General features: G+C 43.6%; 2 protein-coding genes across 2 annotated transcripts in view; both read right to left on the minus strand.

The window, feature by feature from the left end:
- Positions 1–1,666: 1,666 nt before the first annotated feature.
- Positions 1,667–55,709, minus strand: tmem235b (transmembrane protein 235b). The gene is made up of 4 exons (XM_078225707.1): positions 54,551–55,709; positions 27,860–27,940; positions 17,465–17,602; positions 1,667–2,158 (listed from the first exon to the last, which is right to left on the minus strand). The coding sequence occupies exons 1-4, from the start codon at positions 54,768–54,770 to the stop codon at positions 1,926–1,928; spliced, it is 672 nt and encodes a 223-aa protein (XP_078081833.1). The 5' UTR covers positions 54,771–55,709; the 3' UTR covers positions 1,667–1,925.
- A 7,885-nt stretch (positions 55,710–63,594) lies between these two features.
- Positions 63,595–72,089, minus strand: part of birc5a (baculoviral IAP repeat containing 5a) — an 11,009-nt gene continuing 2,514 nt past the window's right edge. The window contains exons 2-4 of the mRNA XM_078225710.1: positions 68,638–68,747; positions 65,908–66,025; positions 63,595–64,844 (exon numbers count right to left, since the gene is read on the minus strand). Of these exons, the coding sequence (XP_078081836.1) occupies positions 64,752–64,844; positions 65,908–66,025; positions 68,638–68,747 (321 nt within the window). The 3' untranslated portion in view covers positions 63,595–64,751. The remainder of the gene's footprint in view (positions 64,845–65,907; positions 66,026–68,637; positions 68,748–72,089) is intronic.

A 72,089-nucleotide genomic window follows, 5' to 3' on the forward strand; every position in this document is an offset into this window, starting at 1 on the left:
ACTTGTGACACGAATAAATAAACTTTAAACTTCAAGTGGTTCATCTTCTGCAGCAAACTGTTGGTGTTTTGGGGCTGCTGCTGCTCTCTCTCTTCAGTAAGATGATGAAAACGTGGATATGAGAAAAGACACGGCAGTGGAAAATATTAGTGGACAATTCATCATTGCTTCTCCGAGAATCTCACCTGACCCAAAGTGATTTCACAAATATTTTTTGAGAGTTTGCGAAAAGACCTTTTGCAGTATCACAACGCTCTGAGACAATTGAAAAGGGTACATAGCACTTAACTTCAGGTCAAGCTTTCCAGGTATCTGATTCTCCAACAGGGGGCAGCAATGAGATGCACAGTAGGGGGAGATGGTGGTGCAGTGGCATTGTCCAGGCCCAGTAATCCAGAGGCCCGGGCTAATGCTCTCAGAATACAGGTTCAAATCCCACCACAGCAGCTGGTAGAATTTAAATTCAATTAATAAGATATGGAATTGAAAGCAAATCTCACTGATGGTGACTATGAAACTATCATCGATTGTCATAAAAACCCATTTGGTTCACTAATGCCCTTTAGGGAAGGAAATCTGCTATCCTTAGCAGGTCTGGCCTATGTGTGACTCCAGGGCCACACCAATGTGGTTGACTCTTAACTGCCTTCTGGAATGGCCTAGCAAGCTATTCAATTCAAGAGGAAATTAGGGATGGGCAGCAAATGCTGGCCTTGCCAAAGAATAATTTTAGGGAGGCAGTGGCCTACTTGTACTGTCATTGGACTAGTAATCCAGAAATCCAGGGTGCTGCTCTGAGGACTGGGTTCAAATTCCACTGGTAAGATTTGAATTCAATTTTTTTTCAAATCTGGGATTAAAAGTCTACAGATGACCATGAAACCACTGTCGATTGTTGCAAAAATCCATCTGGTTCACTAATGTTCTTTCGGGAAGGAAATCTGCCATCCTTACCTGGTCTGGCCTACATGGGACTCCAGATCCAAAGCAATATGATTGATTCTTAACTGACTCTCAAGGGCAATTAGGGATGGGCAACAGCGATACCCACGTCCCACAAAAAAATTAAAAACTAATCCTATCAGGTGGGTTACTGCCAAAGAGTCAGCTACTGGGGAACGGTGAAGAACAGAATGATGGGCTTAGGTATGATGGACTGTGATATCAGTTCAAATAGACATGAAGGGGGACAGTCTCTCATTGACATTGGTGGTAACAGTGACTACTGTCAACTGACCTTTATGCACAGGGTCTATCTCAACACTGCCGAGAGATACTTGGAGAAAGCTTCAACTTGATCTGGTGCTCACTTCTGAAGTTTATATGAATGGGTACATGATGAAGCAGAGTTTTAGTTAACTCCTTAATGGAATTGTGGATGTCAAAATGGCTGACTCTTGAGATGTCCCCTGTCGACGCCAGAATGGACGCGACAGGACAGTTGAACCGTGATATTCACCGATAGTGTACGGAGGGTGAAAACCTTTCTTTGTAGTTCTGGACTAAATGACGCACTTCAGTGAGACCTCCCCAGTGCCCAGGTAGTGCCTCCAATGCTGTTGCACACTCAGCCTATATTCTCCCCATCCTCCTGGGAATGCTTGCTGTGTCAGTGCCCTGGGAATGAAAACCCCCACCCTTCGCACAATGAACTTACAGACTGGTTGTGTGTTCAGAGCTCAATTTTTATTCACCTCTCTTCCTGCCATTTAATTCTGTGTAAACATCTTGTAATTGGTCTTAAACAAGGCCTCTAGTTTTTCATTAAACATAACACCCAGAGACAAATATATCCCAAACGAGCAGACAGGCTTCACAGCTATCAGCGCTGGTTACAACACATCTCCCGGATTTAGCTTATTACAAAACTAGGCACAATACTAGACAATAACAGACTGCAACATAGCTACACATGAACAGAGTGCTCATATTGTGGATGACTGTTCTAGATGCTGCGCAGCAGCAAGCTTGGCAGCCAGAAGGAATAAAGCCCCAGCAATGACCTCTGACACACAAGAAAGGCAGGCCAAGCCCAAGGACCAACTGAAACCAATGTGAACGTCGTCAAACAACTTGTGTCCATACAAACGCATTGCAATGGCGAAGGCTGCTTTCGAATAAGCGATGTACACACAGATCCCAGCCAGGGTCAGTGCACCTGAAACACAGAGAACAAGTGATGTTAGAACCTCAATATATATATCCACACCATTTCTATTTCTGTGTTTGTCACTCAAAAGGAGGTACCTGAGCACAAAATAAATTCACAAACTAGGGAAAGGAAAATTTTCCATCTCAGTGTCATAGGAGCCAGGCTGAGCACAGTTCATCAGATATAGGAACAGAATTAGGCCATTCGGCCCATCGAGTCTACTCCGCCATTCGATCATGGCTGATATCCTCCTCATTCCCATTTTCCTGCCTTCTCCCCATAACCAATTAAAAATCTGTAACTCCTCCTTAAATTTACTCACTGTCCCAGCATCCACCGCACTTTGGGGTAGTGAATTTCACAGATTCACAACCCTTCGGGGAAAGTAGTTTCTCCTCAGCTCTGTTTTCAATTTGCTACCCCTTATCCGAAGACCTCTCGGCCTAGAATGCCCCACAAGTGGAAGCATCCGCTCCACGGCTACTTTATCCATACCTTTTATCATCTTGTATACCTCAATTTGATCTCCCCTCATTCTTCTAAATTCCAGAGAGTATAGGCCTAAACTGTTCAATCGCTCTTCATACAACAAACCCTTCATTTCTGGAATCAATCCAGTGAACCTCCTCTGAACTGCCTCCGATGCCGCTACATCTTTAGGGAAAAGGTACTCAGCAAACTATTGGGATTGAGGGCAGATAAGTCCCCCAGGCCTGATGGCCTACATTCTAGGGTATTAAATACAAAAGAAGAACTCTTTATCATTTCTATGTACACCTGCGCTCAAATGGTCCTGCCCACGCAGTTAATGCCAGCTCCCCTTAGCAGCATCACTCAGGATACACCACAAATGCTGGAGCTGTATTTTTATTCGTCACAGATGAACTGCTGGCTGGCTGCAGTGAGCCAGACACTTTCTCAGCGCAGACGTGGAGGAGAAAAGGAGCAGGCAGAGTGAGGGGTTGGGTATAATAGGGAACGAAGCTCAGAGGTACTGAGGGGCAGAGGATGACTGGATTTATTTCAGCAGTTAATGGCTCTACCCCCTTTTAGCATTAAATCAAACAAGTTCAGGAGCTCCGGCCATATTATTATGAGGTGAGTGAATAAATAAAATGCAAGTCAACAGTCGAATGAGGCCCTCTCCTAACCTGTGTGCTGGCTTCACGTATGTTGGGTGCATTGTGCTCCATGGGTGTCTTGGAGGGTTTGAGTTACAGTTCCCAAATCTGTTCGTGTGACTGCCATCCTATCAGTTTCTTTATTTGCTCAGAATAATTAAAAGCTCAACTAGAATATTTTGGGGTGAAAAACTCTGTGTAAAGTCTTCAGTGATTTTAACCGGTGGCACAGTGGTTAGCACTGCTGCCTCACAGCGCCAGGGACCCGGGTTCGATTCCCGGCTTGGGTCGTTGTCTGTGTGGAGTCTGCACATTCTCCCCGTGTCTGCGTGGGATTCCTCCAGGTGCTCCAGTTTCCTCCCACAGTCCGAAAGATGTGCGTGTTAGGGTGGATTGGCCATGCTAAATTGCCCCTTAGTGTCAGGGGCACTAGTTAGGGTAAATACATGGGGTTATGAGAATAGGGCCTGGGCGGGATTGTGGTCGGTGCAGACTCGATGGGCCAGATAGTCGCCTTCTGCACTGTAGGATTCTATGATTAAACGTTAATAAATGATAAACGCAGTGAAGGGACCATCACTCTCACTTTCTAATCAATGTAAAATATTTTTAAGTTCGCGTTAATTCCAAGGGTAAGTGTGTCATCGAGGAGGTAACCGAGCAGACTAAAGCCTTCTGGTCTGAGATATGCAGGAGATTATCTCACAAATTAGCAAAGATTATGAAGTAACTTCAATTTAAATAACTTAAGATCATGTCGCTTCCCATCAGTCACACAATTAGTCCAGTAATCTCAGTTTCTCTTCTAATTGCCTCTGTGCTTTTATTACACAACAATTTAATCTCAGCCTATTTCACGTTGATTTAATTAGCCTTTCTCCTGGTTAGCATCTGTACTGATTTATCAACCTCATTTTTTCAGCTGTCCTTTTTACGTGTCAATTATTGCCCATTTATCCTCATTAACCAAACTTGCCGTCCTTCCGAACTATTTAAATTATGTCGAGTTTACACTGAGGTAACCTTCCTCTACACAGACCTTGAAGAAATTCTGTGCATGTTTCTAAAGATTAACAATGACATTTCCATCTTACATCCTTAAAAAAGACTCTGATGTTTCAGGCTATTGTGTGGTAAATAATGGGCAGTTTTGTGCTGTGGATCTGCACCAAATACTAAATGTGTTAACTGGGCGGGCATGTTGCATATAGAGGCTTGAAATACCCTACCGATTGCCTCCTTTGGCCTTCCCCAGTGGGCCAATTATCATGGCCACTGCCAGGCCTTCCATAAGATCAGGATCTCAGGGTGGCAGGTCCCACCTGCTGAGCACTGCCGGTCAACCCTTTGCTCAGCATCACCAACAGGAGGCAGTGGCTGCTGCAGGAACTATACCCACTGGAAGCCCAGGATCGTAAAGAGATCCAGGACAGAGGTAAGTAATGGTGGGAGCAGGCCTAGGAGAGGAGAGGAAAGGAGACGGGGGCACCCAAGGTGCCAAACAAGGCCCTTGCCCAAGCAAATACTTTCTGTACCATACGATGATGAAAATGCCGAAAAACATTATTTAGGCATTAAGTTTGAGTGTTATTGACTCTTCAAGTGATGTTTTATATGAGCTGGGGCCTCCTGTTACCTAGCAGCAAGAAAAGGGAAGTATTCTGGGGGATGGAAATCTGGACTGGATTTCTAAATGCACTCTGAATTGCAGCATTGTGGTGGTACATTCAGGTGAAGCGGGAGACAGGGGGCTGAATTCATCTCCCGACAGTAATGCTTGCCAAGGCGGGGGGCACACGGAGTCATCCAACACACCCACCATATGATTTACAATAGGTATTTGGACCCTGTATTGTATATGCTTCCAGATGCAAAATCCATAAATCACATTACAGGACTGCAATTATGCTCCGCTCTGAAATAACTTTGTCCTCAGTCAGTTACAAAACTTTTTTTGTGCCTTTCCACTCCCCACACTGGTCGATGGTTTCACAGATAGACTCCCTACAGTGCAGAAGGAGGCCATTCGGCTCATCGAGTCGGCACCAACCACAATCCCACCCAGATCCCATTCCTGTAACGCCACATATTTACCCTGCTAATAAATGCCCTGACACAAAGGGGCAATTTACCATGGCCAATCAACCTAACCCGCACATCTTTGAAGCGTGGGAGGAAACCGGAGCACCCAGAGAAACCCAGGCGGACACGGGGAGAAGGTGCAAACTCCACACAGACAGTGACCCGAGACCAAAATTGAACCCAGGTCCCTGGCGCTATGAGGCAGCAGTGCTAACCACTGTGCCACCGCGCTGCCCCAAATGGTTTATGTTTTATTAGTATTCCTATCTTGGGTGGCATTGGGATGGGAGAGATTCAGAAATCTGCTGGAAATTCTGATTTTATGCCTTGCTCTAACTTCTGCAAGTGCCACAAATGGGCAAGTGAACTTTCCACTGAGGCAGACACCAATGTGTAACAAAAGCACAAAAATCTGGCAGGACAATGGTCTGGGTGGTTTTGCAGTTTAAAGTTAAAGCATTAGGCTTTTGAATAACTTTTCTTTGTTCCTCTCACCTACGCACTCCCCCCAACCCGACACTAAGTTGACATTTTGCTTTAATGAGTTTTGTGCTATCTATTTATTTTACCTTGCACTTCCATTATTAATTTGTGAAATGCCATCTTATGAAAATCAACATTAGGAAGTAGGACTTGTCAGCTAGCTCAGTAGCTGAGTGCTTCAGCTCAGGAAAACCCCAGGTTCAATCCCCAAGGGCTATTGGCAACAAGTGTGCTGCTGCAATTGTCATTAAGTCATGTTTAGGGAGGAAGCTATCAGCAAGACTTCACTTTGGAAATTAGGCATTGGCAGATTATTCTACAAGGAATAATGAGAAAATAGCAATGGAGACATTTTCCAGCTCTGCCTGGCTGCTGATAGGTCGAGTCACAAACAATTTGCAGCTAATGAACAAAAAAAAATGCCTTCCTGCAATTTTGGAGTGTCAATTTGTTTAAGAATTATCACGAGCTCTCTGTGAGGTCTTGCAGGTGGTGGTGTTTCTAAAGCTTAAAGTTTATTTATTAGTGTCACAAGTGGGCTTACGTTAACACTACAATGAAGTTACTGTGAAAATCCCCTAGTCGCCACACTCCAGCGCCTGTTCGGGTCAATGCACCTAACCAGCACGTCTTTCAGAATGTGGGAGGAAACTGGAGCACCCGGAGGAAACCCACGCAGACACAGGGAGAAGTAGGCTTACATTAATACTGCAATGAAGTTGCTGTGAAAATCGCCCCGTCGCCACACTCCGGTGCCTGTCTGGGTACACTGAGGGAGAATTTAGCATGACCAATGCACCTAACCTGCACATCTTTCAGACTGTGGGAGGAAACCAGAGCACCCAGAGGAATTCCACGCAGACATGGGGAGAACGTGTAGACTCCGCACAGCCAGTGCATGTGTTCCAATGTATCTGCTATCCTTTGCGCTCGAGGAGCCCATGGGTTTGGAATGTGCAGGTGAAGGAGGTTTGTTGCTAACTACCTGCCTTGACCCTTAGCAGAAGATTCCAGTCACCTACAACATTAAGAATGCCTGGATGGAGGCGGCCAATGAAGTAAATGTAATCTCAAGTGTTTGAGCAGTCACAAGGGCAGATTGCCACCAGGCTGTTGATTGCCCCTTCTTTGTAAAACGTTTTCCCCCATTGACACGGGACCCCCACTCTGGGAGAAGGGGGCTTGTGCAGAGGAGCTTCCCCAAACTCCCGGGGCTGGGACAGGGTGGGTTTTCCCCGGGATGCCCAGGATGACTCTGATGCAGTTGGCAGTCCTATTCTGCTCCCTTGGTGACCTCTTGCAGCTGAGGAACTTGGGAGCAGCAAATATTTGCGGAGTCCATTGTCCCACTCATTGCTCATCAGCGTCAGGCTAATGGAGACCAGCACAAGTTCCAGCTATGTCACTGCTATTTTTTTTAGTTCTGTTGGGAGTTTTCTTTAGAAAAATGTTTTGATGCTGTTGTGGCAGCTCCGAAAGCTTGTGTGGCTTTTGCTACCAAATAAACCTATTGGACTTTAACCTGGTGTTGTTAAACTTCTTACTGTGGCAGTTAAAGGCATGGTCTTCCTGGAAGAAATGTGACGTGTTCACATTTTTCTTTGAACTGTCGAAAGGGGCCAGAAAGCAGGAGAAGCACATGGAGCCATGAATTATCTCCCAGGCCCTGGGTGGGAGGGATTTCACAAGAGGTTGCATGCGATACATATTCAGTGCTTCCTTAGACCCTGATTGTTTACACTGATTCTGCCCATGTGACACCAAGCTTACTCCAATGAGATTCACAGGAGATTGGAGTGGAACTTAGCGCTGGTAGGAATGGGAAGATTGCTTGCTCTGACTTTAGTGTTGCCTCTATGGAGGAGATTCCAGGACAGTTGTGTGAAGGTGCCCAGATTGAAATCTAGTTCTCTCACGATACAACACATCATTCTGCGTATCCAGCTTCATTTCCCATAATTCCTGGAATATCATAGAACCATAGATTTCCTACAGTGCAGAAGAGGCCATTTGACCCATCGAGTCTGCATCGACTCTCTGGCAGAGTACCGTACCCAGGCCCCCTGCCCACCTTATCCCCGTAACCCCACACATTTCCCAAGGCTAGTCCATCTAACCTAATCATCTTGGGACACCAACAGGCAATTTAGCCTGGCCAATTCACCTAGGCTGCACATCTTTGGATTGTGGGAGGAAACCGGAGCACCCGGAGGAAACCCATGCAGACACAAGGAGAAGGTGCCGACACCAGACAGACAGGCACCCAAGGCCAGAATTGAAACCGGGTCCCTGATGCTGTGAGGCAGCAGTGCTAACCACTGTGCTGCCCAAGATTACAAGATTTACAAGATCCTGAAGTTCACAAACATGGTGACATATGTCACCTACAACTTCTCCTACATTATAACAATGACACAACACTTGCAAAGTATTTCAGTGGCTGCAATGTGCTGTTAGATGTCATGAAAGGTGCTATCCACCCGTCTATCCCTCCATCCACCCCTCCATCCATCCCTCCCTCCATCCGTCCATCCATCCCTCCCTCCATCCCTCCCTCCATCCATCTGCTTTCTTCAGATGAGAGCGCAGGCGATCTTTCTGAGGGCATTTATAACATCAAATAAAAATCTCTGGATGGCTTCATAGATCAAAGCCCTTTGGACAGCAATGATCACCTCGAGTACTGTGCCTGAATTAGAGCATTAACTCCATTACATGTTCCATGACTGTCAGTGTTCCAAACTGCTTACCCGCACACATGCTCTTTTTTAACACAATACAAAGAAAAGATTAAATAAATAATCTAATCAAGGTTTTCACCCTCTGCTCAGATTTGTTCAATGAAATGACACTTGGTGAAAAATGTGCAAGACCCAGCCATGAAATAAATTGTATCTCCTCCCTGGGCTTAACAACCAATAGCAGAAAATTGTCTCACTTACTCACACAACACACTTGTTAAAAAACACATTGCTTTGAGCCTGAAATGCCTGCCAATTCCTTTTTGTTCTTAACCAATGTTATCCAAGGACAGATTATTAAATAAATACAATGGATTGACAATTGATCTGAGAAATGGTTGTCTTTTGAAGGAAACCGTATCATATCACCTACTTTGGGGGAACAAATGAAATCCAGATAGCCAGCTGGCTCACAATTACCCCAGTGGAATCGCTAGTCTTGGGATGGAATACTCGTGAGAGCTACTGGGATCTTCCTGAGTGTGAACTTTGGCAGTTGATTGATTGCAACTCCTGCAACACTAGCATAACAAGCAGTGGGATTATGAGGACTATCCTCTCCCACTCGTCAATTCCAGTTGGGTTTGAAATTAAATCAGAATGGCAGATTCCCAGACTCCGAGGAGGAGAAACTCTCGCAGGGATCACTTACCAGGAAATCTCAGGTGTCTGATCTAGAAACATAGGATCATAAAATCCCTATAGTGCAGAAAGAGGCTATTCGGCCCATTGAGCCCGCACCGACCACAATCCCACCCAGGCCCTATCCCGGTAACCCCATGTATTTACCCTGTTAATCTTCCTGACACTAAGGGGCAATTTAGTATGACCAATCCACCTAATCTGCACATCTTTGGACTGTGAGAGGAAACCGGAGCACCCGGAGGAAACCCACGCAGACATGGGGAAAATGTGCAAACTCCACACAGACAGTGACCCAAGGCCAAAATTGAACATGGGTCCCTGGAACTGTGAGGCAGCAGTGCTAACCACTGTGCCACGGTGCCATCTATTTAAATAAATGTAAGAAAAATAAGGTACCACTCACCAGTGACCTCCTGCCAACAGATCCCTGACAGCATCAGGAACACATGGAATCAGCCCAGGTTTGGTATCATAGAGTATTACAGCACAGAAGGGGGCCATTTGGCCCATCAAACCCATGCTGGCCCTCTGCCATCCAGATGGGCCGACTCCCCCATCAATCATCCATGTTTCCATGAATTAGATCTCAATACCAGCTGACCTTGCTGTACTTAACATTCATCAAGCAATGAGGCAACAGTGTAAACCCCGCCCTTCCTCGTCCTTTGAGCCTGCTCTGCCTTTCATTTTGATCACGACTGATCATCAAATTCAATGTCCTGACCCACCTTCCCCCCCCATATCCTCTGATAGAAACATAGGACTGGTGAAGCTGGTGAGAAGACTGCAGGAGCAAGAATAGGTTTCATCTACAACTGACACTGACATGCCTACACTGAATTAAGTGTAGTTGAATTAACTGCTGTACTGTGTGCAGGCTGAATGGTATTCCTTCATAGCCTCTGAATGAAGTCTGCACAAAGTGGACTGGTATACGTCTTATTATTACAAACTAGAGGAGCATTTGTAATTGGAATACTGAAAACAAATTGTCGGCTGTCAAATTATGAATATACATCAATACAATAACATGTTCAATTAACATTTACAAGTGACATTTGAAGACATTGCGGATGCCTCTTGCAGATCCTGATATTTCAGCAGTGGGAAAAACTCAACTGCTGCTTCAGGACTGTTTTAATTTCACTGCCCAGAGAGGCAGTAATTTCATTTATCCAACCTACTGAGTACTGGTAATGTAAAATAATCACCAGCTCATGTTGGATTTCAGAGTTACGCCCTCAAGTCCCCATTCTCTCAATAATCTGTGTATTCATCTCAGACTCTGGGCAGGATATCTTAAATGTTTTGAGAAAGCCCATATATTTCACTGTATGCCAAATGATTTAAGTGTTTATCACACTTCTATATGATTAGCTAGGCATTTATGTCCCAAAATGTTTGAAGAAAATTAAGTATTTTTAATAGATAATCACTGGTACAATGAAGGGCAACCATTCTGTGCACATTAAAGCCCCCCACCACCGCCTTCCGCCCCCCCCCCCCCCCCCCCACACATACTGCATGCACCATTAGAAAGAAATACAGGGCTTATTCTATCTTTGTTGATTTCTTTAATAGGAATGTTTCAATCACTGTCCCTAAAGTCTTAGTGCACTTACCTTCCCCCCCATCCCCTATCAACTATTAGCATTTCTACTTATATGCAAAATTGTGATTCCTTTAGCCATGGAAAAGAGGATGGAGGAAGCCATTTTTGAGATTAGGTTACAGGCTTCCCTATAAACCCATGAATATCACAAATAGACAACAGTTTTGAAGTTTTGTCTTGCGTGATTTGCACCCGTTTGGGAAAACACCTAGTCAGCAAAAGAGAGAAGCAGCCAGGCCCGCAGAAGCAATGCTGGCTCTATTATTCACCATGCAAAACACAGGTGGGAACTCACACTCAGACTGAAGACTGAGTTTATGTGGATTTAAAGGAGGTTGGAGCCCCAACTTGGAGTTAGAAAAAGGAACCTATAGCGTAACCATACAGTAAAAGGAAGTTTGGGGATTAGAAGTTTACCCAGCTGGGAAAGTAAAAAGGAAGCAAGCCATTGAGAAATGAGAATATTTTAGACTGATCCCTGAGGATGAAGTGTCAATTTAAGGGACAATATAGCATATGACTGTAATGGGGGATTTTGGTCATGCTGAAAGCTGAATGGGGAAATCTTTTTCCTGTAGTTTAAAGCATAAACTGCCATTGGAAAGAAAACAATGTTTAGTCAATAATGCTTTTTAATTCTTTGTTACAGTAAAACCTTTAAAAGACGAAATCTTGATGTGTAATTTTTTCAGCTGTTAACTGGATGTTTGAACTTCTCTTTAAAAGTTATCAGTGTCTATGTAGATTGTAACGACTCAAACGCTAATTATTAGGAGGACGTTGGACTAAAGTAGGAATGGTGATTTCCACTTGAGTTCGATGTGCAGCATTTGGTCCTAACTGAAGTGGAATTAAGCCACACCGCCTCTCATCCTTCATATTTATTGGGTTGATGACTTCATATATATGTACTGTGAGTACAGTGTTCTCTTTGATCAATGGCATTATGCAGCAATGGAGATAGAAAAGGGAAGGGGAAGGTAATTCAAATGGAGGAAGATGTATTTTTAGTTTACATGGGGGTCTATAATCGTAGAAAGAATTATTTGGCTCTTATCTCAGCTGCTCCTGAAGCCAATGATTTGGATGTAGGCATAATAACTTCCAATCAGTGCCAACTGGTCCATTATTCAAGTTTGATCTTGCACGGCGATTGGCAGCAGACTGTGTAGATGGAGAAAGAACGACCACAACAATGATTTTAACTACAATAATAGCAATATTAGCTTTAAAAGCAATGGTGTAACTGAGAGTGAAGCATGCTGGGATTTTTGGTCAAGATGTAATTAGAAACAGATGCAGGCAGCAGATTTACTGTGAGTCATGACCTGGTCTGGGAACTGTGATCTGAAGCTTCCTGTGTTGACCAAATATGGGGAATTGTTTAGCTGGAGCTAGACACTATGGCACTGAGGTTTATGGGTTAACCCATAAAGGCTATTTGAGCTACATGCTATCTGAACCAAGCATTATAGAGTTGTTTGTGAGTAACTTCATTGGCCTGGTCGAGCAATGTGATCAGTTTCCAGTTGCACGGGTGCCAGAGAACCTTCTGCGAAGCTGAAACATTTTGTGGATAAAAGACATCTTCCAGTCCTTTGTCTCTAGTGATAACTTTAGAGATCAACCATCCCAAGAAGTGCTCTGAAGAACATCTTCACAGAAGACCATGAGGATAGATTCAACATCTGGAATGGACCAGGCCACTTTGTTCTAAACCGGGTAGTATTTATTTTCAGTTAAAGAATTAGAGTTAATATTAAGCTGAAGAGTTGATGTTCAGTGAAGCGTTAAATTTCAATCAAGAGTTAAAGTTCAGTTAAGTGTTAAAATTTAGTAAAAGAGTTAAAGTGTTGCAAATGTTGTAAGTTTGAGTTTGATACCTAAAATGTTAAATAAAGGAAGATTGTTAAGAGAATTAAGAGTCGACTCCTCTCCTTGTTTGTCACATTAAACTGGAATGCTTGGAAAGGGTTTGAATTAGTAGCCGAATAACAGTTTGATTACTGGAGCCAACATACGGGCCACAAACTGCCCTAATCCAACATCCACATGTTCACTTTGCAGGAGGAGTCAATGAGCAGTAGTTGAAGTCCGGAACTCCAGCTGATTTTCTCCCAGGGATGTCGAGACTAAATGCAATATCACTGCCCTGACTAAGGTTGACTAAATCAGTACTGAGCAGAGATCAGGGACCTCCATGGTCTTTGTGACTTAGTTAAAGAATCCACAAACTAAATACATCCTGATAATTTCTCTTGGTGAAATAAATAACTATTAGGTATTATTTTAAGCATGTTTTTATTGAGAATTTTCAACTTTATATTCAGTACGAGACGCAACAAATTCCCAGGATTCAGCACAGTACAGAACGATCATCGTTACACATATAGACTTGGAGAAGATCAGCAAAGATCAATGCAAATGATTCAAAGAATCAGACATCATCGTCCCTGCCGTTGTAGTCGGCACCTCCTTTTGTACGTATATTGAATGGATAACAGAAACAGAGTCTGGGGAATCAGGACAACAGGATAAGACCATGAAAGCATAGCATTATGGTGCATCCTCTCTCACGGTGCAACTTTACAGAAAGACAGTCTCTCTGGACAAGGTGCACTGGAAGGCACCATCAAGACTGGGGAGACCCCTGAATGCAGCTCTCCCTCTATACAAAGGGCCCCCCCCCACCAAAAAGACACCCTCCCAAATAAGTAACCAGGCAGCTCTCAACTCTGCCCACCCAAAAAAGTAACCTCAGAAAACCAGTCCAAATATACTAGAAACTCAAAGACCTATCAACTGTGCTTGGACATGCATCCCCCTTCTCTACACTCCCACCAACCAGAAGAACCAATGGCAAGGAAAAGAAGCCCAGTAGACTCCAGGATATTTAATCTGTACTCATGATCGAATAAATGCAGGATTTCTTAGACCATGAGTAACTAACAAAAAACAAAGAAAACACAACACCCATCGTTCTAATGGGTGCATTCCTCACCCAAAATGAGGATTCTGTACATCTATATGTCCATCCACCACCCTGCTGAGGTGCCATTCATCTTTTCTATAACTAAAACGAAGGCTACTGCAAAAGAATGTACTCCTTCTGATCAAATGCAAGGATTACAGCACATTACAAAACACAATTAAATATGTATCACACAACCTTTAAGACATACAACCCACTCGGAGCGTTCTCCAACAAGAAAAATGAAAGAAGAGGGCCCCCTACAGAGAACGAAGGCCCCGTCCCATCACCAGAGCACAATGGTGGAAGAGCCATCAGCAAGGATATAAAAGATAGTGATCCCAAATTTACAGGATAACAGGTAAGGGAAAAGAAAAAACTCCCAAGCTCCAGTGCTCAACATGCCCTTATCAGGATCAAAGACAACAACACATAATCAGGAGTAAAAGCACAAGGGAACAAAATTCAGGATTTACGACGAATTGCGAGATTATAAACCATCCACGGAATTAGGGAAGGCCGAAGCCATGACCGATTGTCGAGGAACATCCAGGAATCATCCAGAATTTCACCAAAGTCTCCATCATGCTGTCACCCCAGAGTCCAGACAAGCAGGAGCCCAGGCCCAGCAGGTGGGGAATGTCCACCATGTCAGGCCATCTCCTATCCCTCTCGACAAACACTGAGGTCCAGACAATGCAAGACCAGTGACTGGGGTCTTCAGCCAATCCCAGGCCTCAAAAACCGAATTAAATGTACTTCATCAAATTCAAAGCACCCAGCCCTCAAATCAAGAACGCGAAAGCATGGCAGCCAATTCTCCAAAATCAGCCAGGAATCTCTTCCTCTTCCCGGGGGGGAGGGGGGGGGCTAGCTAACTGACAGTCCTCATCCAGCCATGTTCCCTTGGCTTAAATAGGATGCTCAATACGCCATGCAGCAGGATTTCCAAGGATTGAAGGTGAGCCTTCACTGAGGAAACCTCCTCCTCGACTGAAAGAATTATCATCTCCACATTGTTCATTCTCTGTGGGATATCTCGCAGTTCATCATGCTGAACACTCATAAGCTGTGCCAGGAAGCATAAAAACGGTCTTCATATTGGTGCCAATCGTGCCTCTGCTCACTAACAACGCCGCCCACTGTGAATCAGGCCCCAGCCAAACCAGCTCCCACCGCATCTCACAAACATGGATTTCTTTGACTTAATTTGGCCCGCAGTCAAAAACGTTAACCAGAATTTTCCCAAAACATTGCACAGATTATATCTGTATCAAAATCAACTCATTACAGGTTATGCATTAGGATAAAGGGAAGGTTTAAAAAGATGAACGGTGCCAGAGCTCAAGAAAACACAGTCACTCCCGCCCTCACACCACGTGACCCACCACCCCCCCCCCCCTTCCCAGTAACTAGGTATTTTCAACAAAACGAGAGCAATTCTTGATTCGGGAGGAATGAAGAGATAAATGATTTTGCACTCGGAAAGAAATATTTAAATGCCTGTCTGGAACAGAATTTAAATGAGTAGGGCAACATATTTTATTCCCAGATCCTTATGCTTGTATGACACCCCTCTATTAAACTTTAATACCAAATGTAATCACTCAATTTTGAAATGCGATATAGTGGTGAGTTCCAGGGACTTGTTGCAATGCAATAATTCAATTTCTGTGCATGCTTATTCCAACTCTGTCCTGATGTTATTGTAAGGTAAAGAATAATATAGAATCATTGAATCCCTGCAGTGCAGAAGGAGGCCATTTGGCCCATCGAGTCTGCACTGACTCTCTGACAGTGTTTCCTCCCCAGGTCCTCTCCCCATACAGCCCAATGTTGAGACCAATAAGCTACCAAGGATTTCCATAAGAGATTACATTTTCAAACAGGATCTGGAAATTATGAATTTTATGACAAGTTTAAATTTCTGTTGATAAATGGAAAGCATGATTTTATGCTTCTATCTACATATCAAATGCTGGGTAGTGTGACTGATCAATCTAGGACAAACGGGCTCTTGATTTGAATCCCGAGAAGATTCGGCCTTCCGTCTTTCTTGTATTAGTTTGGTTCAATGTTGCATTCTCACCTCCGATACGTAACATCAAGCCCTGTAACCTAGACTGACACTTCAGTGCAGTGCTGAGAGAGTGCTACACTGTTGGACATGCTTCTTTCCAATAGAATCCCTACCGTGCAGAAGCAGGCCATTTGGTCCATCGAGTCTGTACCAACGCTGTGAAAGAGCTCACTTCTTGGCCTTTTGGCTAAGATCAGGTGTGGTCTGCTGATGCTGCACTTGGTAGTGGTCATTGGGTCGCATCATAAGCTTCATATGAAGCAATTTTTAAAAGTGGTATCTCGGCCTTTTGGCTAAGATGCAAATGAGATCAAGCCTTGGAGCAGGAATTCTCCGCCTGCTCCAATCAGCTTGGCTCATGTAGATCAGGCCCAAGACAGGGTAGAGGATTGCATGCCCTGTCTTGTCAGCCTGGATCGGAAATGTCTCAACTTGTTGAGACTCTGAATTGGACTTGATTTGATTGAATTGGAAAAGTATAAAAACAAAAAAAAAGAGCACCTTAGTAAGAGTTTTAACAACACCAGGTTAAAGTCCAACAGGTTTATTTGGTAGCAAATACCATTAGCTTTCGGAGCGCTGCTCCTTCGTCAGATGGAGTGGAAATCTGCTCTCAAACAGGGCACGGAGACACAAAATCAAGTTACAGAATACTGATTAGAATGCGAATCCCTACAGCCAACCAGATCTTAAAGATACAGACAACGTGAGTGGAGGGAGCATTAAGCATAGGCTAAAGAGATGTGTATTGTCTCCAGACAGGACAGCCAGCAAGTCCAGGAGGCAAGCTGTGGGGGTTACTGATAATGTGACATAAATCCAACATCCCGGTTTAGGCCGTCCTCAAGTGTGCGGAATTTGATTTTGTGTCTCCGTGCCCTGTTTGAGAGCAGATTTCCACTCCATCTGACGAAGGAGCAGCGCTCCGAAAGCTAATGGTATTTGCTACCAAATAAACCTGCTGGACTTTAACCTGGTGTTGTTAAAACTCTTACTGTGTTCATCCCAGTCCAACGCCGGCATCTCCACATAATTAGCACCTTACCCAGGTCCACCTCTCCACCCTATCCCCATAACCCCACACATTTACCACGGCTAATCCACCTAACCTATACATCCTTGGATACTAAGGGGCAATTTAGCATGGTCAATCCACCTAACCTACACATCTTTGGACTGAGGGAGGAAACCCACACAGATCCAGGAAGAACATGGGCATCGCTGGGGGCCAGTATTTATTGCCCATCCCAAGTTGTACATGTTCAGAAGGCAGTTGAGAGTCAGCCACATTGCTGTGACTCTACTTCAGACTATGGAACTCAGGCAAGTATCTCTCTGAAACCACGTTCTTTGTGTTAATTAGTGTCTATCAGAAAAAAGAGACAGAACACCTTGTTGGGCTGAGTCTGGCAGCTCCTAATATTAATCACTAGATATAGACACCATAAACAGAAATATATTCAATACTGCTTCTCAAACATTTAATCATTTTTGAAGGAATCACTGTGAAATCATTTCTGTCTCACTCAAAGAAAATGAATGGGGCTCATCTGAACAAAGGCATTAAGAAATCTTACCTCCAACCAGAAAGTAGGAACCAGTGAACAGTAACATGTAGAGACCATTCGCCAAAGAGCTGATCAGTCCACAGATACCTCCAAGAACAAGAAGAACCAGACTCAGAGGGAGCAAAATGACAAACACCTTCTGCATAACTGAAAAGAGAGAAATAGCTGTAAGGTGCTAGTTAGTTGCTCCGTTAGGAGAGGTTGGAAACTCAGGGAACTTGGGCCAAAGCATCGATTATCTAACAGAACCGGTGGTATAAATACATCTTATAAATCTGACACAATAACGGGTAGAACATTAAGTCCACCTCCGATGGCAGCCAGTGCTCTCAGAGTCTGATTCTATTTTATTTCTGCACTGGGCTTTGTTCCTACACTTTTCCTAGCTGCTTTTCTTTATCATATGAGTTAGAATGGATCAAGATTGTCCCAAGCTATGAAAAGAAGGGATTGTAACCGAGGAACATGATTGAATTCAGTATTTTCAGTGTATGTGACAGAATGATTTGAAATGTTGTACAAATCAAGTTGTGAAAGACAAGATATTTACCTTGGCACAATACAGGAAAAAAGTGGCAACACAGGTGGCCATGATAATTAAGAAAGCCGATGGCATGGTTGCCCTCATCAGCCGGGGCATTGAGTACAAGAGATGGGAAATTATATTGCAGCTATATACAACCTTGGTTAGGCCGCATTTGGAGTATTGCGTGCAGTTTTGGTCACCACACTATCAGAAGAATGTGGAAGCTTTGGAGAGAGTGCAAAGAAGCTTCACCAGGATGTTGTCTGGCCTCAAGGGTGTTGGCCAAGAGCAGAGTCATAGAGTCATAGAGGTTTACAGCATGGAAACAGGTCCTTCGGCCCAACTTGTCCATGCTGCCCTTTTTTTTAAACCCCTAAGCTAATCCCAATTGCCCACATTTGACCCATATCCCTCTTTACCCATCTTACCCATGTAACTGTCTAAATGCTTTTTAAAAAACAAAATTGTATCTGCCTCTACTACTACCTCTGGCAGCTTGTTCCAAACACTCACCACCCTTTGTGTGAAAAAGTTCCCCCTCTGGACACTTTTGTATCTCTCCCCTCTCACCTTAAACCTATGCCCTCTAGTTTTAGACTCCCCTACCTTTGGGAAAAGATATTGACTATTTAGTTGATCTGTGCCCCTCATTATTTTATAGACCTCTATAAGACCACCCCTCAGCCTTCTACGCTCCAGGGAAAAAAGTCCCAGTCTATCCAGCCTCTCCTTATAACTCAAACCATCAAATCCCGGTAGCATTCCAGTAAATCTTTTCTGCATTCTTTCTAGTTTAATAATATCCTTTCTATAACAGGGTGACCAGAAGAGAGGTTGAATAAATTAGGATTGTTTTCACTGGAAAGACGGAGGCTGAGGGGAGACCTGATAGAGGTCTACAAGATTATGAGAGGTATAGACAGGGTGGCTAGTCAGAGGCTTTTCCAAGGGTGGAAGTGTCAATTACAAGGGGGCACAGGTTCAAGGTGAGAGGGGGAAAATTTAAGGGAGATGTACAGGGGAAACTTTTCATGCAGAGAGTGGTGGGTGCCTAAAACGCGCTGCCAGAGGAGATGGTGGAAGCAGGCACATTTGCAACATTTAAGAGGCACTTGGATGGTCCATGAATAGAGAGGAATAGAGGGATATAGACCGAGTAAGGACAGAAGGTTTTTTTTGTTTAGTTTAGTTAGGGCAGCATGATCGGCACAGGCTTGAAGGGCCAAAGGGCCTGTTCCTGTGCTTTTCTATGTTCTTTGAAACTGACTGTTGCCTTGTGATTTTCAAATAATACTTTTATGAGAAAATGCACTCTTGTTTCTAGTTTTCGACGCGAAGTATAGGAACAGCACAAAACAAGTTGCAGAAAAATAAAACATCATTCTAAAAGTCAAAATTGAGTTTTGTTTTGCACAGATATGCTACCCAATGAGAGGTGTGTATGCACGGTGACACAGCGGTTAGCACTGCTGCCTCACAGCACCAGGGAACCTGGTTCAATTCTAGCCTTGGGTGACTGTCTGTCTGGAGTTTGCATGTTCTCCCCGTGCCTGCATGGGTTTCCTCCGGGTGCTCCGGTTTCCTTCCACAGTCCAAAGATATGCAGGTTAGATGGATTCATTGCCACGGAAGGTTGTGGAAGCCAGGTGATTGAGTGTATTTAAGACAGAGATGGATAGGTTCTTGATTGGTAAGGGGATCAAAGGTTCTGGGAAAAAGGTGGGAGAATGGGGTTGAGAAACCTATCAGCGATGATCGAACGGTGGAGCAAACTTGATGGGCCGAATGGCCTAATTCTGCTCCTATACCTTATATCTTATGGATTGGTCAAGCGAAATTGCACCTTAATGTGTAAGGATGAGTAGGTTAGATGGATTAGCCTTGGGAAATGTGTGGGGTTACAGGGATAGGGTGGGGACAGGGCCTGGGCCTGGGTAAGATACTCTGTCAGAGAGTTAGTGCAGACTCCATGGGCTAAATATCATAGGGATACTATGATATTCTATGATATATAATGTTGCTTACTGGTTCAGATTTGGCCTATTTCTCACAAAGTCGACAGTAATTTGTGGCACTCTTGCTGTAGGATATCAGAGTTACAACTTGCTGGATGTTAGGGACGTGCTCGGCGGGAAGTTGAACTCCCCACGTCTCTGGCCTGAACAATCTAAGCTAGGATGCTGCCTAGTGGAGACTAGACAATGAGAAGGGAGACTTGGAAAGAACATCATCCTGGCCAATATTAAATTAAACACGTTAATGATTGGACTAAAATGAGGATGAGAAGAATTTCATTCACAGACCCTAAGTGGCAATAGAGCTGGCCATAATGTCTGACCTCATCATTCTGTGGAGATGCCGGTGTTGGACTGGGGTGGGCACAGTAAGAAGTCTCGCAACACCAGGTTAAAGTCCAACAGGTTTATTTGGTAGCACAAGCTTTCGGAGCATTGCTCCTTCAAACAGCCCACTCACCTGATGAAGGAGCAGTGCTCTGAAAGCTCGCGCTACCAAATAAATCTGTTGGACTTTAACCTGATGTTGTGAGACTTCTTACTGTGCTCATCATTCTAAAACAGAAAATGCTGGAAAGAGGAAAAATATTACATTTTAAGGAGTGACATTTCACCAGAGACATGGTTCTAAAGGCAGCTACAACTGATTGGGGAACTAATATTCTCACACTGATAACAAAGCAGATGGAAGCTCTCAATTTAATCCCTGGTCTGTGCAGGAACCAGATTGGTCTGCGTTTCATTATCACATTCTCAGAACATACAGGGAGGAAATTGAATTTTGGTAATGGCGAGATTTTCTGCATTCCAGCCTTCAGTTGTTGTTTAGAAACACTTTTTTCAACAATCACGGGGCAGGAATTGTACTCCTGATACAGTCCTCAGCGCTATATGTGTACGCAGCTTCTCCAGATGTTGTTTTTGATGGTTATTTAGTTATGTCCGGGGCCTCTCAATAGCCTCAGTAGAGCTAGGAAACTAACAAAATGAGATCCATTTTAGAACATGATTCCGATCTTTCATCCGAGGCTGTCGTTATTCCAAGCTGAATATTTGACATGACTCTGGGAATTATTAAGGTGAGACTACATGAGTTACCTCTTGAGAAATGGATTCATAGAAGAAAGTCTGGGAAAATTGCTCAACACTAACATAGCAGAGATCGGAGCTTCTGACCTTTGATTTGATGCGTTCTTGGAACAGGAGATGAAAAGGCAGAAAATTGCTACAGAAATTGCCAATGTTGTTTATATTCTATGATGTGGAGATACCGGTGTTGGACTGGGGTAAACACAGTAAGAAGTCTCACAACACCAGGTTAAAGTCCAACAGATTTATTTGGTAGCACAAGCCACAAGCTTTTGGAGCGCTGCCCCTTCATCAGGTGAGTGGGCGGGAAGTTAACCCGCTCACTTGATGAAGGAGCAGCGCTCCAAAAGCTTGTGGCTTGTGCTACCAAATAAACCTGTTGGACTTTAACCTGGTGTTGTGAGACTTCGTACTGTGTTTACATTCTAGACATGGGTGGAATAACAGGGGTTAACAGGGCTTTAATAATTTTGCGGGTGAGTAAGGAACCTCTAATTTTGCCATTTAAGATTAAAGAATAACAGTTGATTTAAATGTAAACATGTAAAGCCATTGCAAACCAATTGTTTTTACAAAATATAACAGGCACGGTGGCACAGTGGTTAGCACTGCTGCCTCACAGCGCCAGGACCCGGGTTTGACTCCTGGCTTGGGTCACTGTGCGGAGTCTGCACATTCTCCCCGTGAATGTATGGGTTTCTTCCGGGTGCTCCAGTTTCCTCTCACAGTCCAAATATGTGTAGGTTAGGGGGATTAGCGGGGTAAATAAGTGGGGTTACGGGGATAGGCGGTTAATGGGTCTGGGTAAGATGCTCTGTCAGAGGGTCAGTGTAGACTCGATGGACTGAATGGCCTCTTTCTGCACTATAGGGATTCCACAATTCTATGATCATATTGCAGTGAAGTGTCAATGTCAACTTACTGCCCCTATTTTAATTGACTGCCTACAACAGCTATGTTCGCAGTAACAACTTAATTTTGCTCCAATCCCTAGACTTTTCTCACAGGAACAAACAGTAACAATAATGCAGGATCAGCCTTCTTAAAATGTATATACGTTTTGAATTTAAATAGCATAGTATTTGATTTAATAGGCATCCATTGATAAGGCTCTGGAGTCTGCTGCAACAAGGTACAAAGGAATAATCTGTGCTGAGTTGTCCATTGATTTTGCATCCATCACGTCAGGTATTCAGTAATTGCTGTGCCACAAGGCTGCTTTGTCTAGTCAAATATCTTTAAACACATTCAAGAGTGTCTATGAACTAATATGAATCCTTGAACACAGGTATCCTGGATGGCATTTGTTCTGAGACTAACCTGGGAATGAAAGTTTATTCAATATCAGCTCTTAGAAGTTCAACTGAACTTGGAATGCCATCAATTATTAATGATGTGGAGATGCCAGCGTTGGACTGGGGTAAGCACAGTAAGAAGTCTCACAACACCAGGTTAAAGTCCAATAGGACTTCATCACCTGATGAAGGAGCAGCACTCCGAAAGCTTGTCATTCCAAATATACCTGTTAGATTTTAACCTGGTGTTGCAAGACTTCTTACTGTATCAATTATTAAAGTTGGGGAAGAGATTGTCAAATTCATAGACAGGAATGTGACAAATGATTGGTGAGAGTATGGTGGATTTATATACAAGTAATAACTGTCGATTTTGGGATAATATTATAGCAGCCTCATAGACTCATTGAATCCCTACAGTGCAGATGAGGCCATTCGGCCCATCGAGTCTGCACCAACTCTCTGACAGACTAACCTCCTGCCGTCCCCCCGGCCTTTCCTTGTAACCCCACACATTTACCATGGTCAATCCACCTAACCTACACATCTTTGGAGTGTGGGAGGAAATCGGAGAACCCAGAGGAAACCCACACAGACACGGAGAGAACGTGCAAACTGTGCCACATATTTGGTCTAAATAATTTAATTATTTATTCTTTTCTCCCAATTTGTTCCACACAATAAGAAATTAACATTAGAACAATCAGCTATTGTGATTTTAATCCAATAAGAGAGATAAACAATGGAACATAGAGACAGGAGGAGGCCAGTCAGCCACTCAACAACCACTCGAGAAGATCATGATTGGTCTTCATCCCAACTCCATCCACCAGCCTTGGTTGCATGTCCCTTAACACCTTGGCTAGTAAAGAACTATCAATTCCTGATTCTAAATTATTTATCAAGCCACTACCTACTGCTTTGGTAGGATTATTTTCCACATTTCTCATACCCCTTGCATGGAGAAGACCTTTCCTAACTTCCCTCTTGAACACCCTGGCTCTGATTTGAAGGTGCTGTCTTCTGGTCCTAGACTCCTCCCCTAACAGGAAAATAGGAAATATTATCAATTTCCTTCAAACCCTAAAAAACCTCAATCAATTCATCCCTTAATCTTCTATATTCCAGGGAATACAGGCCTTGTTTAAAGAATGAAATCACGGGAAAGTGTAATTGTTAATATTAATGGTAAGATGATCACCTCAGTCACACAACCTATTTTTGTTGGTCCCTGATGTCAATCTTGGTAAATTTGGCATATTCATAATAATTGGTGATCGTGGCACTGCCGATATTTAACTGTACATAATAAGTCTACTTTAGTTGGTTATAGTGATAAGGAAAGTGTGTTCACCTTTGGGTAGGAGCTTGCAGATAATGTACTTGTCATAAAGGAGGGCTTGTTAACTCTCTGGCAGCCAGTGAATCCTGCTGGCAGGGGATTCCAAATGTTTTGAAAAACAGCCCTTACTACAATGGCATTGCTACCTAACGAGTGGATGCCCCACAGCAGCTCGTCAGCGCAATGCCAGACAACCCAGAGGCCAACCTGGCCAGGGAGAAACTGGGACATGGCCATGGGGTGATTGTAGGGATGGTAGCCTGGATCGGCAACAACCCACAATACTCTTGCTGTGCCCAAAGACGTGTGGTTCCCTTCCAACCCAGCAGGAATCACTTGCTTCACTATTTGGTTCAAAGAGGATAAACTTAATATAGAACATAGAACAGCACAGCACAGGAACAGGCCCTCCAGCCCATGATATCGTGCTGAACATGACACCAAATTAAATTAAACCCTTCTGCCTGCCCTTGGTCCATATCCCTCTATTCCTTGTGTATTCATATGCTTATCTAAAAGCCCCTTTATCACCCCTATCCTATCTGCCTCCACCACCACCCCTGGCAGCGTGTTCCAGACACCTACCACTCTCTGTGTAAAACCTTGCTCCTCACATCTCCTTTGAACTTTCCCCCTCTCACCTTAAGTGCATGCCCCGTAGTATTAGACATTTCAACTCTGGGAAAAGGATTCTGACTGTCAACCTTATCTGTGCTTCTCATAATACATGATATGGAGATGCCGGCGTTGGACTGAAGTGGGCACAGTAAGAAGTCTCACAACACCAGGTTAAACCAGGTGGGTTGACTCACCTGATGAAGGAGCAGCGCTCCGAAAACTCGTGATACCAAATAAACCTGTTGGATTTCAACCAGGTGTTATGAGACCTGTTACTGTTTTATAATACATGATACATCATGAAATATAACAAACGTCATGTACTCTCCACCCTGCTGTCCATCAAACTTCTGTTGGGTCCTTTGTAGATCAGAGTGATATCTGAGCTTAAATTCATGATCTGTGGGGGCTGGACAACTTTCCCTGGACAGGCTCTCTGGAGTTTGTACACCACTGGATGGGAGGAAAACAAATCAGGATGGATTCGGAGAGGTTGGTGCACTTCTGGAAGAAAGAAATCCAAGGGAGTTCTGAAGCAGAGTGCCCCATGGATTTCTTCTTCTTTTCCTCTGTGAATTTGCTTTCAGTAGCATGGGAACAAAGTAACGACTCAGGGAAAGGTGATGTCAGATGGGATTCTGCCAACCTCTGTCTGCTGTCCTGTAACATGATTAGCTCTTTGTCACATGCCTGTGTGTAGATTCCATTTAATGTTAGTTGTTTATCTGATGAGGTTGTGAGGGCTTGAACTATTCACTTTGCACAGGAATAAGGTGGCTTGACATCATCCTTTGGGCTGTCTCCATCTGTTGTGTCCTTGTCATTCTCTGAATTGTTCTGTATATGATCAGACATTATTTGGAGGTCAGAATAAAGTCCATGACTTATTCAGAAGCCAGAAGAATCGACAATTCTTGGGTTATTTATTCATTCATGGGACATGGGTATTGCTGGCTGGCCTGCATTTATTGCTCATCCCTAATTGCCCTTGTTCAGAGGGCAGTTGCGAATCAACCACATTGCTGTGGCCCTGGAGTCACATGTAGACCAGACCAGGTAAGGAAGGCAGATTTCCTTCCCTAAAGGACATTAGTGAACCAAATGGGTTTTTTCGACAATCGGCAATGGTTTCATAGAACATAGAACAGTACAGCACAGAACAGACCCTTCGGCCCACGATGTTGTGCCGAGCTTTATCTGAAACCAAGATCAAGCTATCCCACTCCCTATCATCCTGGTGTGCTCCATGTGCCTATCCAATAACCGCTTAAATGTTCCTAAAATGTCTGACTCCACTATCACTGCAGGCAGTCCATTCCACACCCCAACCACTCTCTGCGTAATGAACCTACCTCTGATATCCTTCCTATATCTCCCACCACGAACCCTATAGTTATGCCCCCTTGTAATAGCTCCATCCACCCGAGGAAATAGTCTTTGAACGTTCACTCTATCTAACCCCTTCATCATTTTATAAACCTCTATTAAGTCTCCCCTCAGCCTCCTCCGCTCAAGAGAGAACAGCCCTAGCTCCCTCAACCTTTCCTCATAAGACCTACCCTCCAAACCAGGTAGCATCCTGGTAAATCTCCTCTGCACTCTTTCCAGCACTTCCACATCCTTCTTATAGTGAGGTGACCAGAACTGCACACAATATTCCAAATGTGGTCTCACCAAGGTCCTGTACAGTTGCAGCATAACGGCTCTTAAACTCCAACCCCCTGTTAATAAAAGCTAACACACTATAGGCCTTCTTCACAGCTCTATCCACTTGAGTGGCAACCTTCATGGTCATCAGTAGATTCTTAATTCCGGATATTTTTTATTGAATTCAAATTACACCATCTGCGGGATTCAAACCCAGGTCCCCAGAACATAAGCTGAGTTTCTGGATGAATAGTCTAGCGATAATACCACTAGGCCATCGCCTCCCTAGGGGCAGGAGTTTACTGTACTGATAGTTCCACTAGGAGAATGGAGGGAATTGACCAGATCAGCGACGTTAACTGGAATGTTTATCTTCAGAGGTGGAGGTTTGTGGTTGGCCTGCCTCCTGAAAACCATCTTTGAAATATTTCTCCATCTCTTGTTCTGTCTCTTTCCACATTTCTTCACACTGCCCAAGAATCTGTCTCTCTCTCGGTCTTCATTTTCTTCCCATCTCTCTTTTCCACATCTCTATTTTTTTTTTGCACAAATGATTAACCTCACAATCTCCCTCTTTCCATATGGAACCAGAGATCCATTGAAAAGGAACGGTGCAGAAAGAGGCCATTCAGCCCATCGTGCCGGTGCCGGCTAAAATGGAGAAATAAAGGAAACTAGCTGCTCATTTTAATCCCGTATTCCAGCACTGTTACAGCTCCGGTTACGGATCTACGTACCTTTTCTTAGTTTCCTAGGGGAATTTCACAATAACTTCATTGCAGTGTTAATGTAAGTCTACTTGTGACTAATAAAAAATAAATAAATACCTTTTCAATGAGTTCAGCGTTTGGAGACTCAACCACCAACTTAGGCAGTGAATTCCAGATGCCCACCCCCCCCGGGTGAAAACATGTCCCCTCTAATCCTTCCACCAATAACCTTAAATCTACTCACCTCTCACCCCTCTCTCCAACACGATGACACAGTGGTTAGCAATATTGCCGCACAGTGCCAGGGACCTGGGTTCAATTCCGACCTCGGGTCACTGTCTGTGTGGAGTTTGCACCTTCTCCCCGTGTCCGCCTGGGTTTCCTCTGGGTGCTCCGGTTTCCTCCCACAGTTCAAAAGACGTGCTGGTTAGGTGCATTGGCCATGCTAAATTCTCCCTCAATGTACCTGAACAGGTGCCGGAGTGTGGTGACTAGGGGATTTTCACAGTAACTTCATTGCAGTGTTAATGTGAGCTTACTTGTGACCAATAAATACATTTTAAAAAACAAAAGGGGGAGGATATGACTAAATGGATTACTTCCAGGAAATGAGTGGTACAAATACAAATCTCTGCAACATAAATACACTGTAGTATTTTGGGCAGACCACAAGCAATCCCTTAAATATCTCATCATTTCTCTTACCCTGATTATGGAACTATCCATTTCCTAGTAGGACTTTATCCTGTCTAAAAATGTGCCTTGGGTTTTTGTTCCATCACATCTGCTGGCAATCTGCTGCACAATTTCAATTCCATCATTCACGATGAAGATACTCAGACAAACACAGGAACTGCTGGCATTTACAGAAAAAAATACCAGGACTCACACAGAATATACTATAACTCACGCAGAAAATACTGGGACTCACACAGAAAATACAGGGACTCACACAGAATATACTATAACTCACGCAGAAAATACTGGGACTCACACAGAATATACTATAACTCACGCAGAAAATACAGGGACTCACACAGAATATACTATAACTCATGCAGAAAATACAGGGACTCACACAGAATATACTATAACTCACACAGAAAATACAGGGACTCACACAGAAAATACCGGGACTCGCACAGAATATACTATAACTTACACAGTAAGTGACGCTGTGTTTCAGGTACGTTCTGACTCTCTTCCCCAAAGGGGTCTATTAAAGCAATGCAAGCATTTTTACCTGGAAATAAAATAAAAATGAAACATCATATTTTATACATCTGACCCTAAATATTCTTTAAATATCGGTAGTAAAGAGTAGTGAATTTCAAACAACCTTCATATCGGTTTAATGTACATTAATAATTTCATGCTCCATTTTAACTTTTATATTTCAGATTTATAATGTTTAAGCTATAAAATTAGGGGACTGATAATAAAAGGCCGGGGGGTGGGAATCGTGTGATTTACAGACATCCTGATTTAACACAGCTAAATCACAAGATGCAGTGTCACAGTGCTGCAATTCTGCAACAAGCGGCTCACCTCCAGACTCCACAAAGTCTCTAAAATGTCTACAAGGCACGAGTCAGGATGGAATATTCTTCACTTGCCTGGTAGTGTGCAATGGCAACAACACTGTCCAGGACAAAGCAGTCTGCTTGATGAATATCCCATCAAGCTCCGTAAACTCTGTTATGAATATGAGGTTTTATATGATGGTTAAGTTTTCATAATGTGGAGATACCGGTGTTGGATTGGGGGGGGCACAGTAGGAAGTCTCACAACACCAGGTTAAAGTCCCAACAGGTTTATTTGGAGGAGACAGTGGCGTAGTGGTATTGTCACTGGACTACTAGTCAAAGACTCAGGGTAATGTTTTGGGGACCCGGGTTCGAATCCCACCATGGCAGCTGGCAAAATTTGAATTCAATAAAAAAATCTGGAATTAAAAGTCTAACGATGACCATGAAAGCATTGTTAATTGCTTTGGGTGGCACGGTGGCATGGTGGTTAGCACTGCTGCCTCACAGCGCCAGGGACCCGGGTTCGATTCCCGGCTTGGGTCACTGTCTGTGTGGAGTTTGCTCCCTGTGTCTGCGTGGGTTTCCTCCGGGTGCTCCGGTTTCCTCCCACAGTCCAAAGATGTGGGGTTAGGTTGATTGGCCATGTTAACGGGAGGTTACGGGAATAGGGCCTGGTTGGTGCAGACTCAATAGGCCAAATGGCCTCCTTCTGCTCTGTAGGGATTCTATGAGATTTGGAATCACAAGCTTTTGGAGCACTGCTCCGGAGACTCCTGTCATCATAGTTTGTGAGGAATTATTTCCTTTCTTTCTGCTCCTTTTCATCATCTTCCTTTTTATCATCAGATCCTCCTTACTGTGATAGATCTGCAGGAAACAATGGCGTAAGAGTGGGTGAGTTTACCATCCTCACATTCAAGGAGACAGAGACGAATTTAGAAATTCCTGGCTGCATGCTGCTTCACGGGGAAACCAGGGTGACTGCAGCTGTAAACCTGCAACCTCCCAACCAACTCTCCATGGGTAGAATGGAGTGACTTCTTAGCAAGTCTTTGGCCTACTTATCAAAGTGGGGGGCAGCTTTCCAATTCTCTGGTCCCCTGTCTTTCATGTGTATCATGGTCAGGTTTTGCCTGTACGATCAAAGGAATTAAGGGAGGGCCATCAATTGTGAGAGATCTCCCACATCATATCAGGTGTATTAGATCCCATTAACATAAAGAATGGGCTAAGTTCTGTCGGAAACTAAGTGCCGTTAGGGGAACCTTTGACAAAGGGTCATCTGGACTTGAAGCGTCAGCTCTTTTCTCTCCTTACGGATGCTGCCAGACCTGCTGAGATTTTCCAGCATTTTCTCTTTTGGTTTCAGATTCCAGCATCTGCAGTAATTTGCTTTTATGCCGTTAGGGGAAATAGTGTCACACCCCGCACGGACCCAAGTAAGTGACCCCTTAACCACAGCACAGTGTGACAGTTAATCATTTTAACAGTGTGGAGGAAAGGGACAGCAGCCTGGGTGTTGCATTCTCTGACCTTGCCAGGTCACTGAACAAGTTATTGGATCAGATCCACTTCTCGCTACACGCTACATCAGATATTTTTTGTGTCATGGCACCAGGCAATCATTCTATTCTTTGCAGCATCACACGCAGGAACATCTGATCCTGGGTCTCGTTCAAATCACGTGTTTTCCCTCTCTGCCTCCTTGCAATGAAGTCCTTTTTTATGCTTGTTTCCAGCTCACCACTTGAAGACGTGGTTGAAAGGAATACAAGGACACACAGGCTCCTTCACTGCAGCTACTGAACAGCAAAGCTAATCAACACTCTTGCATTTATTCACTGTTCCACCCAGTCTGTTGCGGCAGCCACTCTTGGCTTTAGTGAAGGCTGCAAAAGTACCCAATGGCAGGTCACTTCCATTTCACACGGGGCTTAATTGGTTGAATCGCCAGTAATTATTTAGATGAATTGACTCCAGAATCTATAGTGAGGCAGCTACAGTAACGGTATTAATAGATATGAAACAAAGGTGGGTAAATGGAGTCAAGGTACAAATCAGCCATGATCTAACTGTGATGTGGAGATGTCGGCGTTGGACTGGCTGGGCACAGTAAGAAGTCTGATAACACCAGGTTTAACCTGGTGTTGTGAGACTTCTTACTATGATCTAGTCTTATGACAGAACTGGCTCAAGGAATTGAGCAGTGCACTCCTGTTCCTATGGACTGCGTCAATGGATAGAAATCCAATCTCAAGGACAGACAGATCTTAAGGTTGTGAATATTTTAATGTTCTCTTCATTCTTCTGGCTATTTTATTCTCTCAGTCACCCTCAGCTAACTGTCTTCATCTGGCATCCAAGCCCATATACTTAAAGCAGGTTTAATGGATGCTGTTCACAAAGGGGATCCTGGTCAATTCTTTGTGCAACTGCTGAGACAAATCGGAATCTCTGTACTGCCTTCAGCCAAGACAAGGTCAGCTAATTGATCAGTCTGAACTCAGATCAAACTGGAATCCTTCTGAAATAACTCCTGAGAGGCCGGTGTCCCTTCATTTATTTACAACTCAACTCAATTCCACTCCCAAGAGTGTTTCAAGTATAAAGTCAGAATCCAGAGTGTCAGTAGCCTCAATATGTACACACAGGATTGGGCAGGCAATCATTACCAATTTTTGGCCAATCAAATCGACTAACTCAAATTAATGAGGGGATAAATTAAAAGGGGCAGCTCCCAAAAGGAAGGGAACCGCCTGAAATCAAAGACAAAGTAGAAAGGAAACTTAAAACATCCAATCAAAATGTGATTAAAGGAGTCAATAATGCGCCCCAGTCCCTGCGGTGCCCAACGGGCACAGAAGGCGTTAATGATGCCCTCAGACATTACACGGTCCCTCTCCAGGGTCACCTGGTCACGAATGTAGCTGCAGAAGAGGGGGAGACAGTCGGGTCAGACGACCCCCTCGGTCGCCCGCTGCCTGGACTTGTAGATGGCAAGCGCAGGCAATCATTACCTCAACCAGGGAGCTCATAATGCAAGAGATCCACCTCATGGGCCTCGTTGAGTTCATTACACCTTCCAATGTGCTTACTGCTTTAGCCAGTGGAGGGACTTGAGGGGGGGGGAGCAGGTGGAGCTGGATTAAAACGTCAATATTGAGATACTGGAATGATATCTGACCAACTACAATTATATCAAGTTACAACAAGGCAGATCAATGAGACAGTCACTGCAGTGTCATTGACTCAAGAAGAGGAAATAAATTCTGAGATATCGTTAGTGTCTTATTATCAGCAGGAAATAATTTATGATGTCTGATTTAAGTTCATATTTTTTATCACTGCGGTTCCTACCACTGTGTCGGTGTTTGTAACATATTTACGCTTTAAATGTTAGCTTATATTCCTCTGAAGGTTTGTGACTTACGATTGTCAGATAAATTACAAGTACAATGTTACCAATATATTCGATTAAGGTTAAATGCTGTCAGAATAAGCACCTTATCCAAAATTTGTTTGTGGTGTTCTGCCTCGTAGATCCCGGCAATAAAAGCAGTTTGCATGGTACCTTGAGGCGAACCTATCTCAGAAATAAATTAAGCCATAAAATATTTAATCATTTTTCACCTCAGTAAACCTCCAAGAAAGCTGGGTTTAATAAAATCTCACAGGAAACAGAGATGACCTAACAGAAAAGGAAGTATGTGATCCACATTTAAAAATATTTTGTTTTTCACCTAGTGAAATTACAGGGATTATAAATGGTATCAATTAATATATGTTTTTCTTTACTGATTTTCTCCCAGGAAGGCAATGACACCTGGCTGAGGTACTGTTCATGGAGGGTCCACTGTATAGTCTCTCAGTATCTCCATATGTGAAATTAAATAGTGAGTGTAGAGGGGAAATCTGACTGGAGGGCGTCACCTCCAAGCCCAGGCCTGCTTTTTACATACACAAGTCCCGACTTTATTTTTATTTAAACAATTCATCCAACTACATTACAATCCAAATACATTATAGTTTCGCAATAATAAATTATTAAAACAACAAGCTGATATAATCACAATGTCAACAGCAAACATACCCTCCTTAATACAACAGCAAACAGCCTCCCTTCCAATGCAAATGGAATCCATTCTAAGATAAGTTATCTGTCACCTTCCGGGGTTTCACTTTCCACTGTTTAGCCTTCCAGGATCACACCTTCCAGGATCACACCTTCCAGGATCATAACTTCCAGGATCACACCTTCCAGGATCACACCTTCCAGGATCACACCTTCCAGGATCATAACTTCCAGGATCACACCTTCCAGGATCATACCTTTCCAGGATCTCGCCTTCCAGGATCTCGCCTTCCAGGATCACACCTTCCAGGATCATAACTTCCAGGATCATACCTTTCCGGGATCTCGCCTTCCAGGATCATAACTTCCAGGATCATACCTTTCCAGGATCACGCCTTCCAGGATCATAACTTCCAGGATCACACCTTCCAGGATCATACCTTTCCAGGATCTCGCCTTCCAGGATCTCGCCTTCCAGGATCACACCTTCCAGGATCATAACTTCCAGGATCATACCTTTCCGGGATCTCGCCTTCCAGGATCTCGCCTTCCCGGGTTTTGCCTTCTCGGGTTTCACCTTCCGGGATCACGCCTTCCAGGATCATTCCAGGGGCGGCACGGTAGCACAGTGGTTAGCACTGCTGCTTCACAGCGCCAGGGACCTGGGTTCGATTCCCGGCTCGGGTCACTGTCTGTGTGGAGTTTGCACATTCTCCTCGTGTCTGCGTGGGTTTCCTCCGGGTGCTCCGGTTTCCTCCCACAGTCCAAAGATGTGCTGGTTAGGTTGATTGGCCATGCTAAAATTGCCCCTTAGTGTCCTGAGATGCGTAGATTAGAGGGACTAGCGGGTAAATATGTAGGGATAAGGGGATAGGGCCTGGGTGGGATTGTGGTCGGTGCAGACTCGAAGGGCCAGATGGCCTCTTTCTGCACTGTAGGGTTTCTATGATTCTATGATCACGTCTTCCCGGGATGACACCTTCTGGGGTTTCGCCTTCCCGGGTTTCACCTTCAGGGATTACAACTTCCTGGGTTTCGCCTTCCAGCGTTTCGCCTTCCAGGGTTTAGCTTTCCAGGATTACACCTTCTGGGATCTCACCGTCCAGGATCTCGCCTTCCAGGATCTCGCCTTCCAGGATCATGCCTTCCAAGATCTCACCTTCCAGGATCTCACCTTCCAGTGTTTAGCCTTCCAGGATCTCGCCTTCCAGTGTTTAGCCTTCCAGGATCACGCCTTCCAGGATCACGTCTTCCAAGTTCTCGTCTTCCAGGATCTCGCCTTCCAAGATCACGCTTTGCGGGTTTCACCTTCCAAGGTTTAGCTTTCCAGGATTACACCTTCTGGGATCTCACCGTCCAGGATCTCGCCTTCCAGGATCTCACCTTGCGGGTTTCGCCTTCCGGGGTTTCGCCTTCCAGGATTACGCCTTCTAGGACATACAAGTCCTAACCAGAAGAGTTTTCACACAAATCCCAACCAGGATAACATTTGTCATGAAAGTACCAACCGGGAGAATAGCTCCACACACCTTCGCTCCCAGCAAGAGTCTATTAACAGCGTGCAGAAGCAAGAAATCTAGCTGATCAAGGGCACTGATACCAATTAGCCTGAACCTTCCCAGCTAATTCACCACTAACTGGAAATCAGGAGCCTCACTGGTGTATACAAGTCAGCTGGATAAACATGGTGAGGTATGAGTACAGTAAGGCTGCATCTGGTTTCAGTGGTATTGAGAGAGGGATCTGGTCTCCAGAGGGTCACTGCTGGACTTTAACCGGTGATAGCCCACAGACAGTGAGTGCAAAGCGCTGCCAGCGCAGTACTGGATTAGAAAAGTCTGCCATAGACTATCGATTCGATTCCTAACTTCTGTCACCAGATCTGTTTTTCTGGAAGCACAGTAAGAAGTTTAACAACACCAGGTTAAAGTCCAACAGGTTTATTTGGTAGCAAAAGGCACACAAGCTTTTGGAGCTCCAAGCCCCTTCTTCAGGTGTGAAGAAGGGGCTTGGAGCTCCGAAAGCTTGTGTGGCTTTTGCTACCAAATAAACCTGTTGGACTTTAACCTGGTGTTGTTAAACTTCTTACTGTGTTTACCCCAGTCCAATGCCGGCATCTCTACATTATTCCTGGAAGCACACAGACCTCGTAGAGACTTTGCTTGTTAGTCTTAATCTTGCAATTCCTGATGGCCGTATCAAAATGTATTGGTTGAGGCCTAAGAACAGGATGCAGGCCCAGCCTCTTTGCTGGAATTGGCACGTGCTGCAGGAAAATTCAAGAAATATACAAATAAATATAAAACACTCTAAAGAACGTTTTTTCACACTCAAAACAAGAATATAAGAGCAAAATATTCTTATAATACATGGCGGCATGGTGGCACAGTGGTTAGCACTGCTGCCTCACAGCGCCAGGAACTCGGGTTCGATTCCCTGCTCGGGTCGCTGTCTGTATGGAGTTTGCACATTCTCCCCGTGTCTGCGTGGGTTTCGTCTGGGTGCCCCAGTTTCCTCCCACTGTCCAAAGATGTGCAGGTTAGGTGGATTGGCCCTGCTAAATTGCCCTTTAGTGTCAGGGAGACTAGCTAGGGTAAATGGGTGAGGTTATGGGGATAGGGCCTGGGTGGGATTGTGGTCGATGCAGACTTGATGGGCTGAATGGCCTCCTTCTGCACTGTATTCTATGATGATTTGGAATATGAGAATCTTTTGGGACAGGGAAATAACATTAAACTCAAACAAGCCCAAACATTCAATCCCTCAAAATGTCTTTGTGCCAGAAATGCAAAAATGATTTAAAACTCTCCTTCTTGATGGTTTAATTTCTACCACCTTTCTTCTTGTAAGAAGCCAAAACTATGGTGAGCATTTCTTTTTTTGTTGGTTATGGATCCAGAATCATTCGATCACGGAGTTGAACTCATCCATGCCTCATTCTCGAATTACTTTAAATTGAGTCATGTGACACTGGAAGGTCTGGTGATGCAGAGGGCAGTGCCTTTGAGAACAATCTTGTTACAATAGGATAGGAGAAATAAAGTCTGGCAGAGGCGGGTTCAAGTCCCACTTCAGGACTTGAGGGCCACAGGTCGTGTGTTCATCGTGTGATAAAAACAGGTTGATTATCCGCCTGTAAATCCTTCCGATATGTTGATGATTGCTGGTCAGCCACACTGCAGCAGACAACGGCAAATCACTGCAGTACTTTGCCAAGCATAATCATGGACCAATCCAATGGAAGTCCATGGTCACCAATACCCTCTTAGAGCACGGTCCCTGAAGGAGGAGGATGCTGGGAAAATCCAGCACGTGCTTGGGCACAAACTCACAACTTCAAGTCGTCTACAAGTATACACTTTGACTGTCATTACTGGTTGTAATTTTTGAGACATTTGTATCTTGGTCAGACAGAAGTGTTATTAATTCCTAACAAAAATATTGCATTATGAAAACCCTCAGATTTCACCAGAAGCACAAAACCAGGCTTGTCAACTTTTGAGGTGGGTTAGTGCCTTTGAGAACAATATTGTTACAATGAGATAGAGGAAATAAAGTTTGGTAGAGCCAGGAGGAACCCCATTTACTTAAGTTCTGCTTGGGAATGAATTTGAAATGGAATTAACTCTGTGTCAAAGCAATTCACTAGAATGTCATCGGAACGAAGTACAGCATTTCAGGTATGGGCCTTACACTGAGAATATTGTTGCACAGTAATACTGGTGACCCTCTGACCTGCAGAACAACAACTTGCATTTGTATAGCACCACTAACATAGTAAAATGCAGAGTGTTCACAGGAGTGTTATCAAACAAAATTTGATATGGAGCCACATGAGGGGATAAAGGATAAATGGCCAAAGAGATCGGTTTTAAGGAGTGTCTTAAAGGAGGAAAGGAGAAGTTGCAGCTGGCACTGGTGGAGTGATTAGACTCAGGGATGTACAATAGCCTAGGAGAGGGCAGGAATCTCAAAGGGTTGTAAAGCTGACGGATGTTACGGAAGTCGAGAGGGGGCAAGGTCATGGAGTGATTGAAAATGTACTGAAACAGCCCACAGAAGCACCATGGTAACCTGACAACACCATGTCACTGTGACTTCTGGGAACTTCGATGGATACATTCAAAGGTAAATGTGCAGTCAAGTCGCCATAGTCCCAGATGACCAAAGGCTGCTCTCCCCTTTGTGGGGGAGAGCTGACTGGTGCTGATTTAACCTGAGGATCACAATATAACAATCTGCTTTGGGGAACTTTCCGTGAAAAGCCTCATCAATTGGACTTGGAATGAAATTCTAAAACTGCCAAACCGCACAACCCTGGGGTCTGACCACACTGGTGAGGGGCAAGGTTGAGAAGGCAGGACCTTCATGAATAATCTCAGCCGATACAGGAATTGAACCCACGCTGTTGGCATCGCTCCACGTCCCAAAGCAGCCATCCAGCCAACAGAGCTAAACCGACCCCCAACTAAATACAGAAGTGTACAAACATTGCAAAGTTCACACCTGGGCTGGAATTTTCCGTTCCCATTCATGTCAGCTGGGTTTGGAGAGCAGAGTGGAAACTATCACCAAAAATGCAAAGTTTATATGTTTACTTGATGTCAAGAAATACAGCTAAATCAGATGTCAATAAGTATAAGAAAATAAACTGTTAAAAGACAATGAAGAAATAATTATGCTTCACCAATAGAGCAGAAGTGCACCAATAACTGAGTTCATACTGGCACATGGATGGTTAACCGTCCAAATTTTGGGTGACTTTGATTAGGAATCACAGGATCATAGAATCCCTGCGGTGGAGAAGAAGGCCATTTGGCCCATCGAGTCTGCACCAACTACAATACCACCCAGTCCCTATCCCCGTAACCCCGCATATTTACCCTGCTAATCCCCCTGACACTAAGGGGAAATTTAGCATGGCCAATCAACCTAACCCACACATCTTTGGACTGTGGGAGGAATCCCGAACGCCGGGAGGAAACCCACACAGACACGGGGTGAATGAAAAACTCCACACAGGTAGTGATCCAAGCAGGGAATTGAACGCGGGTCCCTGGCACTGTGAGGCAGCAGTGCTAACCATGCTGTCTAAAAACTAACAATGAATCCTTGTCCTTCATCATGAAGAGCTGTGTTTAGCTGAGCAATTTTTGACTAATAGCTAACTGAATAGGTACGGGAGTACTTTATTACTGGACTACATTTTAAGGCAAACATGTATATTATTTTGCTGATGTTACGCTGTAATGTTGCTTGATACGGTCATCATCGTGCACATGATCATGTACAAATTTAATATGTATTCTCACAGAACATGGTACCGCATGCTAACCTGCGAATGTGATTTGCAAACTGAAAGGTTGAATGCTTTTGGCTTCAGAACATTTGAGGTTTAGTACATTGTAATAAACACAATTAGTATGCTGGTGTTAAAAAAGAAATCGCCCAAAAAAGCATCAAAAAATTCTTTCGATGTCAATCAATTTTCCAAGGAACAGCCAGAGATTTAAATGAGGGATTACAATGTCGTTCGCTGGAATGTTACCGCCCCGCCCACCATGGGATTCGGAGCGAGCGAGGGGCAGACCTTGGAGTGGTCTGTTGACCTTGGATGGAATTTAACGGTTTTGGGACGAGCGAGGCCATAAAATCCCACATTTTTGTGCATGTCCTGGTATATCACATTTTGTTAATTTCTTCATGCCACGAATCTGAAATTGCTTTGTTTCTTTTGATCAGAAATGGGGTATTTTGACATTCACAAATAAAAATGCTATTTACCTGCTGATCGGATGGGTGATTTGAAGTTGTGTATTTGCACAGACACAATTGCGATGTAGCATCTGTCTATGATATAACTGCAAGGTAACACTAAAATAATCTGTTTATCTTGACTTCAAAGAGGAATTGAAGGGTTAAACATAGGAGCTTGCTTTTGTTCAGTAGTTCCGGCCAATTGTGTCGTTTGAATAAATGGAAGGCATGTGTGTGTGGCTCCTTACCTGGGCGATCCTGTTCATTTTGCCATAATACCGAGGGCAGCACAAGAAAATGTAATGATTGAATGAATCAATTTTGCTAGTAATCAAGATGTTATTGTTTTCAAATGGAGAGGATGATTGCATTTATTTAGAAAGGAGTGCTAACTAATGGTAATTGGATAATTGACCCAGTACAGACTTTCCTCGATATTTGTATTATTGTATTAATGTTCACCTAACTTCATGTTTCTATTTGACTATAAATAAATGTATTAGTTGTTTAGCCCTTGAAATCTGATCTGAATGTAATTTCAGGTATTCCTAAGGGAGTGGGATATTGCAGCATTTAACATTTAATTCAGTCTATAGATCACTCTAAGCTAAGTAAAGATAAATGTTAACCCATCAGCTCAAAGCACTGAGCAAGGGCATATTACATAAAAGTAACGCTTTTGAGACCATGGGGACAATGAGCAATTGTTGGAGCTATTGCAGAACCATTCAGAGAAAAAATAGTTCTGTGAAAACCTAAAATTGTAACACTTCAGAAATTAATCTGACCTATGGAGCTTTTTTGCAGCCTGTTCGACTTCATTCTCTCAATGTCTTAATTACAAATCCCATTCAAGCAAAGAGATTTTGAAATTACAAAATGTACCCTAATTCTTTTCAATACCAGTTATTGATCAGAGCTAAAATGGGTGAAAGTCATTTTATCTCTTTGAATCTTGTACATTTTGTCCCGGTGAAAATTGGTATTAACTGTGTGCATTTTGTCCGTGGTTAGTCGGTCACTTTTAGTAAGGGACTAATCCCACTTTTCCACATTCAGTTATTTGAGGAACAGGAACGAATGAAGTAGAAGAGAGCTAGGCCCCTCAAGCCTGCTCCACCATTCAATAAGATCATGGCTGATCATGGTTGAGGTAGTGGCGTCGTGGTATTACCATTGACTAGTAATCTGGAGACCCAGAGCAACAGTAGAATCATAGAATCCCGACAGTTCAGAAGGAAGCTATTCAGCCCATCGAGCCTGCACCAACAACAATCCCATTCAAGATCTTATATATTTCAATCATGTCACCCCTCACTCTTCTAAATGCCAGTGGAAACAAGCCCAGTCTGTTCAACCTTTCCTCACAAGACAACCCACTCATTCCAGGTATCAATCTAGTAAACCTCCTCTGAACCACCTCCAATGTATTTACATCCTTCCTTAAATATGGAGACCAAAACTGCACACAGTATTCAAGATGTGACCTTGTGTTACTGAAGAATAACATCCATACTTTTATGTTCAATTGCTCTCATTATCATAGAATACCTAAATGCTGAAGAAGGCCATTCGACCCATCAAGACTGCACCAACCACAATCCCACCCAGACCTTATCCCCGTAATCCTATGTATTTACCCTGATAATCCCCCTGACACTAAGAGGCAATTTAGCATGGCCAATCAACCTAACCTGCACATCTTTGAAGTGTGGGAGGAAACCTAGAGGAAACACGGGATAGCATCCTATTAAGCTTCTTGAATACTGGCTGTACCTGCATACCAATCTTTTATGACTTCTGCACTAGAACATTTGAAATTCTCCCTTGGGAATAATATTGGGCAAGAGTGAGGGGTGACATGATTGAAATATATAAGATCTTGAATGGGATTGTTGTTGGTGCAGGCTCGATGGGCTGAATAGCTTCCTTCTGAACTGTCGGGATTCTATGATCATGTAAAAGTCTGTTGAGCTCAGGCGGGAATTTCTGGTTTTGGAGCGCGCGCAGCCAGAGAATCCGGTCCCTAGATCCCACTGGACCTCGGGGCTTTGCAACCACAAATGTAACAACTCTGTTGCAATCCCAGACAAGCCCTGTTATTATCCTGGACCAGACCCCGACCCGCAACTTTTTGTTAAGACCCTGTTAGGAACCAATAATACTTTTTTTAAAAGTAGACAACATCTGAGATTCAAGACACTTGCGTGGTGAATAAAGCCACAAGATTCCACGGGTTTCAAACAAATAGAATTAAACTTTACTCGACGAGGTCAGAAAGATGAAACAATCTATAATATCTATCTTGTACACTCACATTTAGGGTTGATATGAGGTACGTGTGAATTAACGGACAAATTGGTACATCACAGAGTCCACAGATTTTTCAGTAACCCATTCAGATGTCAGTAAACATTGTGAGTCAACTAATCTCATTGAATCTCTGTCTCCCTCATGAAGGATTCTCGTCTTCACCTTCAAAGATCTCACCTTAGAATTCTCTCCAAAAGTCGCTCTAACTCGGAAGGCCTCAAACAGCTGACAATAGCTGACCTCACAATGTTTCAATCTCATCTCCCAACACTTCAAAACCCTAGATTGTCGAATCTGCACTCAAATACTAACTCACAAACACAACTTCAGCTTTTTGGCCATGACTGCTCCATAGGGATACCTTCATCTCCCATTTGGAGTAACTAACTTTCTATAATCCCCAGGGATTCACCTGAGCCCTCGTCAATTTCCAAAGCCTCTGCTGAGCGCTCTTTGATTGCCAGGGTTTTTCCTGAACCCTTTGCCTTTTAAACGTCTGCCAACCATAGCCCTTTTCCTGTGTGGAGCCTCTTTTTTCACTCCATTTCCTTCTTGACTGGGACCTCCCCCTGTCCCCTCACCCCTTGGGACCTATGCCTGACCCCTCTCCTTGTCCGCTGCTTGGGACTCATTGGGGAGTCTCTCTGGGTCCCTTCTTCCCATTCCCTGCTCAGAACTCTTCTTTACTATGGTGGCCCACTCCTGGGTCAGGTGACCAGATCTTTGTGCCATTTCTTTTTGCACAGGTGTAATGGGCCCATCCTTGTCTCAAAAAATTATAAAACTGCCACATTGTACATGCACAAAACTCCCAAAGTCTGCCAGGATTTGGAGTTCCCAGCCTTTGTTCTGGAAGAGGTAGGTTTGAATTTCTTGGCAGTGCCTGGTTTTGTAACAATCCTGTTGGGGTCCATTAACAGGGCAGCACGGTAGCACAGCGGTTAGCACTGCTGCTTCACAGCTCCAGGAACCTGGGTTCGATTCCTGGCTCGGGTCACTGTCTCTCCCCGTGTCTGCATGGGTTTCCTCCGGGTGCTCCGGTTTCCTCCCACAGTCCAAAGATGTGCGGGTTAGGTTGATTGGCCATGCTAAGTTGACCCTTAGTGTCCTGAGATGTTTGGGTTAGGGGGATTAGCGGGTAAAATATGTAGGGATTAGGGGTAGGGCCTGGGTGGGATGGTGGTCGGTGCAGATTTGATGGGCCAAATGGCCTCTTCCTGCACTGTAGGGTTTTATGATTCTATGAACGTTTAAAGAAGAAAACCAAACAACCAGAAATTAACCGACAGAATTATGCTGCAAGAGACTAGCTTTCAACTCCAGCTTCTTGTTATTAATTGAAATCATAGAAGGAGACCATTCGGCCCATCGAGTCTGCACCGACAACAATCCCACCCAGACCCTATCCCCGTAACTCCACATATTTACCCTGCTAATACCTCTAATCTACGCATCCTGGGACACTAAGGGGTGATTCAGCATGGCCAATGCACCTAACCCGCACATCTTTGGACCGTAGGAGAAAACCGGAGCATCTGAAGAAAACCTACGCAGACACGGGGAGAACGTACAAACTCCACACAGACAGTGACCCAAGCCGGGAATCGAACCCAGATCCCTGGAGCTGTGAAGCAGCAGTGCTAACCACGGTGCCACCATGCCACTCTGGGACCTCTCCCTCAACCTTTGGGACCTCTGTCTGTCCCCTCTCCCTGTAAGAAGTTTAACAACACCAGGTTAAAGTCCAACAGGTTTATTTGGTAGCAAAAGCCACACAAGCTTTCGGAGCTCTAAGCCCCTTCTTCAGGTGAGTGGGAATTCTGTTCACAAACAGAGCTTATAAAGACACAGACTCAATTCATGTAAATTGAGTCTGTGTCTTTATAAGCTCTGTTTGTGAACAGAATTCCCACTCACCTGAAGAAGGGGCTTAGAGCTCCGAAAGCTTGTGTGGCTTTTGCTACCAAATAAACCTGTTGGACTTTAACCTGGTGTTGTTAAACTTCTTACTGTGTTTACCCCAGTCCAACGCCAGCATCTCCACATCATGACTACCCTCTCCCTGTCCCAAGTTAAATTCCACCAGCTGCTGTGGTGGGAGTTGAACCTGCGCCCCTAGAGTATTTTCCTGGGCTCTGGATTACGGGTCCAGTAACATTTTTTTAAAAAGCAGAGAAGGTAACTGCTCAGAAACCACTGGTTCTGTAAATTTCAGGTCAGATTTCTTTGTCCCCTGAATATTTCTTAGGTTTTTTAACCTTATCTCAGTCTTCCACTTAGCTGGGGCACAACACTGTATGGACAAGAGGATTTTAAGCAAAGCATATTTGGCCTGGGATTGGAAATTAAAAATGCACCCGGTCAGGCTTTGCTCTTCCAAGCACACTGAAAGAAAAATAAATGCAAATCTGTGCAAATGGATGGAACGTGTTGTTTGCTATTTTTCGCCATACTTACGAAGGGGTGAGTGATATTGAGTGCAATTTGCTTTGTCTTGAGTTTATGTTCACTTCCTATCTGTGAAATAAATCAGCTTGGCCATTCATGCCTAACTTGTCTCACAAAGTATTAGTTTGTTCTTGAAAAAATTGCAAAGATGCACATCAAGACATGTGCAGAAAGTCCACTTCTGATCATGTGGTAGTCACACTCCAGTATTAGATATCAGGCGGTACAAGCACACTTTGAATACAAGAGCAACACGCTGGCACGGTGGTTAGCACTGCTGCCTCACAGCGCCAGGGACCTGGGTTCAATCCCGGACTTGGGTTACTGTGTGGCATTTGTGTAGGTGCTCCGGTTTCCTCCCACAGTCCAAAGATGTGCGGGTTAGGTGGATTGGCCATGCCAAATCGCCCATTAGTGTCCCAAGAACACTGAGGGCGGAAGGTGAGATTAGGATATTGAATTTGATGATCAGCTATGATCGTAATGGAGTAGGCTCAAAGGGTTGAATGGCCTGCTCCTGCTTCTATTTCCTACGTTTAAGATGTGTAGGTTAGATGGATTAGCCATGGAGTTACGGGGATAGTGCAGGGGAAAGGGCCTGGGTAAGGAAATCTGTCAGAAAGAGGGTGCAGGCTTGATGGGCCGAATGGCCTCCTTCTGCATTGTAGGATTTCTATAAGGTGATTAGACCACTAATGGCAGAGTCCAATATTACAGTGACCAAGAAAATATTTAAGGCAGGATCCTAAAGTTGTAACAATATGGTTACACAAAATAATTTTTAATCAAACAATATGTCGAAAGATATTGATGCCTTAAAAAAAAGAGGAATTCATGATCTAGACTCATAATTGACACTTTTCTTTCAATTAGAACCACTGTCTTTAATGAGTCTGAGAGACAGCACTGACCCTCGGTTGCTCCCATGACAACTGGATCTGCTGTTTATTTATTGGATATCCTTCACACTTGTCAAGATTATCGTCTTCTCCCGCAGTGACTATAATTGATCAGATATTGTCAGTAAACCTGCCCATCCATCTTTTGATCTTTTCACTAATCATCATAATTTCTCACTTCAGAACTAAGAACAATACAGCACAGGAACAGGCCCTTCGGCCCTCCAAGCGAACTATGGCCGCGATTCTCCCACCGAGACCTGCAACTTTTCTGGCAGGTCACGGTGGGAGAATCGTAATTGGAGTTTGCGCCGGGAATGCATACGCATCTCCCAGAGCTGGCGCACAGTCGCCGGTTAGACCACGCTGGAAACCGGCGGGAAGGCAGGTCAATCATTTGAATCTTTTTTAAATGTATTTTAAATATGTTCGAAATTTTATTATCGGGAACTTCCAGATCCCGATTGAATCTCCCACCCCGCCAAGAGTACTTCATTCCGGCGGGGTTTACTCTAGTTCCCCACGTTCAAGGAACTAGCGGAAGACCCCACCGCAATGAAGGGGGGACAATTGAGGCCCCCCAGGGTGTCGGGCAGTGGGGGGTGGTGTCCCCTGGGCATGGGCACCTTGGCAGTGCCAGCCTGCGCCTCTGGCACTGCCCAAGGGGCAAAGTGCCCATGCCCAGGGGGCACCTTGGCACTGCCCACTGGGCATCGGGCAGTACCAATGGGGGGTGGGGCCTATTGTGGGCGGGGCCTAGGGGCAATCGGTGAGAGTGGGGGGGTCCCGCTGCCACACTGCAGACAGGATCAGTCTGGGATGGAGGGAAGGCAGCGATTGGGGCGGGCTGGGGGAGGGAGTTGGTCTGCTGGGGGGGCTGCCTCTGGGAGGGTCTGGGGGGAGGTCTGCCGGCGTGAGGGGGATGGGGGGATCACCTCTGTTGGGGAGCGGGGGGTGGGCTGTGCATCGAGGTGCTCCGGGACGGGGGGGGGGATCAGGGCTGGCCCGGGAATTGCTGTGGGGGTCGCAATCAGGCCGGTGGGGGTGGGGGGGGGGCGGGGAGGCTGGAGGAGCAGCACTGGGGGGGTCCCGGGGTGGCCAGCGATCGGGGAGTCTGACAGATTGGGACCACTGTGCATGCGCAAAGTTCCAGAACTGTCAAACTCTGCCACGAATAGGCTCCGCCCCCTGGGTTATTAATGATATTCACGACTGGGACCCCTGCAGTGCACAGAGTGCGGAGATTCAGGTGAGAAACTGAACTGAGAAAACAGTCGGGATCTTGAACAGTTTTCTGCCAATTCAGCGCTTTTGGGAGAATCGTGGTCTATGTTTCTCACTGCTGTTTGTGATTAACAATTGCACTGGTGAAAAATGACTTAACAGTTTTCCAATAGGTGTGATTAAATTGTTTCTGTATGCTGCAATAAGATTAGCATATTAGGACTGAATGTTAGATCAGTGTGCCAGGGTAGATGGAAATCACAATGGGTGGAATTCTCCATAGCTCCTGCCGGTGGATTCGATGGCGAATGACCATGGCGGGGAGAATATGGCCGGAGGCCCAGGAATTGGTTTCACGCCGGTGTGAATTTACAGCGGGACCTTCCGCTGGTGCCCGTCATGGCAGGCTAGAAAACACACCAAAAGCCGGCTCCCGCTTCTCTTACACGCCCCCCCCCCTCCCCCCCTCCCCAACGCCTCTGTGATGCCAGCAGGAAAATGCATCTAAAATAACATGCCTGGGGCTGCCCCCAGAGTTCAGGAGGCCACCAGCAATTCTGGACCATGAAAAACCACAGATCTGGATGCGGGGGGAACATCTGCAGGTGGAACTTCCAGATTCAATGTTCTGGAGGGGTTCCATCTTCCAGGCTTAAAATGTTCCTGAAGATCCATCTTCGTTCTCGGGGGAGGGTCCATCTCCTGGTCTCAGAGTGCTCCCAGAATCCATCTTCATTTTCAAGATGTCCACCTTGTTTCTTCTGTAGTGGATCAGTGATGTTGGCACCTTTTCAGTTTGCTACCCAGACATGATGGCAGACTATACGCCATCCAAGCCAGCCCCAGCACTGAATTATGGAGCAAAACATCTGGGTGCATAATTAATGATTCATAGAATCATAGAGTCATAGAATCATACAGTGCAGACGAGGCCCTTCAGCCCATCGAGTTCACACCGACACATTAGAAACACCTGAACTCACACCTAATCCCATCTGCCAGCACTTGGCCCATAGTCCTGAATGTTATGACATGCCAAGTGCTCAGCCAGATACTTTTTAAAGGATGTGAGGCATCCCGCCTCCACCACCCTCCCAGGCAGTGCCTTCCAGACTGTCACCACCCTCTGAGTAAAAACGTTTTTCCTCACATCCTCCCTAAACCCCCTGACCCCTCAACTTGAACCTATGTCCCCTCATGACTGATCCTTCAGCTAAGGGGAACAGCTGCTCCTTATCCACTTTGTCCATGTCTCTCATAATCTTGTGCACCTCGATCAGACCTCCCCTCAGTCTTCTCTGCTCCAACGAAAACAACCCAAGCCTACGCAACCTCTCATTATAACTTAAATGTTCCATCCCAGGCAGCGTCCTGGTGAATCTCCTTTGCACCCCATCTAGTGCAATCACATCCTTCCGATAACATGGCAGCCAGAACTGCACACAGTACTCTAGCTGTGGCCTCACCAAAGTTCTATACAACTCCAACATGACTTCCTTGCTTTCATAATCTATGCCTCGATTGATAAAGGCAAGTGTCCCATATGTCTTTTTCATTACCCTACTAACATGCCCTTCTGCTTTCATAGATCTGTGGACAAACACGACAAGGTGCCTTTATTCCACAGAACTTCCTAGTGTCCTACCATTCACTGAATACTTTCTTATCAAATTACTCCTTCCAAAGTGTATCACCTCACATTTTTCAGGGTAAAATTTCATCTGTCACTTATCTGCCCATTTGACCATTCCATCTATATCTTCTTGTAGCCCAAGACACTCCGCCTCATTGTTAACCACCCATCCAATCTTTGTGTGATACGCAAACTTACTAATCCATCCCAATAAAGTCATCAATGTCATATATATGAATGATGAATAATAGGGGGCCCAACACAGATCCCTGTGGTATGCCACTGGACACTGGCTTCCAGTGTCCAGACTAGTTAACTAGTCTCACCTGATGAAGGAGCAGTGCTCCAAAAGCTCGTGCTACCAAATAAACCTGTTGGACTTTAACCTGGTGTTGTGAGACTACTTACTGTGTCTATCCCAATCCAACGCCAGCATCTCCATATCATTCCAGTCATTAAAGTAGCCTCTGTCGCCACCCTCTGCCTCCTATAACTGAACCAATTTTGAATCCACTTTATCAAATGGCCCTGTATCCCATGTGAATTTACCTTCTTTAAAAGTCTCCCATGTGGGACCTTGTCAAAGGCTTTGCTGAAATCCATATAAGCTACATCGACTGCACTACCCTCATCTACACCCCTGGTCACCTCCTCAAAAAATTCAATCAAATTTGTTAGGTATGACCTCCCTCTGACGAAGCCATGCTAACTATCCCTAACCTAACCAAGCTTTGCCTCTCCAAGTGGAGATAGATGCTCTCCTTCAGATGTTTCTCTAATAGTTTCCCTACCATTGACGTGAGACTCATTAGTCTGTAGTTCCCTGGTTTATCTCCACAACCCTTCTTAAATAGCGGGACCACATTAGTTATTGTCCAGTCATCTGGCACCTTCCCTGTGGCCAGAGAGGAATTGAAAATTTGGGTCAGAGCCCCTGCAATCTCCTCCCTTGCCTCCCAGAGCAGCCTAGGGTAAAATTCATCTGGACCTGGAGATTTATCCACTTTTAAGGCTGCCACCACTTCCAATACCTTGTCCTTCCCTATGTCAATTTGCTCCAGAAGCTCACAGTCTCTCTCCCTGATTTCCAGACCACCGTCCTCATTCTCTTGGGTGAAGATGGATGTGAATTATTTATTCAACCCTCTATCAATGTGCTCTGGTTCCACCCACAGATTGCCCCCTTGACCCCTAGTGGGCCCTACTTTAGTGAGATCGAAACCGGAGGATTTGGTGTGTTTTCCCGCCAGCTTCCACAGTGGGAAACGTTCCATGTTCCCGCCTTCGTCACGGGACTTAGTCTCAAAATGGGAGAATTCCACCCAATGTCTTACAAAATGGGAGGTTCAGTTAAGTCTGATTTAACACTCTCACCCGTCAACATTACTTACATCTCACTCAAACACCGTAGTTGTGCCTTGATGAAACCAATTGAATTCAGACCCCATCGCTTCAAACAAGTCTGGTTCAGCCTTTGAACTGCAGAGTACAGAAGCAAGCAGTGGGATTCAGCCCATATAAATATATTGTGTCCTCAGGTGCCTTACAGGGATTCTGTTAGCCATGATAAGCTGGCTGTGTGGGTTTATGCTTCTCCTTCCTCAACTTAATGGGGAGAATTTCTCCATCAGTTAATGATGTTATTTTCAGATTGCATTTTAAAAATTCCTTGACTCAAACCATTGTAAAGGAGGAGACAGAGGTGGGGAGGTTTAGAGACAGAATTCTAGAGCTCAGGGACTGGACAGTAGATGTGTGAAGGGCTTTAGCTGAGACTAGAGTTAGAGGAATGCAGAATTTTTGGAGAGTTGTAGGGCTATAGGAGGTTACAGAGATCAGGTTTGTCCATTGAGGGGTTTGGTTGGGAGGTTGAGAATTTTTAAAACAAGATGTTTCATGGAGGGGACCAATGTGGGACAGCAAGGACACGGAGTGATGGATGAGCAGGACTTGGTTTGGAGTAAGATAGATTTTTGGATCAGCAGAAATGTATAGAACTTGTTGGGTAGAAGCCCGGCTAGAAAAGCAATGGAATAGCGAGCATGCAATTGGCAAAGTCACGGACATGAATTTCAGCAGAAGCTGCTTGAAACAGGGACAGGAATGAACACTTTAGCAGTGAAAGCAGACAGCTTTTGTAACCTGTAGAATACAAAGGTCAGGATCTCCGCTCAGGGACAATTAGAACAACAAGATCGTCAACAGTCCTGTTTGGTTTAGGGCAGAACCAGGTAAGGGAATGCAATTGGTGCTGAGGGAACAGAGTTTCCAGCAGAAGACTAACGTCTAATTGCCATGATTGGATTTTATTTTTAATTTTAATTTGGATTTTATTTTTATTCATTCAAGACATGTAAGCATCATTGACAAGGCCAGCATTTATTGCCCATCCCTAATTGCCCTTGGGGCAGCATGGTGGCACAATGGTTAGCACTGCTGCCTCAAAGCGCCAGGGACCCGGGTTCGATTCCCAGCTTGGGTCACTGTCTGTAGGGATTTGTACATTCTCCCTGTGTCTGCATGGGTTTCCTCCGGGTGCTCCAGTTTCCTCCCACAGTCCAAAGATGTGTGGGTTAGGTTGATTGGCCATGCTAAATTGACCCTGCTGCCAGGGGATTAACAGGGTAATGTGGGGTTATGGGAATTGAGCCTGGGTGGGATTGTGGTCGGTGCAGACTCAATGGGCCGAATGGCCTCCTTCTGCACTGTAGGGATTCTATGATTCTATGAACATGGTGGTGATGACCTGCCATTTTAACCGCTTAAGTCTTTGTGCTATATGTACATCCACAAGACTTTTAGGGAGATCAAAGATTTTGACCCAGCGACAGTGAAGAAATGGTGATATATTTCCAAGTCAGGATGTTGCGTGGCTTGGAGGAGAGTTTTCAGGTGGTGGTGTTCTTGTGCATCTGCTGCCGTTGTCCTTCTAGGCCATAGAGGTCACTCAATTGGAAGGTACTGCTGAAGGAGGTTTGGTGAGTTGCTGCAGTGCATTTTATAGATTATACACATTGTGATCACTTTGCACTGATAAGAACATAAGAACTAGGAGCAGGGGTAGGCCATCTGGCCCCTCGAGCCTGCTCCGCCATTCAATAAGATCATGGCTGATCGTTTCGTGGACTCAGCTCCACTTACCCGCCCGCTCACCATAACCCTTAATTCCTTTACTGTTCAAAAATTTATCTATCCTTGACTTAACATTCAATGAGGTAGCCTCAACTGCTTCACTGGGCAGGGAATTCCACAGATTCACAACCCTTTGTGTGAGGATGTTCATCCTCAACTCAGTCCTAAATCTGCTTCCCCTTATTTTGAGGCTATGCCCCTAGTTCTCGTTTCACCCGCCAGTGGAAACAACTTTCCTGCTTCTATTTTATCTATTCCCTTCATAATCTTATATGTTTCTATAAGATTTCCCCTCATTCTTCTGAATTCCAATGAGTATAGCCCCAGTCTACTCAGTCTCTCCTCATAAGCCAACCCTCTCAACTCCGGAATCAACCTAGTGAATCTCCTCTGCATAATCTCCTCTGAAAGTATATCTTTTCTGAAGTAAGGAGACCAAAACTGTACACAGCACTCCAGGTATGGCCTCACCAGCACCTTATACAGCTGTAACATAACCTCGCTGTTTTTAAACTCCATCCCTCTAGCAATAAAGGACAAAATTCCATTTGCCTTCTTAATTACCTCTTCCAAACCAACTCCTTGAGATTCCTGCACAAGGACAGCCAGGTCCCTCTGCACAGCAGCATGCTGCAATTTTTTACTATTTAAATAATAGTCCATTTTGCTGTTATTTTTATCAAAATGGATGACCTCACATTTACCAACATTGTACTCCATCCGCCAGACCCTCGCCCACTCACTTAGATTATCTATATCCCTATCTATATTCCTATCCTGATGGTGTAGAGAGTGAATGTTTAAGGAAATGGATTGGTTGCCAATCAAGCAGACTATTTTTTCTAGATGGTGTCAAGCTTCATCAGTATTTTTAGAGCAGCTCTTATCCAGGCAAGTAGACCAACACACTGTTGACTTGTGCATTGTTGGTGGATAGAATAGCTTTGAGGAGCCAGAAGGTGAGTCACCAACCAGAGAATCCCCAGCTTCTTTATTGCTGTGATGGTCACATCATTTATGTGTCTGGTCCAGTTAAGCTTCAATGGTGACCTCCAGGATATTTATGGTGAGAGATTTGATGATGGTAATGCCAAGGGATTGTAGTTAGACTCTTATTGGAGATTATTACTGCCATGAACTTATGTGGCATGAATGTTACCAACACATTTCAGACCAAGCCTTGATATTGTCCAGATCTTGCTGTAAGCCGGCATGATGCACCTCATTGTCTGTCAAACAAGCAGTCTGACAACATAGAGGCAACAGAGGGGTTGGCAGAAATGGGGGTGATGCCAAGCTGGGTGTTATCAATGTACATGTGGAACCTGAAGTTACGTATTCAGAGGATGGTGCCAAGGAGCAGTATGTAGATAAGAAATAGGAGGAAGACAAGGGTAAATCCAATCAGAACAATGCGGTACCACCTCAGTAATGTTCTGTTTGTATAGTTACCTTTTGAAAAAACACAACACTCCCAAAAGCACTTTGTAACCATCAATGCCAAGGGAGCGTCTGAAATCATTGATTAGAAGCACATCAGGGAGCTGCCCTCTGTGATCTTTATTGAAATAAAGCACATCATAAATATCTTTAATTCGATTAATTCTGGGTTCAGCTAACAGCCAAGAGCATCACAGGCAGAGTTAGAAAGTAAAAAGGTTAAGAAATGTCCCTGCTCTAACATGGTTACGATGAGACTACAAGAACATAGACTTGGATAGTTATCAATCACCTCTGCAATTGTTTTAAGGGACTGGTGGCGCCAGGAACCATTCCCTCCTCCACAAAATCGAGATAAACTTTTGGATTTATCGCATTACTTCCATGCCTAGGTTTGTTTTTCCTTCATAACATGAGTGAAAATTTCAGTTACAGAGAGTCTAATTTTCCCTGACAAAGGAGTTTCCAAAGACTCAAAGGGCTTGAGCAGCAATGCAGGTTTAACCTTTCTTTAACGCAAAGTATTGCCTGGCTTAAAGAGCTGTAGTGTATAGAAGTTAGTGACATTGCTGCTGGTGTCGCAAACCTGTGATAGAGGTGGAAAATTGATAGGAACATTGGAATTAGGAGCAGACATGGGCAAATTCAGCCCTTTGAGCCTACTCCGCCATTCAATCAGATCATGGCTGATCTCTCCCTGCTCTCAAATCCATCTCCCCCCATCCCTCTTTCCCATCAGAAATATGTCTATCTCCCTCTTGAAACCATTCAACGATTCAGATGTCACTGCAGAGGGACTCAAACATGGCGTCCCAGGAGAAATAGGCATCGATTTGGGAGGCGACAGCACTTCAAGGATTTTGGAGCAGAACTGACGTTGGAGATGGAATGGCTGTTTGCAAAAGCAGGGGAACAAGGGGTTTTTTTGAGGAGAGAGATGAAGGCAGCAGATCTGAAGGCCAAGGGGGCGTGAGGACATACTGTGAGCTAACATGGAACCAAACAAGAAAAACCTTTTTTATTCATTCATGGGATTTGGGTATCACAGACTGACCAACATTTATTGCCCATCCCTTGTTGCCCTTGAATGAGGCCATTTCAGAGGGCAGTTGAGAGACAACCACATTGCTGTGAATCTGGAGTCACATGTAGGCCAGACTAGGTAAGGATGGCAGATTTCCGTCCCACTAAGGACATTAGTGAACCAAATGGGTTTGTCCGACAATCAACATGGTCATCAGTAGATTCTTAACTCCAGATATTTTTTATTGAATTCAAATTCCACCATCTGCAGTGGTGGGATTCGAATCCTGGTCCCCAGAACATTAGTTGAGTTTCTGGAAACAGGGCGAGATTTTACAGCCTTGCTCGTCCCGAAACTGTAAAATCCTGCCCGAGGTTAACGGACCTTTCCATTGTCCGCCCCTCGCCTGCTCCGATTCCTGTGGCGGATGGGGTGGTAAAATTCTAGCCTAAGAGTCGAGCGATAATACCACTAGGCCATCACCTCCCCTCCCAATTAAAAATGTGGTGAGTACTTCATTCAGAATTGGGTCAAGGGAGTAGAAAGTGCTTTATGGACAAAACGAACTTAGAGAGTGTGTTGGGGGGGAGATGGGAGAGGGAGAAAAATGGAAGCTCAGGCCTGAGGCATTGGGGAATCTGGAGAAATTTTCTTCGCTGGGCTGGGAGAAGTGACAGAGATAGCTGATAATGAAGTCGATAAGTTCCTCACACTTGTTAAAGTTGCGGGTGGAGGAGACAGACAAGTAAAGTTTAAGAAGCTTACGGTAGAGCAAAGAAACCAGAGTTATCTTTGCAGTTCAGGATGGGAGCAGATGAGAGTGGAACCTGGCAGTGCTCTATGTGGTCCTTACCTCCAATCTGAGAATGTTGCTTGGGGTGAATCATAGAATCTACAGTGCAGAAGAAGGCCATTTGGCTCACCAAGTCTGCACTGACAACGATCTCACCTAGATCCAACCCCCATAACCCCATATATTTACCCTCCTAATCCCACTGACAATAGGTCAATTTTGCATGGCCAATCAACCTAACCCGCACACCTTTGAACTGTGGGAGGAAACCGGAGCACCCGGAGGAAACCCACACAGATATGGGGCGAATGTACAAACTCCACACAGACAGTGACCCAAGGCCGAAATTGAACCCGGGTCCCTGGCGCTGTGAGGCAGCAGTGCTAACCACTGTGCCACCGTGCCACCCAGCAGGTGGGAGAGATTGTGTTCATCACATTCAATCCAAACCAGTTAATATTATTTTCTACGACAACAAAAACAAAACTGCTGGAAAATCTCAGCAGGTCTATTTTCTAGTTTACTGCAGAGGTATCAGAACCATAAACATACTGGCAACGGGAGGGGTGCAGGGGCGAACGAGAATCCAGCTCAGGTCGCTGTACAGATCTGCAATGCTTCTCCTGCTCTACACCTGAGGCAGCCACAGACACTGCTAACTAAACCCTTGCTGTTTCAGTGGAATCCTGTTGCTATTCAACAGCGCCGTATAAACTCAAACTTTACCAGCAAATACAGCCAAGTGGTTTTATTGCTTCTCCCCAAGTGTCTGAAGGAATTAAGGCATTGCGTCGCTTGTATTTAAAAAAAGATATTTAGGAGATGATTGTGGCAGGATTCCCACACTCTTAGAGGGGCAGAGTATAGAGCAAAGCTCAAAGTTCTCTCAATCCCTATAGCATTGTGAAGGTGGAATATAACCCAGCCCAGCCAAATAGCTGTTCAGTTTACTGGCGTTTTGTTGATTCTAACAGAGCCGCTCCCCATGTTTCTGATACAGACCCATCCTTCACATCTGAATCTCAATGGCGAGATTGGAGATAAGCACCGTGCTGGCTTCGCCCTGAATTTTAAATTTTATTTTTAGAAATACTTTACAATGTGACTGCAATTGCTCTTGTTTCCAAATGAAGCTGCGCCCATTCTGTCAAAAAGGCTGTGGTCTTGATGTTAAATGGATAGATAATGTTGGACAGGAGTTAAACTCAATTGGGAAGATAGTTACTACCCCCGAGTACAAGTTGTACATACGTTTCAAATCCAGGCTAATTTCGGGAGGTGACTACTCGACAACAATAATTCCATTACAAAGACGGGAAGAAAATGATATGAAAGTTCAGTTCCAATGGTGAGATATTGCGGCACGCTACCTGGCAGCTAATCAGAACCTTAACAAGCATCATTCTGGCCAGGTACAAGATAAGGTCCAAAACAGGGTAAGATTGCAGTGACACTCAGTGAGATTAACATGGGTCACTGCACAGTCAAACAGCCAGATTAATACTTCGATAATGTCCCATAGTTTATCATTCACAAGGTACTGTCTCTATGAAATATAGCTCGGTGAAGATTTCTATAGATTTCCCTACCTTCGCAAATTCTCCAGAGGCCAGAGTGAGAGTTTAAATCTTCCCAATCCTCCCCATAGTCATATCTGGAGTTGGAAACGTCGATGACATACCAATAATCCGTACCGATCGCCACCGCCAGAAACACAAAACTTGAGAGTCCCATTAAGCCAGCGGTCAGGCAGACTGTTCCAACAGTCATCTTATCCCAAATATCGCCCAGTGTGTCGGGCGAGATCATACTGTCGCTGTGAGTCCTCCCCTTTCTGCATCTTCCTATGTGCGGGACTATGCTCACACAACCACCCTCATCCGTGTGAATTCTCCTCTGACTGCTCGCAATTATAGATGTTTGCGAGATAAAAAATAACGAGGCGAACGTTTTAAAAAGGCAGAAAATAAACGGTAGAAAATGGTATGCCTGCAGTTAAATCCCCTCCTCCCACCATTCTCCATCATATGAGTTTAATTTACAGATATCTGGTCTGCATTATAATTGCCACTCTTTGCCCGGTCAACTCCAATTTCCAACGCTTTGACCATCAGTTAAAAGGGGTTTTACAACAAGTATCGGGCAGATGGTACTGGCTGCAAACGGGTTACATGGCACATTCTCTAATGCCTAAATATATTTATTATACCAACCCTTAATAGCCCTTCTTCCTCAACGATTGGTTGCACAGAGAACAGGAATATTGCTGCACATCTTCACACAATTTGACGATTTCTCCTGTTGCTCAGATTCAGCCTAGCCGGCTGATCTCGATATTTACACTGATCCAAACGCTTTCTGCATCCCACCATCTCCAGATTTCCCCTTCCAGCTTTTGAGTGCGGCGACTGGGGGATTTTCACAATAACTTCATTGCAGTGTTAATGTAAGCCTACTTGTGACACTAATAAATAAACTTTAAAACTCCTTAACAGTCACCATGTTGAAGGTATTGGGATTCCGGGAGTTTGTAGGTATTCATTCCCTTGCTGCTTATCTTTCCATTCGAATTTATCCTTGTCCTCACATGTTTGACATTTGCAGCGGTGATTCTTGCATTTTCTCCACATTGGCACTAATATTAAAGGTTACTTCACTGTGTGGCTTATTCCACGCGGAAAGTGGAGTTGCAGTCAGCTCAAAGTTACTCAGCAAGTTGTTATCTGTGGTCATGGTATTTCCACTCTCATGAGCTTGAATCAGCACAGCAGGCTGCTTCCCAGATTGGGTAGTAAAGATCGGCGTTTGCTCAGAGCACTCCGCGTGGTCAAAGCAGTTAAAACACCAACAGCAGCCTCGATACCCAGAAATGGTATAAAATACAGCAGCAATAGGTCATTCACGTTCTCTGCCCTGTTATCAGGTAGAGGCATAGAATCCCCACAGTGCAAAAAAAAGGCCTTTCGGCCCATCGAGTCTGAAAGAGCATTCCACCCAGGCCCTTCCCTCCACTCCACCCTATCCCTGTAACCCCACACATTTTGCTTTTGCTACCAAATAAACCTGTTGGACTTTAACCTGGTGTTGTTAGACTTCTTACTGTGTTTACCCCACACATTTACTATGGCTAATCCACCTGAACTACATATCCCTGGACACTAAGGGGCAATGTAGCATGGCCACGGTGGCTAGGACTGCTGCCTCACAGCACCAGGGACCCGGGTTCAATTCTCGGCTTGGATCACTGTCTGTGTGGAGTCTGCACCTTCTCCCTGTGTCTGCATGGGTTTCCGTCGGGTGCTCCGGTTTTCTCCCACAACCCAAAAGATGTGCTGGTTAGGTGCATTGGCTATGCTAAATTCTCCCTCAGTGTCGCTGAACAAGCGCCGGAGTGTGGTGACTAGGGGATTGCAGTGTTATTGTAAGCCTACTTGTGACACTAATAAATCAAGTTTAAAACAATCCACCTAACCTGCACATTTTTGGACTGTGGGAAGAAACCTGAGCCTATATTATGGATTCCCATTTTAAGGGGAGAGTTTATAGGGGGCAACACAGGCATAGTGGTATAATATCTGGTGGCATTTAAATTCAATTAATAAAATCTGAAATTTAAAGCTAGTCTCAGTAATGGTGACTATGAAACTGTTTTTAAAAGCACATCTGATTCACTAATGCCCCTTTTAGAGAAGGAAATCTGCTGTCCGAACTTGATCCAGCCTACATGTGACTTTTGTTAGGAAAATAAAGGTAGTTTTAAGGGATTTATATTTGTATTGGTACACACTATAAATGAGGCATAGTTTTAAGAGGGATGAATTTAATATTTCTGTGCCTGGAAGGGTAAAACCTATAGTTAGATTCATGCTGGACAAATGGTTTGTATGTGTGGGTGTTGGTCAACTGTGATTCTATTGTGCTTAGAGAGGGTTACATTATGAAGAATAAACAGAACTAGTCGGGGTTGCTTAGCAACTGGAGGCCCTTCTAAGAATCAAAAAAAATTTTTTTTAAGTTTTAGCTTCAGCTGAATTTGTTGGCAGTTGAAGACAGAACACTGGGGAATGAGCATCTCTCAACTCTGCCAGGAGAAACTGAACAGGACAAGAGAGTTGAAAAGAGGCAGACTTCCTACAGTACAAGTTACAGTCCAGATAACCAGAGAATTGGGACAGAAATAATGTCTAAGACAATTGAACAGAGACCAAGGTATTGTTCAAAATAATTCAAGGAAGAGTAAACCAAGTGTTGTCTTTGTTAAAGAGGTAATTGCACTAACCACATTTAAAGTGGGCCAGTAGACTTCAGAGGTAAATTAAACGTCCAATGCCATTTTGATAAGAGTCTAGGAATTGAGAGTTAAAGCAAATTGTGAACAGTTTGTACAGCAGTCAAGACAAAGAAATCCTAAAAGGGGTTGATGTAAAATCTTGGACTGGATTCACTGTTAAAACTGGAGCAGAAGTTTTGTTTGAAAATTATATTTGGAAAACCTGCACAGGATTTCAGAATACAAACTAAGGGAAAACATTATTATGAGAGAAGATTTTAAAGCCTGTTTTTCAGAGTGGAGTTTAGAAACTCTGTGATAATCATCTGTGGGGATTCTGAAGAAAAAAACCACAGACACTAACTTCGGTTCAGAGTAAAGTGTGTGTATTTGACAGCAACCAATCTGTGTGCTTTAAAAAGGGACTGTGTGTGTTAATGAGACCATTGAGGCTTCAAATGTATTTTGTAATCTGTATTAATCTTAAAATCTGTGTGCAATTGTTAAGATAAAGAACAAAGAACAAAGAACAGTACAGCACAGGAAACAGGCCCTTCGGCCCTCCAAGCCTGCGCCGCTCCTTGGTCCAACTAGACCAATCGTTTGTATCCCTCCATTCCCAGGCTGCTCATGTGACTATCCAGGTAAGTCTTAAACGATGTCAGCGTGCCTGCCTCCACCACCCTACTTGGCAGCGCATTCCAGGCCCCCACCAGTCTCTGTGTAAAAAACGTCCCTCTGATGTCTGAGTTATACTTCGCCCCTCTCAGCTTGAGCCCGTGACCCCTCGTGATCGTCACCTCCGACCTGGGAAAAAGCTTCCCACTGTTCACCCTAAAGGTAAAGGGGGAGTAAAGAAATGTTCTATTATAATCCAAATTTTTTATGTATGTTTTACTTCTCTTGCTGTTAAAACTAATTAGCAGTTAAATTGAGTGTTCCTCCACATTTTATAAAAAGTAAAAGTTATGATTTTTTGAGCCAGGGTTCCATTCTGGAATATTCCTGTTCAGTTATAACACCAACCGGGATTGTAACACTCCAGACTCTCAATTCCTGGGAAATTTTTGGGATGTGTAACAAATGCTGGTCATGTCCGCATCCCATGAAAGAATAAATAATAAAAAGATCTCTGCCAAGTACTGAATCTTAAAAATATGATGAATACAGCAAAGGGCAGTCAAGGATTTGAATTTTGTCAGGATTGGCACCTGGTAAGGATTTCCCTGCAGAATCAAGTATGCCGCAAGATCAGATTCCTCAAACCACTCTCTAAGAGAACCAGCATAGATTTGATGGGCCAAATGTCCTCATTCTGTGCAGTGATGATTCTTCCCCAGTTCTCTACCCAAAGGCAATTCTGACCCATAGTGCCATGATCTCCACCACAGCCAGGGCAAGGAGGCTAGGCCCGAATCCACCCAGAACTTGGAATAAAACTGCTGCTGGCACCAATCTTATCCATACCAGCTGCAGAGTCTGAGCTGCTATGTTAAAATGCACTTATGTTGTGACCTGGAGCTATTGTGATGATAGAGGATGCAACCTTCTTTCCATCACGTTAGCTGACCAGGAAACTCTGCCATTCTTTCCACCTTGGCTGGAAGAATTGGCCACATTATAAACACACCTTCCTTGGTCATCGAGCATTGGAGAGGGGTGTGAACCCAGAGCATCTGGCTCAGAGACAGGAATATTACCCACCGAGAGCTCTTCTAATAACTCTATATAGAAAACAATATCTTCCTAAAGTCTTCTTAACCTCGGTTTGCATGAGTGTTGGCAATAGAGAACAGCTGTGTGAGCCATGTTCTTATATTTCCCTTTCAGTTCAGCAATTAAAGGGTTGCCTATGTGTTTGTCCATCAAGATGGGTTTCATCAGCTGTCAATTCCATTGCAAATAGAAACATCAAAAACATTAGGCAGCCAAGCCAAAAATGAAAATGACTTGATTCCTTTCCTCAGACTTGGGAAATGGCAGCTCCAGTTAAGCGCATTGGTTATACAACATACAGAGGTTAAAAATAGCACCAATAAGTGGCATGCCATTGAGACATCAAATTCAGCAATGTTAGGTGCATTTTATGACTGACTTTCCATGGTAAGCCTCAGCAAACTCTCTCATCTTACTTAAAGAAGAAATCTCTGGGTAAAAACAACTTTTCAGATTTCAAACTTCAACCCTAAGACAGCCATCATTATTTACACAAGTGAAAGGGCAGTTCTTCAGGTCAGGATGAGCCTGGGCATCTTTAAACCTGTAACCAATAAGACCATTGGCATCTAAGATGGCATTTGTCAACAGCATCATCACCTGCTTCTTCAAGATAGAAAATTCCGTTTACTGCTTTTGACCAGTAACTAAGATGCACCATTTATAATCAGTAAGGAAGTTACCATTTTTGCCAAGCTTGGCAATTCTCAAAAAATGGCAAATGTGAACTTGATTAGCTTGTGTCCCAATTGTACAAGCAAATAGGTGCCATCATGTAATTGCTGTTTGTCAGTTTGTTATTTTCTAACCTGTACAAATATCTAGCTCTGTACGAGTATTTATTGCATTGGTGACAATTTTTATCTGGGATATAGATGATCACATGCCCTTGCATCTTCAGGCTCAGAAAGAAATCAAATTCTAGAGAGCTGGCTGCCTCTTGGCACAAACATTGAGTTTCAACGCAAAAGACTTAAGGTACGAGAAAAGCCAGAGCAGCAATACCAAATGAGAAGAAAAGTTACTAGGGCGATGTTGTTTAAAAGCTTAGCTATCTTGCACTAATGTAATCAAATAACTAATGCTTTTACTTGGTCTTGATTGTTATAATGTATTGTATCCAATTTCATGAAATCAAGTTCTGCAAAAAATAAATGCAAAGCTCAACAAACATCCAATTTCTGGGAGGGTATCCGCCACCAGTTGTTCAGATGTGTACAGTCAAGTCTTATTTTCAAAAGATATTTTACTTTCCTCAAGGCATTATCACAATTAAAATACACTTTTACAAGCTGAACTAGACTAATCAAGTTGGTGTTTTCCATGCAAATCTCGATGGCTCTTCACAGAATAAATGTTTAGCCAAATCCTATCCTCACCTGCCATCTAATTATCCATCTTCTACAGTCACTGACTATTTTTCTCACTTATCTAACCCTGGTTGCTGAACCCAATTGTAGCAATTTAAGGGGTACAGCAAGCATAGTGGTAATGTTACCGGACAAGTAATCCAGAGGCCTGGACTAATGCTCTGGAGACAAGAGCTTGAATCCTACTACAGCGGGTGGGGAATTTAAGCACAACTAAATAAAAAGCTAATATTGGCAATGGTTAACCATGATGTAACCAGATTGTTGTAGAGACCGATCTGATTCACTAATATCCTTTGGGAAAGAAATCCGCCATCCTCTCCTGGTCTAGGCTATGCAAAACTCCAGATCAGTTTGGTTGGCTCTTAACTTTCATTTGGCCACTCAGTTGTATTCAAGATTACTCACCACCACCTTCTCAGGCAATTGGGGAAGAGTAATTGCTGGCTTTGCCCACATCCTAGGAATGAATGGATTCATGTGGTCCATCACGGAATTATTACCATGCAACAGGAGGCTATTCGGCCCATTGTGGCTGCACCAGCTCTTCTAATGAGCATTATGACTTGATATCGTTCTCTTGCCTTTTCCCTGCAACTCTGGATATTTGAATGTAAACAATAATCTAATGTCCTCTTGAATGCCTCAATTGAACCTTCCTCCACAATACTCCCAAGCAGTGCATTCCAGACCCAAACCACTCCTGTATGAAAAAGTTCTCAAACCACATTTGCTTCTTTTGCAAATCACTTTGAATCTGTGCCCTCCCTTTCTCAATCCTTTTACTGGTGGAAAGTTTTTCCCTGTGTCCAGCCTCCTCACGATTTTGAACATCTCTATCAAATCTCTCCCTTAGCCTTCTCCTTTTCCAAGGCAAGACAATCTTACTGTACAGGAATCCTGGAATAATTGTAAAAATAAATTGTAGGAATGGAAGTAGAGGAAAGCTTAATTTACCTGACACTGTTTCAGAAAGGTATTCACAATTCCAGGTATGAATATGATAATAAACTGGTAGGCAATACAACTCACCAAGCCATTCCATCATCCAATATGGTCTGAACTTCTATATCAGATTATTTTTCAGCCAACCCTAATGTCCCTCAATTACCTTGATGCCCAAAAATGTGTTTCAGATTTGAATATACTTTTCAACATTGTATCCACATCCTCCTGGAGTAGAGAATACCACAGATACCAAGTGGAGAAATTTCTCCACTCCTCTTATGGCCTACCCCTTATTCTGAGGCTACGACCCATTGATCTACACTCTACTGCTAGGGCAAACAGCCTCGCAGTATCTACCATCTTTCACTTTAAAATTTTAAGCAATTTTTGCTCATTCAATAATATCTTCCTAAAGGGTGGTGGCCTATTTATGACCCTGCCATTTTCAGTCAAAAAGTGCATGATAATTTTAATGGCAGCTTAATTAACTTGTATGCTCAATTCATTAGTACCAGCTCATTTGGTTTCAAAAATAGCAGTGAGGAATGGTCATGGCTTGCGGAGCAGGACGTTCAATTTAAGCTGATTTAACAGAGTGCACTAGTGTACATTTAACTGCTAATGGTTAACTACCTCTCTGCCTGTGTCTTGTGCAAACCCGTCTCAATGGAAGCAAGCCAGCCAGGTTCAGCCCACTGATTTAATTTCTTGCAAAATACAAGAGCAGGTAGAGCAATCCAGCCCAGCACTGTATTCTGTACCCAGGTGCCTTCCAGAGATTCTGTTAGCCACTATGAACTGGCTATGTGAGTTTATACCTCTCCTTCCTCAACTTAATTGGCCAATAATGTTTATTTTAGGAGGAAGGGGAGGAGTTGAAGAGAAAGACAATCGCTCCAGTTAATATTAATTTCAGATTGTATTTCAATAATTCCTTGATTCAGACAGACCTTAAAATTCAGTTTTGACCACACAAGTCAATCATTTTTATGAATGCATATATTATGCAATGCTTTAATGGTTTTTGCATAGCTGAAATTTACCCGTTATCTGTAAAATGCTATTAGAGTTAGTCTATGTTCTTTAAGATTTGTGGCTTTTGGACTCAGCAGTTATCAACGTCAGCACTCTGTTGTGCAACTATCAGTACTGGAAGTGGAAAGTAAGCATCTGGATAGTTCATAAGTGAAGTATGAGGTGGGGACTATGTAATTATAAAGGGACTGGCAGCAATTAATGTGACCTTGTTGCCTCACTTGTTTCTATTTTTTAAAGGAAACAAATTATTCCTTTAAAGTGGGATACTGTGACTGTCATTTCCACAGCAGATTCACCTAATTTGTCATAACAATGGCAGAAAGTCTTTGGAATAAGTGGCCATTTATGCAGTTTTCCTGGATCTTTCCCACAGAGATTCTAACGCTGGTGTTACCTTTACTGAACTGCTTAACAGTTGTAGGTTTTTATTGCAGGGCAAGATGAATGAATGTCCTTCAAATTTACTTCAGAGTATACCAGATTGCAGGCAACTGCCTTACAATCAGTTAAATTCATCAGTCATACCCTTATCAAAGCAACAGGCTAAAACCTTCCATAATCTTATTGCTTGATTAAATCACATGAATTATGATTAAATCACATGAATTATGTACAAATCACTTCACTTGTCAGTGTAATTACCAGAATATTACTGGTAAAGGTGGTGATATAACATTTAAAGAATACCTGACAGTTTTTATAGTAGCAAAGAACAGTAAGCAATTCAACTCAAGCCTATTCCATCTTTCAATTAGAACATTGCTGATCAGTACACCCCCCCCCCCCCCCCCACCCCACCCCCAACCCCATTTAGCCTAATGGTGGGTAACCTGCAGCCACATGAAGCTCATGAACATGAGATATTTCATTGCCCAGGTGCTGGGTTACAACATTCCACTGATTTCTATCTGCATGGTTTTTTCCTAGTGGTATGACTGAAGTGATGCTAACAATAAGGCAAGGGCAAATGAAGTGAGGTGCATGCTGAGTGTACACCAGCATTAACAGAGCCCTGCAGGCCTCCTACGTCCAAAGTGCAAATATTTATTTAGTTTTTACCATTTGAAGTCGATAGTTCTATTAATAAATGATTAAGTATTTTCTATAACAAACATTCAGCATATTAAATGTATTCAATATTATTCATGGGGCCACTGTTAGTGAACAAGGCCGATTTCAATCTAATGGCCCACTGAGATAAAGGAGGGCCACTCATGCGGTCCACTCACTAGCCTAGGTTGCCCACTGATTTAGTCCCTTTGCTCCATTGTCATTGACTCTGTCTTGAAGTGAGTCTTCAATTGTTTTATTTAATCTCAAAAATATAGGTACAAGTGCTTTCTTTAGGATCTCAGCACTTAGAAGTTTTTTTTAAAATCAAATCCCTACACACAAAAATAGGTAGGAGTAATTGCAATGAGAATAATCATGCCACAATTTAATATGATACCACAAGTTACCAAATCACATTTGGAAAAGAAATCATAAACAGACAGAGTACAAGGCTAACCAATATCAGCAAGTTTCAAAAGAATGAGCAGAAAATGTTGATTCTTCAAATATTTACAACAAAAAAATGAAAATTGCTGCTACTTGCAAGTCAATTAATTCCTGATTCAGACATACAGCCAAGGCTGTCCAGGCTGGGAGTAGAGGCAAGAAGGGTTGTGCTTTAACAGTTGCAGTCAGACAATACTGAGTCACCATCAATTACATCTGCAAATGCTTCAAGGACTGACTTTTCTCGAAACCACTCTCTTGCCAACCACAGTACGTACAAGCTTGCAATATCTGTGTCTCTTTCCTCATCCGCCCAAGCTGCCTGCAAAGGATGCTGAAAATCATCAGTTCAGTTAATTCAGTAGATCCACTCAAACTTTAAATGCAGTATGTTTCCAAAGATTAGACCCTTCATATATCTAGCCCAAACCAGTCAAGTCACCCACTTCAAGGGTGCAAATCCACTATATCCTACAAGAGGACAGATGCTCAAAACTCTGATCAATATCCCATAGATACTTGTGCTTTGTACAAGAGTGAAGGTGATAAGAGATTATGTAAACTTGCAATAGATGTGATAAATTAAGGTAAGCATTATCCAAAAATGAATCCTTAGCTCTCTGGAACATTACTATTATAAGCCTCCTAGAGGTTCTGCTGATGGCAATGACCAGCTTTCATAGATGACATAACACTTGACCAGGATAGGAAAACAAAGCTGTGAATTAGTACTCAAATCATTTTGACAAAATAAGAAATCACTGTTAGATCATTTTACATGGAATGAGTGGAACAAAGCACATCCAAGAAGTTTACAGACAATTTTAGAAGAATGTTGTATAATACATAGCCATAATCCTCAACTTGAGGATTCTGATCAATTCATGAGCTATTGATAAATAATTTTATTTAGTAAAGCACATAATGAAAGGAAAATATCCTGCATCACTAGCAGTCTTTAGTAACAAAGTCTTCTATTATGCTTCTTGCAGCTTTTGCCTCTTGTTCGAATGACCGAATTTTTTCAGCGACTTGTTTCTTCTGGAAAAAAAAATGAAATTTTGTTTATTTTTTTTCCCTTTTCAAATTCTTCTTCCTCCAGCTAACACCCCAAATCCCTCCACAGACAACTTTATATTCACAATACAGTTGACCTACAATACACAAAAGCAAGACTGACATCACCGGATATCTGGTGCCAGTAAGATCACAAGAGGCAAGAAATGGGGCACGAACATGATTTCTTGGCTCTCTTGCAATCTTACTGGCTCGCTCTGTCCATTGGTCGCCGCACTACCAGAAGGACGTCGAGGCTTTAGAGAGAGTGCAGAGAAGGTTTACCAGGATGTTGCCTGGTATGGAGGGTCTTAGCTATGAGGAGAGATTGGGTAAACTGGGCTTGTTCTCCCTGGAAAGACGGAGAATGAGGGGAAACCTAATAGAGGTGTACAAAATTATGAAGGGTATATATAGGGTGAACAGTGGGAAGCTTTTTCCCAGGTCAGAGGTGACAATCACGAGAGGTCACGGGCTCAAGGTGAGAGGGACGAGGTATAACTCAGATATCAGAGGGACTTTTTTTTTTTTTACACAGAGTGGTGGGGGCCTGGAATGCGCTGCCAAGTAGGGTGGTGGAGGCAGACACGCTGGCATCGTTTAAGACTTACCTGGATAGTCACATGAGCAGTCTGGGAATGGAGGGATACAAACGAATGGTCTAGTTGGACCAATAAGCGGCACAGGCTTGGAGGGCCGAAGGGCCTATTTCCTGTGCTGTACTGTTCTTTGTTATTAGCCAGCAGGGCGCGATGGTAAGATTGCCCCCTAGGTGATTTTGTTCAAAAGAGCTCTCCCAATTAAAAAATGGAAATTAAGTACAAGGATTTATTCAGATGTAAAATGGAACTGTTCCAATATACTTCCCAGCAGCTGATTCAAAAATCAAAACTCACGGAGGCACCAGCTGTAGATACCTGCAGCTAAGAAAAGTCTTGGGGGAATGCCTCAAATAAGACAACGCTGCCTTTTGCAAATACTGACCCTTTTTCTGTGAGGTCTACTATGTCACTTATATAGAACTACATAGAGGCACAAGTGAACCAACCATGATATTCTTTACTCTTTCCTTGTCCAATTTGAGGAACTCTTCTGTTGTTAGATCTTCAAACTTTTTCTTCAGCAGGATGAAAGCACACTGCGAGGAATGGTTTTGATGTTCAACTCTAGGGGAGAATATGAAAGTTAGGTCTGTATACTTAGAATGTACTTGCCCACTGAGTTCATGGTCAGAAACATTCTACTGGTGAAAATAGAAACAGTGGTGCTAGCACAAAATTTTAATATAGTGCCTTAGTCTTCAACATTTGAACTTGTTAAACTGGTTGCCCAAGTGGCTTTAATGAAAGGTTAACTCCGTTTTTCTCTCCAAGTATCGGCAGAGTATTTCCAACATTTTCTGTTTTAAAGTTTATTTGTGTCACAAGTAGGTTTACATTAACTCTGCAATTTAAGTTACTGTAAAAATCCCCTAATCGTCACACTCCGGCACCTGATTGGGTACACTGAGGAACAATTTACCATGGCCAATGCACCTAACCAGCACATCTTTTGGACTGTGGGAGGAAACTGGAGCACCCGGAGGAAACCCACGCAGACACAGGGAGATCATGCAGACTCCGCGCAGACAGTGACCCAACCTGGGAATCCAACCTGGGTTCCTGCTGCACTGAGGCAGCAGTGCTAACCACTGTGCCTGGAGATTAATGGCATTGGTTCCACTACTATGAAAGATATGAGCATGTTTGTCTTGCCCAAGATGATGCAGTAAAGTTTGGTATCAGTATATATGCTTGGAATGGAAGTAAATCAGAATGCTGTACACAGGTTCCATGTGTAATACAATTTTCGTGAAACCAAAGCATTTTTAAGCCCATATTGATGTAATGCAATCCCAGAGTAAACAGAAGTTAGAACACGTAAATTAATTCAACTATCTAGGAAGCAAAGTAACATCCAATGTCAAAAGCAGTACTGAAATCTGAAAAAGGATTTGACAAAAGTATTTTTAACAAAGTTAAACAGCTTCAGGCTTGAATCCATGGACCAAAATGTTATTGGTCAGTAATGAATTATGGGTGTGGAGCTTGAAATATTGGGAAGGGGGAAGGAAAGAAAATCAACTGCTTCAAAATGTAATGCTAAAGAAGGATCCTTACGGGCAAGCTGAGTGGAGAAAAGAGCAAATGAAGTAATACAATGAGGCTGGCAGAACAAGAGAACTCAAATAATATCAACAAAGAACAGGAGTTGTGTGCGCAAGAGGGCTGGAGTGCCTATTAACCACTAGAAGGATTAATGGAAGCAAAAGACAAACAGCAAAGGAAGCAGCTAAGCAACGTTAAAAACCGTTTCAACCAAGTTTAAAGGGCCAAATGGTCGATTCCTGCTTCCAAGTCCTATGTTAGCCAGAATCCTAAAAGAAGCCACTCACTATCGTCATAAATGGGAAAGTTTGGAAGACTGTGGTTGCCTACACCACTCGGCATGGCACTTACTTAGACAGCAACAATTAGTGTAATACTGCCATGGGAAACACTAAACAAATCTTGCATTATACAGTTCAAAGCAGCACAAAAAAGTCACAAATGGGTTTTATAGCCATTTTGTTGCAGCTACTTTATGAGTACAATACAAACTAAGTCAGAGTAGTACAGGTGTGCGTTGAAATACAATTCAACTGAGTATCAGAACTATATATAAAGTACTTCTCCAGTTTTCCCACGGGCCTCAGTTTTTATTGAAAAACTGTTCATTCATCAAATCTTGCAAACATGGTATATAATGGTCCCTAAACTATGGGTCAATCTTAATTAGGGTCACAGAAACAACAAATGGGATTGCAGAAAATAAAACCATTTAATCTCCTGTCCCCTCATATTGCCCCGGCAATGGGAAGTAACCAAAGACAAACACCTGGCATTGATCACTTTGATTGGCTGCAATGGCTCGGATCAGGTGTGCTGTGAAGTAACAATGCATCAACGTAAATGTGTCAGAGGTTTCCTGGAGTGACTTCTCAGAGCAACGCTGATGGAGATAGACACGGATTTAAGAACTGAAGATTTCCCACTCACTGAAGACCAGGGATTCCATATTATATAAGTTGATCTAAGATTCAGAGACTTCAATAATTATATAATTCTATTATACTGTTATATTACTGTTGTATTTTTGCTGGAACCTGGGGTTGTGTTAATTTTCAAGTGTTAAATTAGGGTCATATTGGAAAATAGTTTGGGAAGCATTAAAGTTGGAATCATAGAATCCCCACAGTGCAGAAGGAACCACTCAGTCCATCAAGTCTGCACCAACCCTCCTACAGAGTATCTTTTCCAGGCCCTATTCCTGTAACTCTACATATTTACCCCACTAATTCCCCCTTGGGACACTAAAAGGCAATTTAGCATGGCCAATCCACCTCACCTGCACATCTTTGGACTGTGGGGGGAACCGGAGCAGCCGGAGGAAACCCATGCAGACACGGGGAGAATGTGAAAACTCCACACGGTTACCCAAGGTTGGAATGGAACCCAGGTCCCTGGCGTTGTGAGACAGCGATGCTAACCTCATCAGTCCTTTAGTATTGCTACTCCAAACTTGCAGGATTCTGTTTTCCCTGCAAAGGCAAACTGCAGATCAGCTCAAGTTTTCCTCCCCCGCTCTCCAAGCCTGCCTAATTCTTGCATAAACTTACAGATTTCTTGAAGATCAGTATCATGAGAATTTGTTTAGCAGCACAGCAGAGAGAAATTCCATGCTAGGATTCACTACTTACAAAGGTTCATCTTGAGGCTCCCATCCTTCCAGCTCTTTGTAACAAAAGAAGCATTGAGCAACATCAGGACCATTCTCACTTGGGGTGTGAATAAAGCCTGCTGCAGCCATCTGAAAGGAATAAGACGAACTATTGACTTAAACAACAATTTTCTCTTCTTAAATTTATTTAATATCAAAGAAAAGATCAGAGGTGAAATGAAGTGGTCACACTGGCTATTCTTAATATTTTCCAAATGTGCAAAGGAGGTTTTAAAATGTTAAGTTAGTTCAGAGTTAAGACCCCATTCTAGACTTGCATACAATGTAAATTGACACTTGTGTAATATTGAGGGACTGCTGTTCTTCACAGAAGACATTAAGCAGAGGCCCTCTTGCCAGTGCAGGTGGAAAAATCACATTATTCTGAACATGAACAATATGGAATTTGCCAGTATTTTCACCATATTCATTCGTGCGACATGGGCATCGCTGGCTGGCCAACATTTATTGCCCATGAGTCAATAAATATGTATGTGATTCTCCAATACCATCATGACTAGTCAGTTATCTCATTGGCTCCTCTGCATAACATGGAGGCAATATTTCAAAATAATTTATTTGCTACGGAGTGACTTTGAGACATTCAGAATTATACAAATGTTTTACGCCTCCCAGCTGAGCAATGTTCAAAAGACAGCATCATCGCCAATATGGAGGGAGCACTAGACCAGTCTCAATTTTATGATCAGATTTCTGGATTCTTTTGTGGGGCATGGCCATCCCTGGCTAGGGGAGTGCATAAGATATAGGGGCAGAATTAAGCCATTTGGCCCATCAAGTCTGCTCCGCCATTCAATCATGGCTTATGTGCTCCTCATCCCATTTTCCTGCCTTCTCCCCGTAACGAATTAAAAATCTGTCTAACTCCTCCTTGAATTTACTCACTGTCCCAGCATCCACCGCACTTTGGGGTAGCGAATTCCACAGATTCACAACCCTTTGGCAGAAGTATTTTTTCCTTAACTGTTTCAAATTTACTACCCCTTATACAAAGACTGTCATCCTAGAATGCCCCGCAAGAGGCATACGCTCCACGTCTACTTTTTCCATCCCTTTTATCATCTATATACCTCATTTCTTCTAAATTCCAGAGAGTACAGGGCTAAACTGTTAAATCTCTCTTCATACAACAAACCCCTCATCTCTGGAATCAATCTAGTGATCCTCCTCCAATGCCACTACATCTTTCCTCAAATAAGGGGACCAAAAATGTGCACAATACTCCAGGTGCGGCCTCACCAATGCCTTGTATAGTTGCAACAGTACTTACCTTTATTCTATTCCTTTAGCTATAAATACCAACATTCCATTTGCTTTCTTTATTATCTGCTGTACCTGCATGCTAGTTTTCTGTGACTCATGAACAAGGACACCCAGATCCCTCTGCACCAAAGCACCCCAGAGTCTCTCCCCATTTAGATAATAAGTCACCTTCCCATTTTTCCAACCAAAGTGCATGACCTCACACTTATCCATGTTAAACTCCATCTGCCATATTTTAGCCCACTCTCCTAACCTATCTTTCTCCATTTGTAAGATTATTTCCTCATTGCAACTTACTGTCCCACCTATTTTTGTGTCATCTGCTAATGTGGCTATAGAGCTTTCTATCCCTGTATTCAAGTCAAGTCATTAATATAGATACTAAATAGCTGAGGCCCAAGGACCGAACCCTGTGGCACTCCACAAGTTACTTCTTGCCATCCAGAAAAAAACATTTATCCAGACTTTGTCTTCTGTCCATCAGGCAGTCACCTATCCAAGCTAATAAATTACCCCTAACCCTATGTGATCTAACCTTGTGAATTAACCTTTTGTGCAACATCTTATCAAATGCCTTCTGGAACTCCAGATACACTACATCTACAGGATCCCCATTATCCACTTTGCTTGTTACATCTTCGAAGAACTCTTAGCAAATTAGTCAAACATGATTTGCCCTTCATAAAACCATGCTGACTCTGATGGATAGCCTTTTGAATTTCCAAATGTCTTGATATTGCTTCCTTGATAATTGATGCTAACACTTTCCGAATAACAGATGTTAAACTAATTGGTCTGTAATTTCCCACATGTTGCCTCCCTCCCTTTTTGAATCAGCATTGTATTAGCATTTTTCCAATCCACTTTCTCGTGTCTAGGGAATTTTGGAATATTACAACCAATGGATCCGCCGCCACTTCCTTTCATACCACTAGCCCGGGGAACTTGTCTGCCCTCAATTCAAGAATACCTTTTTCTGCTGATTACCTTTTCCCTATCGATGTGGATTGTTCCAAGTTCTTCTACCCTATTACCTCTGACTTGCCCGTTCCTATAGGAATGGTACGAGTGTCCTCCACCGTGAAAACTGAGGCAAAGTATTGATTTAGCATCTCTGCCAATTCAGTATTCCCCCTATTAACTCTCTGGTTTCATCTTCCAAGGGACCAACATTCACCCGAGCGACTCTCTTCCCTTTTATATACCTATAGAAGCTTTTGCTATCCTTGATATTTTGCACTGGTTTTCTTTCGTAATTTAGCGAAGCTCTTTTTATTACTTTTAGAATCCCTTTGGGCATTTATTGCCCATCCCCAATTGTCTTTGAGAAGGTGGTGGCATAAGGATTCTTGAACTGCTGCAGTCCTTATGATGTAGGTACACCCAGTGCTGTTTGGGAGGGCGTTCCAAGATTTTGACACAGCGACAGAGGGGTGGCAAGTGGCTTGAAGGGAGACTTGCAGGTGGTGGATGGAATCCTCACACATCTGTTACACTCATCCTTCGAGGTGGTAGAGGTTCAGAAGATGCTATCAAATGAGCCTTGGTGAGTTGTTTCAATAGATGGTAAACATGTTGGCCGCTGTGTGTCAGTGGTGGGAGGAGTGAATGTTTAAGATGGTAGATGGGGTGCCTATCAAGTAGACTGCTTGGTGTCAAACTTCTTGGGCATTGTTGGAGCTGCATTCATTCAGGCAAGTTGAGTGTATATCATTCCTCCTGACTTGTGCCTTGTAGATAGATGGTGGGCAGTCTTTGGGGAGTCAGCAGGTGAACCACTCACCACAGAATTCCCAGCATCTGTCTGACTTGCTCTTGTAGCCGTAGTATGTATATGGCTGGTCCAGTTCAGTTTCTGGTTGATGCTAACCACCCCTCCAGCACATTGATAGTGGGGATTCAGCAATTGTCATGCAATTGAATGTCATGGGAGATGGCTAGAGATGTTGCAGATGGTCATTTCCTGGCACTTGTGTGGCTCAAATGTTACTTGCCACTTATCAGCTGAAGCCGGAATGTTGTCCAGGTCTTCCTGCATGGATTGGGCTTGGATTGCTTCAGTATCTCAGTGCACAGTCATCAACAAACATCTCCACTTCTGACCTTACAATGGAAAGATGATAATTGACGAAGCAGCTGAAGTTGCTT

The sequence above is a fragment of the Mustelus asterias genome, chromosome 12 (assembly GCF_964213995.1).
Source record: "Mustelus asterias chromosome 12, sMusAst1.hap1.1, whole genome shotgun sequence".
NCBI classification, from domain to species: Eukaryota; Metazoa; Chordata; class Chondrichthyes; order Carcharhiniformes; family Triakidae; genus Mustelus; species Mustelus asterias.

What these genes read in the sequence shown, in the direction of transcription:
- tmem235b (XM_078225707.1), bottom strand. Translation starts at nt 54,770, where the DNA reads ATGATCTCGCCCGACACACTGGGCGATATTTGGGATAAGATGACTGTT. An exon ending in CCTCTGGAGAATTTGCGAAG is followed by an intron (nt 27,941 to 54,550) that starts GTAGGGAAATCT and finishes TTTTATTTCCAG; the next exon opens with GTAAAAATGCTTGCATTGCT. An exon ending in AACACAGCGTCACTTACTGT is followed by an intron (nt 17,603 to 27,859) that starts GTAAGTTATAGT and finishes CTCTCTTTTCAG; the next exon opens with TTATGCAGAAGGTGTTTGTC.